This window comes from Electrophorus electricus, chromosome 17 (genome assembly GCF_013358815.1).
Source record: "Electrophorus electricus isolate fEleEle1 chromosome 17, fEleEle1.pri, whole genome shotgun sequence".
NCBI lineage: Eukaryota > Metazoa > Chordata > Actinopteri > Gymnotiformes > Gymnotidae > Electrophorus > Electrophorus electricus.
In genome coordinates this window covers 13642690-13714778 of record NC_049551.1, presented here as the reverse complement: position 1 = coordinate 13714778, position 72089 = coordinate 13642690, and the positions used below count along the sequence as shown (strand labels likewise).

The 72089-nt window shown below is 46.9% G+C and overlaps 1 protein-coding gene across 2 annotated transcripts; it reads right to left on the bottom strand.

Moving 5' to 3' along the window:
* Positions 1-15058: 15058 nt before the first annotated feature.
* pcdh1a (protocadherin 1a) lies at positions 15059-69160 on the bottom strand. Of its 2 annotated transcripts, XM_027028499.2 has the most exons (5): positions 68558-69160; positions 62127-62945; positions 59325-61511; positions 28859-29078; positions 15059-16215 (listed from the first exon to the last, which is right to left on the bottom strand). In XM_027028499.2, exons 2-5 carry the CDS (start codon positions 62916-62918, stop codon positions 15842-15844), a joined length of 3573 nt encoding a protein of 1190 aa, XP_026884300.2. In that variant the 5' UTR covers positions 62919-62945; positions 68558-69160; the 3' UTR covers positions 15059-15841. The 2 variants fall into 2 exon arrangements, with proteins under 2 accessions (XP_026884300.2, XP_035391137.1); XM_035535244.1 differs by lacking the exons at positions 15059-16215; positions 28859-29078 and adding an exon at positions 35000-35073.
* Between the last annotated feature and the right edge of the window lie 2929 nt (positions 69161-72089).

Sequence of the window (72089 nt, the reverse complement as noted above, 5' to 3'; positions counted from 1 at the left end):
TTTCCTTCATGGTGCTGACAGATTTTGCATTAATTGTTGTCATGCACGTGTTTGTGTATAATTGTGAGTGCTTGTGTGTGTCTGTGTGAGTGTGTGCTGTAGTTTGTGTATCCTTGTGAGCACGCCTGATTATCTATTTGTGACTGTGTATTTGCATGCGTGCATGCACACAAGTGTTTGTAAATATATGTCATTCACGAAAAACTGTGGGCGGAATTATTGCACTTATATGGAGTGAATCATGATTTGTCTTGCGATGGTTTTGTGTGTGTGTGTGCATGCATGTGTGTGGCTATGAGAATGTTGTGGATATGCGTGTGGGTGTATGTGGGCATGCATGTGTATGCACGTGTGGAAATTCATGTGCGTATGTGTGTGTGTAGGTGTATGTGTGAACTTGTCTGTGTGTGTGTGTGGGGGGGGGGGGGTATGCTGCAGCTGGAACAGCCTTTGACGGAGCACATCCATCAGTGTGCGGCGGCGAGTACTCCAGCAGCCCGGCGGCTCTTCGCCTGACCACGGGGACGAGAGGTGTCACTCTTAAACAGGATATATGGCCTCTCACAGAGACACAAATTACAGAGTAAATACATTACGGCGGTCCATGCCTCCTTCACTGCGACATCTCTGTAGCGGCGTCTCCCGCATCAGGCCCCCATGCTCCACGGCGCATACACAATCACATTAGAAAGGCCTGCCAACACCGCACGGAACCACGTACAAGGGGGCCTGCCAACAGCACATGCGGGCACATTAGCGGAGACGAAGCCCATTCGTGTCAGAATATACAATGAACTCGCCAATTGCAAATACACAGGCAATGCGGATCGACAGTGCACAACATAGTGATACCGAGCCCGGCATACCAAATTCAACACTGCATAAACATGCACATGATGACAGGGCATAATATTACCAACGTGATGACAAGCCTAGTGCTCAGTCTGATAGATTCTGACTCGAGGCAATTGATCTATTTGATTTAAGAAGGACTTTCCCTTCTTCCTATCCAGCATGTATGCACTGTTTTTTTTCCCTCTCTCTCCCTGCCTGTACCCCTGATTTCTGTCTAATACAATCTGCCGGTTGTTTTTTTTTTTTTAAATCCCTGAGACACCTCTCTTAATTCGCGCATTTCATGATCATTCATCGAAAGCCACATTCACTGTATCCATACCTCAAAAAAGCCCACTCAGTCTCCTCGGTGACACCCTCCATACGCTCAACAAAAGGTGCTTCTGACACATAATTATCACAGACTGCAACAGCCTCCCAAAAATAAACGAAGGTACTTCCCCGTTATCATCCTCCGATCTGTCAACGCAGACCTGCCTCCACAACAATCAGTAAACAATTCTCCTATAAATTATGAGGGTCTAACTTGATTTGACGTGAGTAATGGCGCGGTTGTTTGGTGCACAGCTATAATTTTCATAACTACTCCCACCGTTAGACAAGTGCCAGAGGAGGCGGAGTGTCACCGTGTTGGAGCGCTGTGACAGATGACACGCGGTGTGTTCTAACTCCTGGCCACACGCTCTGCTCATGTGCGCCCAGCCGCTCACATCGGCACGCATCCAGGAGAGGTGTAAACAACGCCAAGACCAGACTCCTAGTCACCAGCCGCCGTGTAATTAGGGGCGGGAAGATGAAGACAAGGGGCAGCTCGCGAAGGAAGCAGGCTTGCTTTGTCTTGACCGCTGGTGACCACGGCCGCGGTCAGCGTGAGGGAGCTAAATGAGGCGCGTCTCGGCGGTTGGCCACGTAATCACGGCGGGGGGTGCGTCAATGAAAAGCACATTCTGCGGTGAGCTTAAAACGAAACCCGGCTCACGCTGCCACGAAGCCACAGCGGGAATGTCCGAGAGGCACTTTCACTTCAACAGCCAAATGAAACTCCTCTCGCTCCACGCACCATGTTATGCTGTATAGAGAAGTGTTGAAGTTTATCACAGCAGGATCCTGGCCTACTGGCAGAGGTTAGGATGAGTGGCCAATTAGATAAACAGAGCTTGAACTGAACACAGTTTTTCAGTGGATATTTCTGGTCTAAGCAACTTGGACAAAACGGCCGGCAGGAGAGGGGTCAGTGAAGCTTGGTCCTGGGAAAATAATGATTTGCTGCTGATGAGGTGGGGGGGACGAGGGGCAGGTTGAAGCGGGGGGGACGCAGTGAAAAGCTGATGGCGAGATACCATTAAATCCACTAAATGCAGACAATCAGTGGATACAAACCAAGGCAAGAGCATGATATGAATCACCTTCAGTTCTCCCAACAAGACGAGTTGAGAGCATACATAAGCCATGGAATTATTGTACCAACATCGACCTTCAGAATAAGACATTTCTGGGCAAGTAAAAGTTCTGCTACATATTGCCTTTCTGTTTCATCAGAGAAATGTTACAGGCAAATGCGGTCCTCCTTCAGATGAGCAACCACGCTTACATTTGGGGAATATATAGGTATATGAATGATAAACGCAAAACCTCATCACAACAGCAAACTGAAGGAATATAACTGATAGCGTACAGCTTTTCTCCTGGGAAACATGCCTTCAAAATGGAACCAGGGGAGGCTCCGGTAGCAGGCAGGCTCCTCTTCGGCTCAAGGGAGAAACAGCGCTCGCTCATGATATGAATCTCATCTGCGGCGGCCAGAGACACTGCTTTGCATGAGCAGCCATATTGCCGGGCACTTGCTCTGCCATGGGCGCGTGGCGATTTGTCACCAGGATCCAGTGTCTCAGCACTCAGCTTCCAAGGCCTTATGGGTAAAAGCTTCATATCTGCAGGTTCCAGTGCCACCAAAGCATTGCAAACCACAACAGGCATTTAAATGTACCTTAGCACTATTAATAGAGAGAAGGAGTGTGAGAAAGAGAACGAGAGAAAAAATAAAGATAACCGTGCTTATGAACTAATAATCTCATTCTCTGTCACAAGTTTGGTTTTAAATATTTATTTGTTTGGAGTGGTGGGGAAACGGACATGTCCAGCTGTGGGGTAATTGCAAGCAGATGCTGCCGCTTTATTCATTTTCATTTTTGGGGCCACATCAGTCAAACCTGACCAAGCCTGACAGATCTATACACACATTCGTAGAGACGGAGGCAGAGGGAGAGAGAGACGACAGTGAGGCAAAAGGTCCTCCATTTCACGCGAGTGGAGAAGAAATACAAGTTTAGTCGAGTGTGAAGGAACAACTCATTATAAAAAGTGAAACATGTCATTTCTGCTGTAACAAAAAAGCGATAATTTAAAAATGAATTTGTCTTCCCATACTCTTCCACAATGGAGCACTTTGAGGATAAATGATTAGTGTTATACAAAAAAAGGAGAACTTATTTTCACACTTTCAAGTCTTCATGAAGACAAGCTATCCTCAAGAGAACAGGCTTACAGTCCTTCAAGAAATCTTGAAAAGAGTGGTTCGGAGGTTATCCAGCCCTACTTTCTCGCACCCTTTTTCAAAGCCAGTGTGCTTCTTTCATTTGGGGGAAAATTGAGTTAGTAAAGAGAACACAGTGTGACAGCATGTGATATTCAAAGCACATGTTTTCTTTTTTCTTCTGGTGAGTCTAAAAGCTTTTCTTTTCATATCTCCTCATATCGTCTGCAGTATCCAGGGTAGCGGAGCTGTCTGGAGGTGTGTTATTTGTATTTCCAGAGTGAAAGCTTGTAAGGTGGTTCCCTGATGGTGAACTGGTACAGATGCTTCTCACGGGACTTCTGGATCCACTGCCTGGCAGAAAGGAGGCAAATGAGAAGTGGAGGGGCGACGTTGCATGCTGGGTCGGAAATAGAAACCCAATTCTACCCAGCGGTGGAGGGGGGGTTGGGGGGTGGGGCCACAGGGAGGGGAGCAAACAAACAGGACTGTCAGAAATTGGCCGGTCAGGGAGAGGGAAGCTCCAGCCACCAAGAAAGCCTCCCATCCCGAGGAGACAATGATCTTCAATTACCCGCAACTCTCTGTCCAATTTAGCTTGGACATGAGAGGAGAAACAGAGAGGGAGAGTGAGGAGAGAGAGAGAGAGAGAGAGAGAGAGAGAGAGAGAGAGAGAGAGAGAGAGAGAGAGAGAGAGAGAGAGAGAGAGAGAGAGAGAGAGAGAGAGAGAGAGAGGGAGCTGTCTTTAGCTGAGACCTGCAGCGAAAGGGTGAAGGTTTGTGCAGTGAGAGTGAAGAGAAGGTGAGACTCTGCCTGTGTAGCTAAAGAGGATCAGAACCGCACAGGTGAATGGGGGCGGTTTGATTAGGTGATGGACGTGCCGAAAGGGGCTTTTAATTGGATGGGAATCGACTGAGGAGCGGTGAGGAGAGGAGAGGAGAGGAGAGGAGAGGAGAGGAGAGGAGAGGAGAGGAGAGGAGAGGAAAGAGAATTTTATTCTGAAAAGGAAAAAAAAAAGGCTAGGAGAATGTAGAACGCGTCTAATGAGAGGAGAGGATCAGAGTGTGAGCGTGTGTGTGTTTGTGTGTGTCTGAGAAAGAGAAAGTGAGAGACAGACAGAAGAAATTCTATTATTTTCTCAAGAAGGGCAAAGCAAATCTGTCATTTAAGGTAGTAGTTCACGCATTTTGTAATTACACTTTCAAATGTTCATGTGTTCATGTATAACATTAAATCTTCTTGTCCGCGTATAGGAAGAGAGATACAGACACTACTCTTCTATTTACAACTTTAAAGCCAGGCTGCATTGGACTAAGGCATAATATCCATTTAACTGAGCCAAGCAGTAAGTGAACTCTCGGACCTACAGGTTGAAGGAGTGGTACAAGGGTGATTGCCGATCACTGGTTCTCTCAGCCATGTTCAGCAGTCGTCGCTCAGTGGACCAGGTGTGTGGTTAATCAGAACTGCCTCTCCTTTAGTTTTCAAATTGGACAGAAGGAGCAGCTCCCCAGGGAGTCTCCCTGTCAGCATTCATCTTCTAAATGAGAATCTCTCCTCCACTCCATCATGTTGCCTGTCTGGCCATCTCTGGGAGGTGCCAGTTCCGCTCTCGTTGACAGTTACACCATTTCTCAGCAAAGCGTGCGGCCCGTTTTTCGACAGTTCTTCAGGCCACCATTGCAAAGCCATAAGCCGGGAGTTGTGCAGGGGTGCATGGGGAATGTGTGGGGGTAGGAAGGTGGTCGGAGGAGGAGGGGGAGGACTTCTGTACCCTAACAATGACGAAAAATAGTGCCGATGTCTGACACCGTTTTGCTCCTGGGGCGTGCGCCCGTATCCATCCGCCAGACCAGCGGATGCAGCATACCTGCGCTGTCCGTTCCTGAGCAAATGGCGCTGCGTAGGAAGGCTTTGGCTCGAGGCCGTTCCCACGGAGACGGGAGGCTGAGCTGGACCTCTGAACGACCACCAAAAGCTGCTGCTCCATTTCCTTGATCAGCACCTCTCCACAGCAAGGTGGTTTGCCCCCCTCGTGACTCTCAGCAAACTCGCATAGCACAACCCCACACACGATGCTTAATTGCACCCCCTGTGTCTACCACAACAAAACATCCATCTTTCTGCTTTCTGTCTCTCCCCCCTCGCTGTTTATTTATTTCACACCTGTTTCTTTGCTCATCAACTGAGACTCGTCAGGACGTTTCTCCAGAGAGGACCGTTCTCGCTCACCAGGTTCACTCACTTAATCCACACACTTAATCCAAGCTTCCAAGATATGGGGTTTGTTTAAGACATATATCTGACTATTAGTGGGAAGAATGTACAGTTTTCTTTTTGACATAACAAGCAACAGATGACTAACCAGGAGCAGAAGTATCAAACTAGTTACAGGGATAGAAACCAATGACAGAATAGTGGACCAAAAAGGAATAGGCTGACCCACAAGACGGACCACATAGGAGAGACCATGAATGGTGGTGAGGGGGCAGTGATAGGGGGGGTGATGTGGGCGGTGACAGGGCAATGGGGGTGGTAGGGATGGGGGGTGGGGGGGCACACTGCCCCAGGCCCTGAACGCGCTCTTAATTTACTGTGTTCAGTGTCTTTATATAAGGGGATATACTGTAGCTCGTTCAGTTATCCCCACAGACTTGAGTTTGCTGCTTCAACGGATTAGAGCTTTTAAAGTGTCTCTCCGAATACAAGGATTTCAGACTAGAAAGCAGTGAGCCAGGGGCGACTTTGCCAGTTTTCTGGGGTTTTCACGTTCTGCCAACTGTCTTCTGAGGAGCATGCTGGTTTGAATTGATTACACAATCTGTATGACAACCATGCATGACACTCTGAATCTAATTAGCACTGTGCATAATTGTTTGCACTGAAAATATATTGTAATTCATAATAGAATCAATAACTGAGACCAACAGAAAGTCTGTAAAACACACTTCCAGATAGGCCTGCTTAACCCCTCAAGCTCTTTCCAAATTACAAAGCTAATATATGATGGGACCTGTACCCATACTCCCACAGAGACACTGTCTTCATGCAAACAGTTTTCCAATTTTCAAACATCTGCTCCTACATAACAAGGTAATCAGAAGAGTTTTCCCCACCTGTGGCTAATAAGACATGTATTGTCTTATTTCCAGTTCACTTTCAATGCGTTTATTTTGACATCATGTTAAGTACTGCTGATTAAGTCAAATATTCTACTTGTTTGTTTGTTTGTTTGTTTGTGCATATTTGTTTAATCCTTGCCAGTAATCCATGGCCATGCTGAGTTCACACTGAATATTCATGTGAGTCTAGTTTCAACTCAGAATGTTCTAACACATGGAAGGAGGGGTCTGGAAAAACTAAGATTCCTTTTCAAAAATCCTTACCAGGCTGCACTCAAGCTGCAAGCAATTGCTACCGATAACATAAAGACTTTAAAAGTCATAAAAGTCTGAATAAAAGTGATTATTGTTTCTAAAAATTATCATCAAAAACATTTCCAAAAACATTTTTGCTCAAAACATGTCTAATTACTGAATTTGGCAAATTTTAAAAAAAGATGATCTTAATCAATCTTATGCAGTATTTGACATACAAGCCCTTAGCAAATACTCAAAACACAATAGCCCCACAGCTGTCTGAGAGCTCGGCTTCTTGCTTGTCTCCTCCTTGCCAGTACTGTTCCCACTGCCGCCAGATCCTGCATGCTCGGTTCCTGGTTATTCACTAGCAGGATTGATTGCTATTGCTCTGCTGTCTCTTAAAAGGATGGCAGCAGTAAACAGCACTGACGCAGGAACAGCAACAAGTGGCAAGAAGGGGGCGGAATTAGCAGCGAATAATAGTGCTGGATTGCCTGGTTGGCGCTGGAAGGACGCGCAAGCGTTCCCCAATTATGCTGCCGCCCAGCAGGACTCCAGTTGTTCTGAGCTCTCCGAAGCCTCAGAAGCCCCAGTCACTTGTTACAGGTGCGGCGGCCCCTGATTGAGCCTCCCAGGGAGTGGAGGGGAGGCCCTGTGGGACGCAGCGACGTTGTTACTGTGTTAGAGAAATGTATGTGACTTCTTGGTTGTAGCAAAGATGCATACCGTTTTTTGGAATCCTTTAGCGCGCAATGCTTTTCTACGGCTTGTTGAGTAGGAGGTGTATTGGGGATTTGTCAGAATTAACTAACACAAAACAGTGTTGATGGCCAGCAAGTAAAAAGAGTGAAAGTAAAAACAAGTTCCAAAGCGAGAAAACAAAACAAAAAAAAGTGCCTTGGTGCATTCTCAGGTGTGATCAGGAATGACAGCGTAAATAGCTCATATGGTATGTATCGTCAGATCCCAAAAGCAATCCAAACGCAGAGGAGTATCGGCAGCCTCGCTCAAACCCTTATGACCTTTCACCCGAGCCCTTAACCCCAGAGAGCGAAGCCAAAAATCCTCCAAGCAGATGGCCCGCAAGGATGAAGGGAAACAGCCAGAGTACTCGTACAGTCCTTGAGTTATACATGGAGCTCCCTTCAGGAGACAAACTGCTCTAATTCCCTTTGGACAGTAAGTTGTGGCTAATTAGATTAATGCTAGGGTGTCATGTTTGCTGGATTTAGGGAAGGAAATGAGCAGTTTTAAGTGAGTGCCTGGTGCTGGGAGGGCGGGGAAAAGGAGAGTGAGCTCTTCCTGCCTCCACGGTGCTCCAGCGGTCCCAGACATGTCTGTGTGATTTATATAATCCTGCCTTAATGGGCTGCACAATCCACCCCCCCCCCCCACCCCCACACCCCCCCCCACACACACATTTGTGCACACACATATGCATACTCTCTCACACATACACACACACACACACACACACATATGCATGCACACAAGTGTACACACACATACATGCGCACACATTCTCACACCCACACACTATGTGCACACGTATACATTCATGCACACACACACACACACACACACATTTGTGTACACACATACGCATGCACGCACACACTCACAAACACAAATACATGTGCACACATACACATGCACACACCCACACACACATATGTATGCTCACACACACACACACACACACACACACACACACATACATGCGCACACGTTCTCCCACCCACACACTATGTGCACACGTTAACATTCATGCACACACACACACACATGCACATTCATATACATACGCGTATGCACCCACACACATTCACACACGCATGCACGGCAGATCTAAGCTGCGAGCATCAATAATGGAGGGAGGGCAGTTAACAGTTGCTCCTGCAGATTTGTGGCATTCTGCTGAGTATCCAAAACGTTTCCTCTTTTTCGTGTTTTAAGGGTTATTGGCTGTTTTTATCAAATATTCAAGAGAAGGCATATGAGTAAAAAAGGCAAATACCTATTCAAGATCAATCACTGTAAAATGCTATGCCTGTTGTTGGTTGGGTGATGATGGTGTTGGATCAATGAGAGAGAGAAAGAGGGAGAGAGAGAGAGAGAGAGAGAGAGAGAGAGAGAGAGAGAGAGAGAGAGTTTGTGTGTATGTGTGTGTGTGTGTGTGTGTTTTGTCTGTCTGTGCTGAGTCAGAATGTATATGTACAGACAGTATATAGAGATTATGGATGTTGCATTGCCTGCACTATGAAGCAATGCAAGTGTGAGGGATGTGAGGTGGTGTGTGTGTGTGTGTGTGTGTGTGTGTGTGTGTGTGTGTGTGTGTGAGAGAGAGAGAGAGAGAAAGGGAGAGGGAGAGAAGACTGAAGCCCCTGTCAGTGTTGATGGATGGCTCTCAGGTATTTCTGGATCAGAGATGATTTGAAGATTGAGTTCAGGTGGGAGGTAATAGAGTGGTAAATGTGTTAGTGAAATGTTTCATAGATGCTATTGAGCAAGAAAGGGCCACATTCCTACCTTGAAGAAATAAAAAAAAGGGCACGCACGCACGCACGCACACGCACAGTCTCACCGGAGTCTCTGTGTGCATGCCCGTGTGTGCACGTGAAGGAGAGCGGTCCACACTACTCCAACTAATAAAGTTTATATGTGTCTGACATGCATCCTGGAATGCTCTCAAGTGTAGTTATCGACTTCACACACAAACTCCTTTAATGATGATACAGTTTAAATTGCTCCATTGATTTTAATACAGCAATTACATCTTTAGTGTACAAGAGTCAATATAGGAGATAGTAATACAAATGGCTGAAAATAAGCCTGTTTTACTCCAGTGATTTTCCATGAGGTTTAAGTGCTCGAGTTGTGTAAACCATCTTCTTTTCCTGAAACTGCCCAATCAATTCTTGGAGGTGGACTTGTTTTAAGGTAAGAGACATGCATTATCTGCTGAAACGAAAAATAAAAATTAAAAAAAGGCGTAGCAATTCATAAGCATGAGAATGCGCGAGTCCTGCGGGATGATTATAGCAGCGTGCTGAAATGGCGCGCTCTCCATCGATCTGCACTTTCTCCCCAACTATTTATTCGGCGAACAGGGCTTTCGCTTTTTAACACAGCTCAAAAGGTTCATGTCGGTGCAGCGCGACTGTCGGGGATGTGCTTTATTATGCGGGGAGTATGCCTCTGAGTATGGGGAAAACAACGTTGTTTGACAGCGTTTAATTGGAGAGTGTACTGAAAGGCAGTCGTCCCTGCCGCTGGTTTCATTTCTAATTGCCGACAGCAGAGCACTTAACGAAGCGGGCGAGCAAAAGAGCGTGGGAGAGAGAGAGAGAGAGAGAGAGAGAGAGAGAGAGAGAGAGGGATGGGGGGGGGCAAGTTGCCACGGCAACGACGAATCAACAGCGACTGTAGCCGACGGGGTAGTTTCATCTCGGAAGAAAGAGCATCGCTGCGGAGCCTTCTACAGCACAAACGCCCCTGCGACTTTAAATAAATAAAGAAACAGACAATTAAATAAATAAATTATGCCACGACACCAGCGCTGCTCACAGGAAAGATGTCTTGTAAAAGCATGACCTTCCGGGGGAGGACTAGGGGTGCTACTGGGGATTCACAATAAGAGGACTGATGAATGAGAAAATAGCAGTTTCTGTTGCTGCGGCTTCTGTTCCTGTAGCTAACTAAGTCTGTTTTGCAGCTTTAGCCTTTAAACTGCTGCACGGTTGCGTGGATACTCTCGTTATTCCATCTGCTTCCGTTTCAATCGGACTGCCTTAGGAGATGTTCACGTTGCTGTAGCTACCAGGAACCTGCAAATGAAGACCAGAGGAAAGGCAGCAGCATATCTGATTCATTTATCTTCAATGCAGGGAGACTCAGCTAATGACTAATCCCCAGACTCTAATGGAGCTTTTGCTGCAGTTCTCATGTGAACAGGTAGGGGGCGGTTTGGCCCTCTATTTCTCTTTGTAGCTGTCAAAATTTTCCACTCTTCCACTGTCACAGCCACTCTTCTACTAGTAAGAATGATCTTTATCACATATTTTTCCTTGTTTATCTAGTTGTATGTTGAATTTACTGATGTTACCTTCTGACTTGTACCATGGACACTCCATTTCACCCATTTATATCTTTTTTTATTTACTTGTGTTGTCTAGCACCATTAATTTCCATCTTCGAATGCTATCATTTTTCGTGTTAGGTGAATTACTCCATGACACCCCCTCCATAAAGAAAGTGTAGAATATAAAAGGCAGATTGATTTATTGTCTTTTATCTCTGTGGTTTTATCTTTATGGCACTGTCTTTATTGTACTGTTGGGATCCCTGAGATCCTCCCTGCCAAAATACACACACACACACACATACCACTCCTTGGGTCCTTACATTGAGGCTGAAAACTAAATGAGCTAATTCTATAGTCTCATTGCTGCTGCGTTAGACCTTTTTCTGAGCACATTAATATTGATGGACAGCTAGTGTCAGGTTGCCCTCAGATGGGCTAGCTGCCCTCTTCCCTCAGCACTGCATGCTTTTGCTTTCTCCCAGGTCCCAGGTGAGCAGAGTAACCCAAACCCCTTTACTTTCACAGCCCTGGACGTCTGGCTGAGGAGCTGAGATACCCTGCATCCACAACGGAGGTGGGGATGAATAGCGTGGCTGAATTTACTGGAAGAATTATTGTTTGTCTTCCTGCTATATCAATAGTTTCCTGTGGGTAAAATTGTTAGGTTACCTTGGCCTCTGAGCTCAATCATGCATAATAACATCAAGCACATTAGTAGTTTTCTTCACTCTTTTATTACAAATTTTCTTTTAAGGAGGACCTATTACAAGGGGTATATTCTCAACATGCGGAAACAGAATGAAACATAACACATGGGATTCAAACAAACGGGGAAGCTCGGACAGCCCACTGTTCACGATAAACATAAAAAAAGAGGTCCGCTAAAGCCCTGGGGAAGGGGGATCGGTGAGGAGCATGGTGCAGGCAGAGAACGGTCACGGTCACACCGACTCAGCCAACGATCAGTCCAACCAAGGCAAGATGTGCACATTTCAATAAACACTTTACAATTTTTATATGCCATTGGCTTTTTGTCGCAAGATTTAAAAAGCTTCACTTGCATGTACATAAAACTGTACAAAAACAGGGCATCACAAGCAATTCTGTCCTATATAAATATAACCAACAATTAAGGATAACAAGTTTTTTTTTTACTCTCCTGCAAAAGACATACTTTCAAGGCAGCTGTCTTTAGGTTTAGGCGAATAGTGATGATGGGCCTGGATAGTGAAGTTGGGTGTTTTGTTCTGAGGGAAAAGAAAGATTTCCGAACCACCACTAACATCTCAGCAAGAACAGTAAACAATTTCTACCAATTATCTTTGGAATTCATGCTAATCTTGTCACCTGCCTGACAGCACACACAGGGGTGGAGGTGGAGAGGTCTATGTACAAAAAACACCTTCTAGAGATGCTAGCCACAAAAAAAACCCACTGTTTGTGTTCTTGGAAAAAGAGCCTTGCTCTAGGAAACAAAATAAGTTTTCCTCTCACACCACAATCTCATGATACCCATCAGTCCTCAGCTAGAAACACCAAACAGCAAGAGAGCACACATCTAAAACACCAGATTAAAAAACGACAACGAGTGAATTTTTTTCCACATTCTACCCTCTGAGTTGCCTGGGAAAGAAAAAAAAAAACAAAACAAAAAAAACAAAACAGGCTGGAATCAGAGGAATCAAACCTAGTGATTCAAAAACGGCATCAAACTACTTGTCTCTGCTTAGAAATACAGTGTGAAAGAGCTGAACCCTGTGATTCAAAACTCAGAAGCAGTTGCGTCAGGTTGACACTACAGTGTAAAAAGGACGAGTCAAACCCAGCGCTTCGCAGGACGAGGAGTCCAAGCTGGCACTTTGAAGCTTTTCACACAGGCCGGGATTACAGTGCTGTGGGGTCAAATCCTGCTCCAGTACGACCCAGAATAGGTTAAACCTAGAGAGTGGTGTCGATGGGACAGAATAGTGGTCACCTCTATCATTAACCAAGTTAAGTCCAGGTCAGTGCTTACCACAGCCCAGCTGGCTGGCCAAGCAAGCAGGACAAGGAGGATAATTACACTGGATCATGACCCACACTGGAATTTTCCCTTTTTTTTATCACAGTCACTAAATGGCTTTGAAAAGAGCATAATGTGCTTTTTTTTCCTCAAGGCGGGATAATCATTCGCCTTATTTAATCACAGTCGTGTCCAGTAATTTCCATATGTTTCTGCTTTAATTACTCTCCACGAGGGGCCAACGAGAGGCGCTGTCGAGGTAAGGGCTGAGAAACACGCAGCTCTTTAGGCAAGCCGCGGTGGCTTTCCGCCGTTGGGCCCCGGGATCGCCTCCCAGCTCCGTACCTCCTGCCGGCGGAGTGAGTGCTCACACGCACACACAAATACACACCCGCCACCCTGGATTCATTACTCTAATTAGTGAAATGGCCACATCCAAGTACTTCCACCTACCCTTCCACATACCCGTGTACACACGCCCACACACGGTCCGTGGGAGTGTGGCTGGGTGCTGCTTAGTGAACGATGTTGAAATGCAAGGCTACAACACTCCTAGGCTATGAAGACTGCTGTGTGCTGTTATCGTTACTCATTAAAATTCCCTCAACTCAAGTAACCAGACACTTCCTCTGTGATCACATTACATGGTTGACACAATGGCTGGAGCCTGTTTAAAAAATAATTTAAAAATAACAATACAAATAAATACATTAAAAAGGCTCTCTTTCCTCCTAACACATGACCAGGTTCTCAAACACATGTTAATCTAGTTGACACTGTGTTCAGGAACTCTAATCCAGTGTTTAAGGAGCTACACCATGAAGGACAGGACAGTGACAGATGGATATTAAAGGAATGCAAAAACAGAATGAGGCAATTTTATCTTTTTGTGACTGTAGTCATTTCTGACTGTAAATACATGCACAGTTTTACCATGCCTGCAAGGCCTCACAGGATTATCAATCTAATTTGTTGATTATGATTGTTAATTACAACTGGATTAAGGCATCGAATAAATGTTATTTATACCTGGACAGGTTTTAGAACAAGAGGAGACTGCAGTGATGATGACATAATGTAAAAAAAAATAAAATAAAAAATAAATAAATAAATATAAGGGGCCAAAACGTAAGTTATAAAACAAGATGAAACATTAGCTGTGGCTGGAGACGCACCAGTCTCTGGATTGTCCAGTAATCTCTTGCAAAACTCTCAGCGGTCAGCGGCTGCTAACGCAATAGGGTGCCACATGGCAAAGCTCAGGGGAGCTGCAGTCCAAAAAAAACATTTAAAAAATTGTAGCTCCACCCCTGTTCCAATAGGCACTCCACCCACCACGCAGAGAGAAGCTCCGCCCCACTCCCAGCGGAGCTCTGCACACCACATGTGAAAGTCCGCTCCAGTTCCGAGTGGACACCCTGTTCCAAGCCTGCCACCCGGAATTAAGCCTTTGCTCGGAATGAGGCCAGGGAGGAGAAGAAGGTTCACAGTGCCAAACGCATGCCCATTCTGCTGCACACACACACACACACACACACACACACACGTGTGTATATGTGTGTGTGTGTGTGTGTGTGTGTGTGTTTGTGGGTTTGGATGTGCCACAGCATGTAGGTCCACACTTACACTCACATATGTGTGAGAGCAACTTTGTGACAACATGCACATATACATTAGTCTGTTAGCTGGACCCTATCACACCTAGGCATAGCGTGCAGTAGTTGTTCCTAGCCCTACACACACACACACACACACACACACACACACACACACACACACACACACACACACACACACACACACACACACACACACACACACACACACACACACACACACACATGTACAGCCTGTGGCATATGTGACAGCAGGGGTTTGGTCACATGTGCAGAGCTGCAGGTATAGATCAAGTGAGCTTCCATAAGGAGATCCAGTGAGATCTCATAAGGAGATTAGGTGAGATCCCATAAGGAGATCTGGTAAGATCCCATAAGGAGGTGAAGTATAAGACTTCCCTTCATCCTCTGAATATCACCACAGCACTTCCACCAGTGGCAACACTAACACACACATCCCCAACACCAACACATGAACCCCCAACACCAACACACATGCCCCAAGACCAACACCAGCACACATATACCCCAATACCAACACACACCCTCTGTCACCACCACGCACTTCCCCCAACACCACCACACACATCCCCCAACACCATCACACGCATCCCCCAACACCAACACATGCATCCCCCAACACCAACACACGCATCCTTTGGCACCACCATACACATCCCCCAACAACACCACATGCATCCCCAAACACCAACATACGCATGCCCCAACACCTATGCACGCATGCCCCAACACCACAGGGTGCTTCATTTACTATGTCGCTTTTTTTCCCTCTTTTTAATCTTTTTTTTTCAATTTCATTTTATTTTATCTTTGATCCCCGGTAGTAATATTCATATATACACACCATACAAATGTATTTACATGGCTGTACATGTACTAAGGCCCCTGCATTTGGAGGGGGAGCCTAAGATGGCAGAGGCTCCATGGCCGGACCTCACTGGCCGTCTGTGCAGGGGCTTCTGGCACTACAGCACAGGTCACACCGTTTAAAAAGGTCCAGTAAACATTCCACAGGCTAATCAAGCTAAAGCCAGTCACAACAAAGCTGGGTTGTTTTTTTTTTTGTTTGTTTTTTTGTTTGCTTTTTGCGTGGTTCATGATACGTGTGCGAAAGTAACGTATTTCGAGATATGACAGTAAAAAAATGTCATCTAGTTAATAAATAGATGAATTCATGAATGAATAAATGAATAAATAAATAGAAATATAAATACACTGACAATCACACTTTGTTGTTCACTAAGAGCCTGAATTTGCTATTCAACTGGTATTTCAGCCACGTCCGATGCTTCCGCGTAGTTGTTCTGAGCTGTGCATCTCTGAGACTTCTTCTGATGAGCGTCAATCAGGTACAGGTGGCACTTTTGCTCACAGGTATATTTCTCGTTTGGGGGCGTGGTTGGAGGTGGGGCTGGTGGGCGGGAACTCGGAGGTGACGCTCAGAGGCACCTCCTCCAGTGGGGTGTGGTCACTGGGGGCGTGGTCATTGCTGGAGTAGGCACTGCGGGAGGGGGGGAGGCGTGGCCGGTGCTCGTCACTGCCGAGCCGGGCACTGCCGTTGGCCAGCCGGCCCAGGCTCCCTCTCTCCTGGTAAGGCACAAAGGTGGAGAGTTTGGGAGGGTTGCGGCCCTTCCGCACGGGCGACGCCTGGCCCGGCATCCAGCACGCATCCGAGTGGCCCAGCTCACTGCACTCCTGACTGCAGTTCCCCGTCATGGCAACGTCTGGCAGTGAGCGAATGTCTGTAAGGGGAAAAAGGAAAGCAAAACAAATTAAAAAACAGAAAATGGAAAAAAAAAAAAAAAAAAAAAAAAAAAAGCACCAAAAAAACATTTATGTTAATAAGTGCAAAGAAGCCTGAGGGTCAAGTGGGAGAACAGGTACCAGCGGAGTTCTCCTCCAATACAGCCCCGTAGATGCCTACACCTACAGCCTGACGCAGACAATTAGTGGCCGACGTACAAAGAGCTCGTCGCCGTTGCTATGCACTGTACGGCGGTTGCTATGTGAGGTGCAGCAGTTGCTATGCACAGTGCCGTTGTTGTTATGTGCTGTGCGATGGGGATTTTTTTAACCCTTTTTCTTTTATTCTGCTGCTCAAATCTTCATTCTGAAGATCTGTTCGCAGTCCGTACACTATGTCCTACGCTGATTACACCTGAAATGGTGGCCATTGTGCTTGGACCAACAGCTGACAGCCGCTTGGGTGGTTGCTATGCAATGTGAATAAGTGCAGGTTTGCTAGCTGCAGTGGATGGAAAAGAAGGTGTGGTAGTAGCAACATAGATTACACACACACACACGCACACACACACACACACACACACACACACACACACACACACACACACACACACACACACGCACGCACACACGCACACACGCACACACGCACACACACACACACACACACACACACACACATACACACACACACACACACACACACACACACGCACACACACACACACACACGCGCACACACACGCGCACACACACGCGCACACACACGCGCACACACACACGCACACACACACGCACACACACACGCACACACACACGCACACACACACGCACACACACACGCACACACACACACACACACACACGCACACACACACGCACACACGCACGCACACACGCACACACACACACACACACACACACGCACACACACACGCACACACACACGCACACACACACGCACATACAGATGTTCCCGCACGCAAACAGGCATTACGATACTATATGTGGCATTAAATGGGACCCACCAGTGGCCCTGAAGGCGAATTCGATGTTACGGCTTATTGACTGGCAGGTCTGAAATTAGTGTGCCCTGATTGCTATCCATTTTCCATCCCACTGTTCCTAATTAATTAAATAGGGCCAAGAAGCAGCGACCTCATTCCGACAAGCAGCGCCACAAGTGAGCGGCTGTACTGTATCTCCCTCACACAGAGTGTGTCCTAAAACACCCGCCCGCTTGGTGAGCAGGGCCGAATCGCAACGTGAAACGCGTGCTCTCATGCAGGGCATGCGGAAGCTCTGCCTCGCGCTCCCTCCCCACCGGCTGGAGGCTCTGCCTTCCAGAGGGCGGGGACTAAAAGCAGTAGGGTAGGTGTGGGCATCGACCGTGGTGGAGGGCCACACATGGCAGCCCCGAGGTGAAGAGGCGCGCCTCTGCTGTCCTCGTGCATTTGTAAAGGGAGGGGGGAAGGGGGATGAAAGGAGAGGGAATGAGGGAAGGAGAGAGGGAGAGAGGAGAGACAGAAGGAAAGGGAGACTGCTTTATGCCATGCAGAGCTGTTTTCGTGGTCAAACTGTAGTGAAAGTAAATCAGCTCTCACCTCAAGAAGAAAAAATAAATCTACATTAAGCTCCTGCTGGCTGTGACGTGTGTGTGTGTGTGTGTGTGTCTGTGGGGTTGTGTGTGTGGGTGTGTGTGCACTTGTGCCATGGAGTGCATGTGCTGGAAATAGAGTATGTGAAAGCTCAACAGGGATTGTGAGAGCGTGCGAGAGACACTGAATGTTTTGAAGGTGAAGTGTGTGTTGTAAGAGATGGAAAGTGTGTTAGTGAAGGTGTTTGGCAGGTACTATGACTGAGCGAGAGAGTTAGCCCGGGTATTACAGGTGGTCTGTGTGTTATAGATAGTGTGTGTGTCAGAGACTGTTGGAGTGATTACCGTATGTGTGTGTGAATCCCGTGTGTGTGTGTGTGTGTGTGTGTGTGTGTGTGTGTGTGTGTGTGTGTGTGTAAGAGAGAGATGGTGTCCAGGGAGAATCAGGGAAGAGACTGAATCTGCCAGCAGCTCTAAGCAGTAGCTAATGGGATTGGGAGAGCAGGTGACTGGGCTTGAAAAGGAAGCATTTTCCACACTTTTCTTCCACACAAAACAAAAGACTGAAACTGTCCAGGTTTGCAAACAGACTGCACATGTTGTGGCATCATCTTGGGCCACAGAGCACTTCATCACTGAATCTGAATCATGGCACACAGCCTGGGACAGAGGGGTGGGGGGGGGGGGGGGGGGGAGAGAGAGAGACAGAGAGAGAGAGAGAGAGAGAGAGAGAGAGAGATGAGTCACTCATGCCTGCCTGTGTAACATGTCAAGTGCTGTCTCACACACGTGAACAAACACACACGCATGCACACAGACACACAGACACAGACACAGACACACACACACACACACACACACACACACGCTATGTGCAGGTTTTGCAGTGGGCTTGCATCAGGAAGCCTGTGGGATGGCTGGGCTTCTATGTTTGTGACAGGTTTCTTCTCTGTCTGATCCTCTGCCCAGGGGCCATAAGAGGGGAGGGGGGAAGCTGCTCTTCCTGCAATTTCACAGGGCATCCCTCTGTTTGATACCACAGCTCTCTCTCTCTCTCTCTCTCTCTCTCTCTCTCTCTCTCTCTTGCTCTCTCACCCTCTTTCTCTTTCGCTCTCACCCTCTTTCTATCTCTCTCAACCTATCTATCTCTCTCTCTCTCCACCTGCTGAGGCTGACTGCACCACTGTGCTCTAATCAGCTGGAAATTACAGCCCAGTTCACGGAGTAGGGCATCAAACGTGGAGAAATCCGTCTGGATCGGCAGTCGTTTGCAATTATAATCTAATGAGAAAAATGACACCAAAATTCTAAGCTCCAAGTATTATTTTTTTAAAGCCAAACAGACACCCTGTGGTTATTGCTAAAGACACCATGTCTGCACTGAGATAACGATACAGCAACCATCTTGTGGAAGAAGAATGACACATGCTGTTTTTTTTCCTTCTCCCCCCAGTGCATGTTGGGGTTATCGTATTCAGGAGAACAGCCTAACAAGCTGAGTACAACTCTGCGTGCATCGTGTTCTCTGCTAGAGCAAAGGAGCAAGACAAAGAATATGGGAGAATATGTGAGAAAATGTGATGGAGTAAGACATCACCGAACCTACTTTGTAATACATCCGGACAGATATGGAAGTATGCACATCTTGGACAAGATGATGGTCCTCCCAGCGCCTTGTCTTATTTTGGTCCTATGCAGATCTTTGTCACGCCCTGAAAGCTCTTGTGACATTAAAGTAAATGCACGACTCCTTCATGGTGGAAAACGTCACACCAGATCAAGAGAAACGTCAGAGTTGGCAGAGACTGCGGGCTATACGCTTAGCACAACAACGGCGGGCTCTGTCCCCCTCCGCCAGTCCTGCCCGTGAAGCTGTGTTTGCTGCAAGCGCTGAGTGCAGAGTTCAGTGGCAGACTCCTGATTAACCACTCGCCTGCGCCGGCCATCTCGGCTCCATCTCAGGGCAGCAGCTCTAGACGTGTCCACCCCCCCCAGCCCGGGCCTCATCCATCTCCTTGAGCCTGCCTGCTTGCTCTGACAGCCCAGACCTGAAGGAAGATGGCCGGGCTTCCGGGAGGCCACCAGTTCCTGGCTGACGGCGATGAAAATGACAAAAGGATGAGGAGGAAGGGAAGCCGGGCAGCAGCGGTCAGGCATGCCACCGTGCCAGGGCCTCCGGATGGAGCGGGGTACCGTGCACAGGGATCGTTTTCCTCTTGGCTGTGAGGAAGTGGCGTTTGGCTGAGGGAGGAAGGGTGTGTGTGTGTGGGGGGGGGCGGTCTTTATTGTGGAGATTGCTGGCGATTGCGAGGTCATAGTTGGCTTCCGAAAGACATGCTCTGGCACTATCAGATTGCTATTGGACTGTAGGCGGACAATTAGAGACTGGCAAGCCAGTGGATGGCTATATCAACAGGGTGTGCTGCCGCACAGGGTAGTGGCAGCAGAGTAAGTGTGGATGGCCATATTTTATAGCAAGGGAAACTGGTGGAGCGGAAGGGTGTTTTGACTGGGATGCGTGTGTGTTTGTGTTTGTGCATGCGTTTCATTGCATCTGGCCGCAGCTTGAATTGTGCTGCCATCGGCTGGATTGCAGAGAGAGAGAGAGAGAGAGACAGAGAGAGAGAGAGAGAGAGAGAGAGAGAGTGAGAGAGAGAGAGAGAGACAGAGCAAGACAGAGCAAGAGAGAGAGAGAGAAGGAAGGCCAGAACTGCCTGATTCCTCTGAGCCCTGCTGAAAATAAGAGAAATGCATGTCGGCCTCGCCTCGCCCCGGTCCCTCAAGTACCAGCCATCATGGCAGGGCGTTGCGGTAGTTAGAGAGTGCTTGACTGGCTCACCCGGGTTGGCCCCCTCTCCCCCTGCCCGCGCAGGAAAGCCCTGGGGCCTCTCCGTACCCTGTATGAGCCGCCCAGCTGGGGCGGAAGCAGATCCAGCCCTTAAGCCAGCGTGCTCCCCAAAGCACCCGCCGCTTCACCTGCTCTTAGGCGGCCAGACCGGGCAAAGCTGGCAGCCTTGGCGTTCTGTTTGCTGTGCAACGCTGGCGCCTGGGCCTAATTGCCCCGTCCTGCCCTGGAGTCTAAGAATACCCACCCCAGCTGCAGTGGCGCGGCGCCTCTCACCGGAGCCCAAGCTCCCGGCTAAAGCTGATGGACACATTATTCTCTCCTCCTCATTACGGAGTCACTCTTCTCCAGTCTGGCTCACCCGCAAACACCTCGCAGCACTGGCATGAGCAGAGCCTCAGCAAGCCTTTCCCTACATCACCAAGAGAACACTACATAATACTCACCAGGAGCCAGGGAGACTGAGAAGGAGAGGTCTCAGTGAAAGGGTAGCACGCATGCACGCACACACACGCTCACGCCCACATGCAGCCACGCACACAGACACGCAAATATATACACAGACACCTTACCCTCTTCTCTTAATGTTCAACAAAAAACAAATACACACACACACACACACACACACACACACAACTCTCTCTTAATGTTCCATGTAACCTCATGCAAATCGATGGCTTACGTTAAAAGAAGTCTATTCAAAGACAGTATAATTGTTCCCATTTTCCTACTGTTTATAAATTAGGCCATATTTCACGTCCATGAAATCAACATGAAGCTTCTATTATTAAAGGCACACGACGGATGCTACACCAAAAACAGACCTACGAGCAAGCCGAAATAAAACTTAGATGACAGCTGTCTTATGTGGGTCAGAGTCTTCTATCTGGGTGCTGGCCATGTAGCTCTTTGGAGCTACTCTAATTCCCTGTAAAAGCACCCCAATGCCCAGCCTGGCCTGTGTGTATGATGTAACCTGTGGAAAATGAGGTGCCATTTGGACGATGGCGAGTGCAAGCGTCGGCCGTCGAAGCTGGAAAGCTGTTCACGTGTACGCCGCTGCTCCCTGACACGATGAGGATGGAACCGGCGTCACCGAGCTGTCAGCTGAGTGCCGGCATGTTATAACTGAGATAATCGTCAGATTTTTATCGGCTAGGAGAAGGGGTGCCCGCCTCTAGCTGGCTGGCACGGCCGTCTCCTGCACTCATCCCCCACCACCCCCCTACGCAAACACACATGCACGCACGCGCACACACACACACACACACACACACACACACACACACGTCCCACTGCTGGGCGTTATCGGCGAGGCGGGGGCCGTATGCTTTTGTTTCCCATTAAAGAGAGTGGCAGAGTCTGTGCACAAGGATGACCATCATTGATTGAATGAGAGAGACAAAGTGAGACAAAGAGAGAAAATAAGAGAGAGAGAGAGAGAGAGAGAGAAAGAAAAAAAGAGCCAGTGAGAAGGAGACAGGGAGAGAAAGCAGACCGTTAACCAATGGAGCTCCGTTAACCATATCTATGTCTCACCTACCTTGTTCATCTCCATTGTTAAGTGCATTATTACTTGCTCAAAAACTAATAACAACCACCACATGGAAACATCGGCCTACTGCTGAAAATCCTAGCCGTTCCGCTGCCGAGAGCAGTTAGAAAGGGAAGCAGCGAAGAGCAGCAGATCAGGACCGGCGCCGTCACGAGCTCGTAGACCCTGTTGGAGACCTGGATCACGAGGGCCAGATTAGTGGCGACAGCCGGCATCTCAGGGCTCGGACGGGTGGCGGGGCATGATTGCCCTCCCCCTCCCCCCCGCCACGCCACGCACGCACCCTCACCCCCACCCCCACGTCTCCCTGAGGTAGAGACAGGGCTGGGAGCTCAGGCGAACCTGGCTCAGGCTCCCGCAATCAATTCTACTAACAGGCAGGGACTCTGACAAGGCCCGGCGCCATCTGTCTGAGCAGAGCCATGCCCCGCATCGCCACGCCACGCTGCCACCCAGGCAGCTATCCAAGCTGGCACCCACAAGACAAACAAGCCCCCTCAGACTCACACTCTGTTCCTCAGTCTGTCTCTCTCGTTTTCCTCCTTTTCAACACACACACACGCACACACGCGCACACATACGCAGGCGAACCGGTATGCGAAGACACATACACGTGCACGCATGCACCTGCATACACACACACACACACATGTGCACGCACACACACACATGTGCACGCACACACACACATGTGCACGCACACACACACATGCACATGCGGTCACAGACTGAAATAATATAAAGATGGGAGAAAAAGAGTGGGCATCTATGATTGAATGCACAGGACAACATAACAAGGGTGGGAACAGAACAGAAATGATAAGTGAAACTTAGTGAGGAGGGCATAAGAGACAGTGACAGTAGAGTTCAAAGGACCTGCTTCTCCATTAGGGCTTCATACATCAGAGGAAAGGAGAGAGAGAGAGAGAGAGAGAGAGAGAGAGAGAGAGAGAGAGAGAGAGAGAGAGAGAGTGAAATAATAATCGTGCCGCATCACTGACATTCCTCATCATTATGCAAATGCCATTTTATTCCATTTTATCTCTCGCCCTCTCTCTGTTGTCCATATGTGGAGCGGTGCCTTCGCCGGCTTCAAAGGGACGCTGCGTTCTGTGTAACCAGTCCTCATGTAAATACCTCCATCTGGGGCGACACTCTCCCCGCTATGGCACGCGCCCAGGCCTGGCGCACAGTGGCCCTGCGCACCGAGCTCTCGGGAAGCGCTGCTGCTGACCTGGAGACTCTGGCCCACGCAAGGCCCGGGGGTCGAACTGCGCTCCAGACACCCGCGATGGCCCCCAAGAACACACTGTAGTGTCCTTGCAAGGCAGCTCTGGGGAAAGCTACACCAGTGTAGGATTTTAGCTCCAGTGTACTCACATTCCCCACAGAAGCAGGGATAGGCCACAGGATTATTCACGTGCTTGGCAGGGCTTCAGAGAGATAAACGAAGTTAGCTAAGGTTAGTCATGCTATCAAGGAGAACAAGTGCCCCACACTTAAACACAGACAAGTGAGATTCGGAAGGAGTTTGGGAGAATCGATTTGTATTTTGACGGACACACATGGGACCACAGCGTCTCTGTGAACCTGTAATATTCGATAAAAGTGTGTGTTATTGTGCTTTCATAAATCAGGGCTGGAAGCTCTAATCACTGTCAAACAGCCTCTTCTAAGAAAGGAGTGATGCATCATCTGAGATCCATTTCTTCCTTTTCCTCTCCAGTTTGGAGGCAGAGCGAAAGAGAGAGAGAGAGAGAGAGAGAGAGAGAGAGAGAGAGAGAGAGAGAGAGAGAGAGAGAGAGTGAGAGAAGGAGAGTGGGAGAGAACCGAAAGACAGAGTAAGGCCGAGAGCAAGAGACAGAGAGCGAGACAGTGAGTGAGAGACTGAGAGACAATGTGAGTCGGTAACAGAAAGAGAGAAAAGGAGAAAAAAGAGAGAGAGAGAGACACGCAAGAAAGCGAATGAGTGGCAGAGATCAAGAGACAGAGAGCGAGACAGAGACCATAGCACAGGGAGTTAGACAGTGACAGAGAGCAAGAGAGAGTGAGACAGAAAGTGAGAGACAGAGAACGAGACAGAGACCGTGACACAAGGAGCTCAACAGCAACAGAAAGCAAGAGAGAGTGAGACAGGGAGCAAGAGGGTGAGACAGACGAAAATACAGTTGAGAGCAAGAGAACAAGCAAGCGTGTGAGAGACAGAGCAGGAGACAGAAGAGAGCGACAGAGTGACTCAGAGCCAGAGGATGAGAGTAAGAGACAGATAGAAAGAGAGAAAGTGAGAGACAGATACAGTGAGCAAGTCATGCAGCAACCGAGTGAAAACAAGCGTTTTCATGCATGTCACTGTCCGCCTTGCTGTCTCTCAGACCGATACAAGTTCTGTGCACCTGGCTTCCCCAGTCAAACAAGTCTAATTAAGAGAGATTACAACACTCTAAAATGAATAGCAGAAAGCCTTCCAAACTGGATGTTGTCATATGCACATGGACAACGGATGAGCGCCGTTCTTTATTTTCCCTTTTAACACTGGGCACGGGCAAATGTTCTTAGCCGAGCATCTGATTAACACATTGGTTATATCAAGACATCATTATGAAATGTGTTATTTCTTACGTTATCTGGAGAAATACCTAGTAAATCATTTCATTAAGTACATAGTAAATTATCTGGCAAATCCTTATGAATAAATAAGTAAGTACAACTTAAATCATCAATCACCCATCAATTGTTCATATTTATCTTGTTTCTAATCAGAAACATTCATAAATACACGCAGCTACACTCATTTAACATGATTAGATGATTGGGTGAATTGTTATATTGACAATGAATCAGATATAACAGCTAATTAACACTGAACAAATACTGCACTGCTCGGTGTTATTTGTTATTGTCTGCGCAGATACGCTTCAGCATAGCATAGTCTCTGGACGGGTTTATTAATCCTTGCATGCCATTACCTTGGCAGAATAATGCCATTTTAATACACAACCCTCACAAAACTCACAGTGACCGCCTCGACGTGTTTTTCTTAGATAAGAAAAACAAGCCTTAATACCTGACCTTCCCGGTCCTCAGACTTCATATTCACACATCGAAAATCTCCGCTACTTGTAATAACGGCGTTAGGTTTTACTAGTGAGACGCTGAATAGTGTTTTGGTATCAAAGCCAGGGTGAGGTGTGAGAAACGTCCGCACCGGGGCAAAGCCATGAACCAGCAACCAGTGAATTCAGCAAAGCAAAGCGGGAGGAAGAAAACCAACCCGACGCTCTACGGCCAAACACAGACCCGGAGAAATCGATAGTGACAGATCATGTTACACGAGAATCGAATAGAGTAGCACTGATATCAGGAAGCCAACCTTAGCATTCGCTCGGAGGAAAGCACCGCACAGGGCGAGGGGAGGAAGGAGAGAGAGGAAATACACAAGGGAGAGGGAGAACGAGAGAAATTGAGACGAGAGAGAAGGGTGTGTTGTGGTGGGGGGAGGCGTTGCTTATATGTATGAGACGTGTCTGAGTGTGAGTTCACCACGGAATCTAAGACCAGAGCGCAGCGACTCCTGCTCGCACGCTCGGCTACGCTATTACATCACACATCAGTCTGATCGGGGATCAAAGGAGATCAAGCTGGTACTATGGTAACACGCTTCAAAGGCTTTCTGCTCGGGAATCCACAGCAAATTTGCGGCGGAGTGAATGCTATCACCTGTTCGGGCACGCTAACCGTGCGGTGACGTCGGGGTGCTGCCGGACTGCAAACAGCGGTTCAGATATCTAGGTTAACACTAGATGTGTACACGGCACTAGTCAACGTGCAAGCACTTCCTTTGGCAAGCAAAAAAAAAAAGGCGGGAATGGTCCTGAGGAGTTATGATGCTACAAACATTCCAGACACGTCACGATGTAAATCACTGGAACGGCAGCCGTGTGAGTGATGTGGCTGTATTAATAGATGGCAGCGGGGGGGACCAGGGGAAATGGGACGGTGCTGCTCTTGGAGACAGGACCTCCCGCGGAGTTTACTTCCAACCCAAATGAATCGCATCTAATCCCGTTAATCAGTGTCAGGAGCGTCGGAACGTGCCGGTGCGTTCGATTACATAAAACGCCGTCGATTTAAAGGAGCCGCGTGGCAGTCCTGCTCTACGGCACCTGATCTCAGATGTCCAATGATCTATCAGATTAAATCGCTCACAAATTAACACATATAATACTGAGTAAAAATAGTAGTAATAACTGGTGTGCCACAGTTGTCATATTGAAATGCATTTGTAAATGTATTTTATGTTCCGGTGGTTTGTGGCGGATGAAGTCTGTTGGGTGTATTGATGATGTCTATAAATCTGCCAGACACTGGTTTTACTCCTAAATATGACCGACAGGTAATACTAACAAATACTAACAAGTCTTCTTTTATATCCGTTTCATTTAAAACACTGTACCAGGGTGAGGATTAAAGCTGAGGCATTGTGAGCAGGCAGATGAGAGATGGGAGCGAGTGTGTCGACACCACCCGGGGTTTTGGTAAAGTGATCTGCAGTGTTCAGAGACAATTAAACGTATCATGTGTACGGTGCTGGGAGCTAGATTGACATGAGCTGCATGGAAAATGGGAGAAAAAGAGACCATCACGCAGAAAGCAGAAGAAAAGCTCAGAAGAAAAACCTGTTTGAGATTGGACGTCAGAGTTTAGGGATGGTGGTGGGGGGGGGGGCTGGGATTGAGGGAACGATAATCCGGGGTGACAAAACGCCACAGACCACAGAAGCTCACCCTATGTCTACCATTGACATTTTTAAAGGCCAGAGGGGGAAAAAATGTAAAAAATAAAATAAACAAAACAAAAACAACAACAAGCAAAACACAGTCTAGCCATGGTGTTTGGCAGGAGAAACCTGGAGCTGTGCGAAAGATTGAATCATAAAACAATCATAACACCCCTCCTCAACCCCAGCCCCCCCCACTGAATTCTGGCCGTGGGCGAGTGTGATGTGATTTTCGTAAGCGAAAAGGCCATGTTGTCACGAAGCCGTTGTGTTGTTTGGGCTTCAGGGCTGAGGTCTCGCCCTGCCCGGGCCACGCTGTTTTGTGTCCCACCTTAAACGTAGTGACACGTGGCGCTCTCGACCCTTTGGCGCCACCATGCCCCGCCCACGGCTCCCCGTGCATCAATCATATGAGCAGCACCGAGCAGAAAGTCTCTGCCAGCTCTGTCTGTCACCCTGTCACTCACAGTCACCCGCCAAAAACACCCCAACAGGCTGTGGAGGTGGGGAGGGTGCTTTACAGGTGACGGGCGGAGGGAGAGAGGGAGGGGGACAGCTCTTGTCTTTCGAAATTCTATTTTTTCATCTGTCTCTCCGTGAGGGGTTTCTCCATAATCTCCCCGAGGTGAGAATCACGTTTTAATTAGGTCTACCTCTGGTTATCGGCTCCTCCGCCAGTCTCCCGGGTGCACGTGCTCAGCCAGAGGGAGGAGATGTGCGGTGGGTTGGGGTCTGTGATGCCATCAGCCTCGCTTGCTTCCAGTTCAAACCGACAAAATCGGAGACCCAGCCGCAACTCCCGCCTGTTTCCTTCGCGGCGCCGTTCGCCGTTGCTAAGCCGTTCTTTAAAGGGCCGTCTCTTTCCCGACATCCTCCACGTGCTCGGACAGAGGAGGTGGCACAAGAACCACAACGCGAGCGTCACCCCATGCAAATTCGGAAGCAGGGAGCCGTGGACACTTTGGCTTCCAAAAGCCCCCCCCCCCGCCCGCACGAAGAGCAGCTGTCGGCTTGCCATGGGGGGGGGGGGGTTTCGCAAGCCGCCGCGTTCTGTGGAGTGCATCGGAAAACGTCGCACCGCAGGACCAGAGCACGCTTTTCAAGAAGGAGCACTACACGGGCGAAGTAATTAAGCTCGCCCTGCTAATGGCAAAACAGGTACAAAGCTCCGCGTTCAACAAATGCCGGGGAGAAGAAAGAAAGCAAAAAAACCAGGCGTTCTGAAAAGGCCGCATCAGTAATATTAAATTGTACAGAGGAAAACGAGGCGTGCGTTTAAGGAGGGGAAGCAGCTGTCAGGATGTTCCTCCTTACGAGAAGGACGGTACAAATGCACTTCTGTTCGCTTTGTTAAAGCGGCAAGGCGCGCTCAGGAAGCGCGCCACGTCATGGCTCCTGCACCCACTCATTAGCGCCCGTCGGAGACCGCCAAATGAAAGGAGAGAAAAGAAAACAGGCCTGCAGGACGAAGCAAGGGGGCCAGGGCATCCGCGGAAGGGCCGGCACTGGCTGTCTGGACGAGCCCGCCTCAGATTTATCTGGAGCCCCGAACGCTCCATTAGCTGAGGGGGGGTTTTAATTACAACTCTTTGTGTGAGGGGGCCATTAAGAATGATTTGGAGCCGTGATGAAGGATCTGCTGATGGAGCGGGCACACTACTGCTGACTCTACTCCTGACACAACACACATATATTCACCTACTGTAAAAAAAAACAAAAAGAAAAAAAAACACAAATTCAGCAATCGTAGGGGAGGACCGGAAAAGAGATTAAATAAAGCAGGTAGTTTATGTGGGCACTCGACCACAGCCCGCTCTGCTCTACCGGAATCTCGCAACCGACGGACTGTCCGGGAAAGCGGTTCTCACCATTCTCGGGGTGCTCCATCTCCCCGATGCTGCCGTCGGGCATGGTCCGCTCGTAGTGGTCTTCGGGCAGGGCCAGCGGTCCGATGCGGGGGCCGGAGGAGCTCTTGCTGCTGGGGGTCTCGGACTCCTCCAGGCCGCTGTCGTAGTAACTCTGCTGGGAGGTGTCCTGCAGGTCCTGCACGGGATTGGCCGTCGAGAACGTCACTCTGCGGTGCGGCAGCTGCAGAGAGATGAACAGCAGGCTGTCTGGTCATTATAAACTAATTAAAACTTTGGGGGCCCCTAACTAGGCTAACTGACCTCCAAATTTGTAATGGCGCACTTTGAGAGACTTTTTCAATATGCAATTTTCAGAGGGGCAGTTAGTGAGGAAGCATTTCATTCCCACTGTTGAGGAAGGCAGAGTGGAAGAGGAATGCTTACTGTCTCTTCGGAGTGCGAAAAATCTGTAATTAAATTTCCCAATATTACTGTAAAGATGACCTCTATCTTCAAGCCACTCTAACTACCCACACACACAGAAACAAAACACTCATGCATTCAAGCCACCACAAAAAAAATATATAGCACACATCCTCACTCATTTGTGTACACCCCCCCCCCCCCCCCACACACACACACACACACAGCTGTAGAGCTCATAAAACCGAGATAATCACTGATATTGCAGAAAAGCCCATTTCCCTATTCTGCGTTGGTTCCCGTCTCGCCTAGGGCAGGTGGGGATTGATAGCACAAAAGCAGGACACACACACACCCACACCTACACAAACAAACACACCCACCTACATACACCTGAGTCCACCTACACACACTCACACACCTACACGAACACACATGCCCACCTACATACACCTGAGTCTACCTACACACACTCACATGCCTACACAGACACAAACACTCAGCTACACACACGAATTCACACATCTACACGAACAGGGGACCACCTATGCACAAACACCTGCACAAACACACACGCTCACCTGCACACACGCACCCACCTACACTCGCCCAACTTCACAAACATACTCAAATATGACTGCGTACCAAACAGAGTGATTTTAGAAAATTAGAGTCATGAAGACAACAATTTCAATGTGTACAAAAGACCCATTAACTGCTGTTTCAAACACATAGGAGCATCGTTATCGGCAGTGTTGTTATCAGCTCTGAAGCAGAAATGTTGCTGCGTTGCTGCTGGTTTCCATCAGCCTCCACTCGGATCTCCTTCTCCATCTCTCCACCTCACCACACGTTTGTTTATCCTCTCAGTTATTTATCCGTTTGACTGCTTGCATGCTTCTGTTCTTTCGTCTCCAGCTCTTTTGCCTTAATGTGCTTGGGTGATGTTCTAGTAACTAGTGCATGTAAAGCAGGCCTGTTCTTTCAGAGACACCCTTGCACACACACACACACACACACACACACAAACACACACACACATGGTGAATGCTGTTTGTGTGCACACTGTTCGTACTCAGGCATGTATCGGTTATCAAGCTGCTCTCTGCAAGCTCCCACTTGTGTGGTTCGAGGAACACTGGATCTCGCTGTGGAGCATTTTCACTGTGCAGTAATTATATCGGCTTCCTTTGGAAACTCTAACATGGCATCTCGGCGACCTCTGCTTCACTGACAACCTCCACCCAAGAAGTGTGTGTGTGTGTGCGCGTGCATGCGTGGAAAAGTGAGAGGGATGGATTGACATGCTACGAGAATAAAGGCATTGTATGGGTAGTGCTATTTTTCTTAAGGCCAAACCTTTTAATGTGCTCTTCCTTTCCTTTTTCTCATTCAGTTTAGCCTTTGATGTGCGAAGGAAAACACACTTGCTGCTCTTAGAGAACGTGAATGCAGATGTTAATGTAATTGTTTTAGCTTTTGCAAAATGCTATTATAACACTTTGCTAAGAATGTAAATAACATTGCCTGGTATTTACAATACTTCATGTAGAATGCAAATTGCACTGTTTGATCTGCAGCAAGAGACATGCAGAATCCCCCCACACAAAAATGAGTGCAATGCATGTACTTATGGGAACAATCTTATCTGGGAGTGCATTAGCATAGTTACAATATCTCAATCAAGATTATTATTATTCCATCCCAGACTCTGTATTCTCCCACAGAACAGCTAAGACTGTGATTAAAAGTTTCTCAGGCAGGCACATTACTATTTAAATGTAGAAAAGGCAGGCATTTAGTTTCTTAAATATGGATCCTGTGCTTAAATGGCTCCTCCGGGCATCGCTCCACAGTCAGTACTTGCTCTCTCCGAGCTCCAGGGGCTGGAGCTCTGCAGAGGGGGAACAGATTCCCCTCTCAGCGCAGCCTGTTGCTGCCTGCTTAGGAGCATGGGGCTTGGGGCCAGTGGGCTGAGGGGCTGGGGGGCATGGGGCAGGCTGAAGAGGCTAAACGCTACCTGGGAAGGCGGGGAGGCAGAGACGGAATGGTTGGAGTACGGCGGGAGACAGGAGAGGATTTTTGTCTTTTTTTTACCCTCTTCCTTCAGAGTTAGGTGGGAGAGAGAGACGGAGTTGGAGCTGGAAGCGGATAAGACGATGGAGGCCGGGTGGGGGCGCGCAAGACGCTCCGAGAGGCCACTCCCTGGCAGCGGGCGAGGGAGGGATGACCGAAGATTTTGGCACGGAGACCGAAGTCCGGACACCCAGAAGCGGCGCAGAAGCAGAGAAGCACAGACCGGAATCCGAGGGAGGCAGACAAGGCGCAAGGTGGGATTTAAACACGGTGGGGTGGGGTGGAGTGGAGGTGAGGTAGGGGCACAGGTGGGTGCTGAATACGAAGGCAAAATTAGACCAGCCAAAAAGTATTAAAAGGCCTGGCATGAGAAATTGAATAAACAGAAAAAATTCACAGAGAACAAAGGCGATCGCAGGGTATTACAGCGCCAGACACAGCAGGGGATTAGGTTTAACACCCAGGAGAGGCAGCTAAGCGCTGGGGGAGCCAGGGTTGGAGCCGCACCGTGCAGACCTCCGCGGGGCACATGAGGCGGAGGAGGACCGGATGCCCGGGGGGGGGTTCAAACGGGTGGTGGCATCAGGTGGTTCGAGGTAAAAAAAAACTGCTCCGCAAACACACGAACAGTAACCGGATTTTCAGCCGTCTGTCCTTGTCGGTACTGTGTGCGGTCACACGGCACCTCTGCAAGCGGTCACGTGACACTGTGCAAACCGAATTGTCATCGCAAGCGATGGCTTGATATTCATAAGCCACACCGCACCCCCACTTTCTGAGCCTCACTTCCTCCCCCCACCCCGTGGCTGATCACCATGGTGGATTTCACGATGGCGACACATCGTCGGACCTGAGCCTTTGCATGGAGGCGGGCGCCGTCTGAGATGCTGGAGGCGGCAGTTCCGCGAGGGACCCTCTTCTGAGCTTCACAGGCATGATTAGCATACAGAGGACACAAGACGGGCCTGTCCGTGACGTCCTTCTCCTGCCTCTCTCATTCCTAACTGCACTTCTGTGATCATTTGTCGTCCGTGGCTGTCCGTCCCTGCATAGCTGCCGGCCCTACACCCCCCCACCCCAAACCACCCACCTCGGTCTGTCCTCTCTTCTTTCAGTTCACTGGGTCTCTTTGATAAACCTCCACTCTTTGAAGACTCTGCTGCTAAGACCGCCCGCCTCCCAGCTACCGCGCGCCGAAAAGAAATAAATAAAATAAAACAAAATAAATATATAGAAACAAACCCCCTCCCGAGCAGAGGAAGGTGAGAGTCAGAGGGAGAAACAAAACCAGGTCCGTGTGCGGTAAGCAGTCGCCCCTCCCCCCACCCAATGCCCCCCCACGCCGTTCTCTGTGATTTGGCGCTTGCTGCCTCTGCACTGAGGTGCACTCCTTCATTGTCATATTTGTTCAGTCGACTCATTTTTTTCTGCGCTCTACACGCCTTTCAGAGGAGCTGGCTCATTGATCCTCACACGAGCTCGAAGCACAAGGAGATCTCTCTCTTTCTTGCTCTCTCTTTCCCTCTCTTTGTCTCTGTCCCTGTCTCCCTCGCTCTCTCACTCCATCTTTCTCTCTCCGTCTTTGTTTCTCTCCCCCATCTTCCTCTTTGTTTATCATTTCTCGCTCTCCGACACTTTGACGAATTTGGACTGTCCAAGAACTTTAGCCACCACTTAATTCACAGGTGTGACACAGACTAACTGCGAAGGCACATTAGAAGTGACATTTTTAAGCAGTAACAGATTTTAAATCAAACGAAGGATCTCTATCCAATTTTGATTCAAAGGATGCGCTTCCAATAACTCCCACGGCCATGTTTGGCTCATTCGCAGCTCGTCCGCGGCTCGCCCGTGTTCCTCTGACAGCGCCAGGGCACCTTGCTCCCTCGGCCTGGGCTACAGAGACACGGGCCGCAGAAGAAGCGTCTGGGCCCCAGGCTGGCTGGCGACCCCTAGCTAAACCTGGCCCTCACACACTCACAGCACCACCGTCCATCACGTGGACGAGGCGCTGGATGAGGCCTGTTATTACACCTCGTGTTTCTCCTCATGCCTCCTCCAGCTCTGTGTTCCATCACCTTTCCCTCCGGCCTGTCTTCACCCGACATCTGTCACTCTCTCTCTCTCCTCCTCTTTCTCTCTCGATCTTTTACCATCTTGCCTCTCTCCATCTTGCCTACCTCACTCAGCTCCACCCCCCACCCACCCCACCCCACCCCACCCCGTCTCTTTGGAACTGCAGCTTGCCTTTGGGATTTGGAGGAAATTGAATTGAATTATGAAGGAATTTCTCGGTAGCCCGATTGGCATCATTTCCCCCTTCACAATAGAGCACCGTTCTCATATCTCTGGGTGTGGGAGAATGAAAATAGGCCGTGCACCATTCTTTCTCTCATCCTTTTAAATTGAATTTTTCATATCACGGGGCCACGGAGACATCTGCCGTTTCTTTTAAGATGAGGGAGAAAAACCCATTTCATAACATTGCGGAGACATATACCTGTGGCTCGGTGTGAAAAAAACAGACTTCCTTCAGGTGTGTACATATTCCTCCATGATAAATGATAAAAGAATAACACAGATCCCTCGTCTCCTTTTTTGCTTTATTATTGTGTCTTTATCATGATCAGATTGTGGGACTGTTTCCATCGCTTAATCTCACCTGCCCCGGTTCCCTCCTCTGGTGCAAGACCCCCCCCCCCCCCCCCGCCGTCCAAACCTCCCACCCCAGAAACCCTCTCCCTGTTCGCGCTCCAAGGTTCCGTGTCGTAAACTGAATGTCAGTTTTTATGGTACGGTAAGTGGCCTTGTTTAGAAAATGCTGAGTGACAGTGGAAGAGGAAGCCTGTGTTAATCCTGCGTGGGGGGGGGGGGGGGGGGGGGGCATTGCGAGAGATAGCGAGGTAGCGTGGGAGGGGTGGAAGAGAGGGGATGAGGGAGGGAGCGAGAGGGACGAAGAGGGAAACGCAGAGTACTGAGACAGAGGGGAAGGCACAGTAAGAAATAGAGAAACAAAGATAGAGACAGAGAGAGTGATTGGAGAGGGAGAGAGAGAGAGAGAGAGAGAGAGAGAGAGAGAGAAAGGAGGAGAGAAACATAGAGAAATTGACTGATGGAGCCGAGGAGAGATATGGAGGAAGAGGCACTACAGAAATTAATCCTCAATATCCAGTCTCGAGTGGGAACCTTATTCCCTCTCAAACTTCCATTTTCAGAGTTAATATCTCAATTCCTAAAGGGCCTGGCTGGAAGGCATGCATGGAGCTCAGCCTCCAATTGCTTTAAGGACGTGGTACATAATGGGATTGTAGGGAGAGATGACAAAGCTTTCAGGCAAGCTTAAGACTGTCGGGGCTTCCTCCAGAATTGTTTTCTGCGTCTCTATTAATAGCCAGTGATGGATCTATCTGGGAGGCAGCCCCGATTTGATAGCGGAGCGACGAAAAGTGTTATTATTCAGGCCAGTCTCTCCATTAGACGCAGAATCAATTTTATCTGTTCCTTCCCACCCCACCATCTAGCAATAAAGAAACGCAAACCATGCCTAGAATTTCCTCAACCCACATATCGGGGGTGATGATATTAAAAAATAATGTCTAATTAGAAGCCGAAGAGTCCCTTTCATCTACTGCTCAGAGTGGTCTGCCATGGCTGGTCATTGAGGACACGTTCTCTCTATTGATCTATCAGCGGTTGGCAGGCTCTAACAGGGCCCAGCAGAGCTCACAAATGATGGCCTGAGAACAGAGAAATGGGAGAGGGGAAAAAAAAAAACATTGCCAGATCAAGAGACCATTTTATCGGAGGCGAGTCAAACTCGTCATCACTGCCTTTCTTCTCCGTGCCCCGAAACGGCCACTCTGGGCTCGGGGATATCAAAGGCTATCGGAGGAGTTGGGAGGTGCCAAACAAACAGCTAGCTGCACGGTGTGCGCTCTCGCGCCTATGATGCAGCGCGATGATACCCTTCCGTCCTGTGCAGTCACGGCGACGAGGAGGAAGACGCAGGGGTCTGAGTGGCCCACGCTGCAGCTACCACCGTCTAATGAATGAGGGGTTGATTAGAGATAGATTATCAAGGCTCAAAACCCCAAAAAAAAAGCAAATCACAATTGCTCAATCAATCCATAAATGACCTACCAAAATGGAAACTCTGGGCTTAAGATATTGATATTTCCCTCTGCACGATATTACTATGAATGTGCATATGTTTACCACATCAGTACAACTGTGGATAATATGTGACAAACTACACAATGATGTCCTCTCTGCCTTTGCCTCGGGTGAAACTTGAACTCACGATCCAGGGTGCAGCCTCGTCATCGATGCTAAATATCTCTGATGTAACACCAGTCACACCAAGATGCCAATTTTCAGTAATTATCAGTATATAACAACCAGTTACCGATTATTATCACCCAGTCCAAGAAAAGCAATTAAGGTGGATAGGAGGCGCTGCCGTAAGCCTGAAACAAACCTTCTCATGGAACCCAGTAATCAGAAAGCATTGATCCGACACTTCCAATTAAGTGGGAATGCGTGTAGGGTCGAGGAGTTTGTGATTACGCATTCATGCGTGCATCTGGGTGCGCGCATGCGCATGCACGCGCTGGAACGAGGGATTGTCTGTGCTTACTGTGGTGTGATAATGGTTTAAAAGTCAAGACATGCCTCCTCCATCTCCCGTGCCGCTCTCGTCAGGCGCTGGCTCCTTCTCCCCGCCCCTTTTATATTTTACTTCTCCTCTCTTGTGCCTACCCATCCCTCCTTTTGATTTATTTTGAAATGAAACACAAAAGTCTTGGTTCTCCAACATGCCGTGCTGAGAGCGGATACAATTATCCTCCTGTAGTCAGTGTCGGCTGTAAAAGCTCCGTTCTGAGCTAAGTGCTTTTGACACCAGCAAGCATTCTTCAGACTAACGTGGCTGCAAAATCTCATCACAGGGGCATCGAAGCACACAGCATTTACTGGCACCTCAGTGCTTAGGTCTGCAATTAAAGACACTGATTGGTTTAAACATCCACCACGCCCCCCCCCCAGGTTGAAATATGATCCTGAAAACCTGCGTGCACACACACACACACACACACACACACACACACACTCACTTGTATACTGCGCTTACTGTACACACACACACATACACACATCAAATACACATAGAGGTCTCTGCAGTTCTGCCTCCCAGGCCTTTGCCAGGAGATGGCCCAAAGTGTCATCTGAAAATCATAAAAATGAGTCACCCAGCCTTGCAACAGCAGGCAGTTCCTGCATGGCCAAGTCGAAACTCCTGCAATTGGCCAAAAGTAGGCCCCTGGTATTGGTCGAGCAGAAGCCTGAGCATCAGTTTCGTCCCTGCTATTGGCCGAACAGAAGCTCCAGCATCCGTTTCGCCCCTGCCATTGGCCGCTATTGGATTCGAGCTGACAGGTCGTGGCCAGTGACCGTGGAAGGGCCCGTTTGTAGGTCAGTGGGCTAATCAGGATCTAGAAAGGATGGTGCACGTTAGCAATCCACCCCTGGCATGGAGTTGTGGGAGACCACGGCGGCAGGGCCAAGGCCGAAGAGGGAGCCATTAGTGGCGTCCGAAACAGCCTGGACCCGGCCCGAACAGGTCCGGCCTGAGAGGGAGGAGGGCCGAGGAGGCTTGCCACAGCCTCGCCACCCCAGAGAACTCATTAGTGTCCAAACCCGCACCACACACACAGCACCTCTCCCTCATTCGTTCTGTTCACGCACGAGAGCCGCTTCCCACACACGCGCGCGTGTTAAGGGAAGACACTACAGGTGAATAGGGTAAAAAATTTAACTATTAAATATCAACATGAAACTTCCCCAGTTGTATACTGTATTATAAGTTTATACGTTTTCTAAAATGTTATGTTTAAATATGCAAATTATTCATTATCTAATTAAATATGCACCAATTTGCATAAATATCAAGAATAGAAATCTGAACAGTGGATAAAGTCAGGTTCAAAATCCTTGTTGACATATTAGAATCAAAGGTTTTTACAGAGGGAATTTTGAATCTCTCCTTTCATCACTCCATAAAATACTGTATAAAAAATATGCATACAATATATGTAAAATAAAATATATACAGAAAATACTGTCATCAGCCACAATAAATAAATAAATAAATAAATAAAATGCTGCCATGTTGCCATGTTTTAAGAATAAAATGGTATATAATTCAGACTATGAATGATATATGAACAATCCCCTCAGTAAAAAAATAAATAAATCTGAATATAGGTATAGATAAAACTGTAAAATATAGTATATGTAAATGCTACTGAAGTGGAGATTTCTGGCTCAGCATGTGAGAAAAAAACTAATTTTGAGAAAACTGCCTTTAAAGATATATATTATAAAATTTCACAAATTTGTATTGCAAATCACTATTTACAGACAAAATATCTAATCATATTCAGTATTGTTGTTAATGATATCTCTCATAATAGAGTACAACACCTATATAGAACAATGTAATAACATGCAATAATTAAAATCACATGTATGGTCTTCAACTAAAAGGAAACACATACGCATGCGCATTATTGTCCTCGTTGCACTGATATGTGTGTATGTGTAGAACTATTTTATAGATTAGCCTGCTGTCTGTTTTGTCCAGAAGCAATCTCATTAGAAAAAAAATAATTCAACTTGAATGCCCTGAAAAATTAGGCTACACTCATTAGTCTTTGTTTATTCTGCTAGGCTACATTATTTTGCCACTAAACGAAAAGTCTACAAAATGCTGAATTAAATGACATTTTCCCCCCATTTTTAAATGTATTTATTTTTAAATGCTACATGTCCTAACAGCCACTACTGTGAGCCCCAAACTACCTAGCGTAACTAAACCAAGAAATGTCACAGTACTTGACACATCTAAACAAATCACGTCTGAACAAATCACGCTTACGTTTAAATTGATCCCTATTTCTTTCATGGTTTGCTACTGATACAAAGAAAAGAGCCATATTTGGCTCAAACACCAATGTGCGGGAGTTTTCTATCAGTACCCGTGATGACACGGTGCAGTAACGTTAGCGGTAGTGCATGTTGCGTTAGCATGCTAACGTCTCGTTAATTTGGGAGAAATCTACAGATGCCAACAAAGAAAGTGTAGAAAAAACACCTAAATGTGTATTTTTGACGTTTTCTTCCCAGCGGTCGGAAAGAAGACCGTAAGGAAGTAAAATGGACCAAAATCTCAAAACTGAACAGTGTATAATGAAACGTTTTTGCCTGCAGGAAAACGTCCATCAGGTTTTCTAAAAAAAAAAAAAACGTGGAGGCATGGGATTAACCTTGTGTGTACAGCAGCAGTAAAGCGGAAGAATGTTCATGATCTACGGTGCAGTCGTGAGACGTGTGGGTTTGGAGTCCTTAACGTCGACATCCACCTTCCCAGGGACTGCAGATGAAAATTAGCCATTTAGCTAAAGCTGCCACATTTACATCATGACATAATGATAATGATTAACGTGTGCTGTCCGTGCTAAATAAACAAAGTTGTTTTTGTTTTTTTTCCTGAGGTCTGATAATAAGTCGAGCCAACAAATCACACCAGCAAAACAGCAGTGACATTTTTAAAGGCGGTGAAAAACTATGAATGCAATGATTTTGCTACTGAATGTTTAGTAAAATAAACTATGGAGAAACAGGAGTGTTAAAATGAATTAGAAATGCACTGACAGAAAAAAAAAAAAAAAAAAAACGAGCTAAGGGAAACTTAATGTGATTTTTATAGACTTGGACCGAACAATTAGGGATGAATTTCTACTATTTTATGAACATTAAGTGCAAACACACACTCACTCACTCACTCACACTCCCCCATCCCCCCACACAGTAATGGCACAGTGCTTTTAAGGTCAGTCCCATCTAAAGCACATACGATATTGGTGTCACAGGAGCTGGAGTTGCCACCTGGATGACCTGAATTATGAAGAGTCATTTGACAGTAATTAATGTAATAATTTGACAGTAATTAAAATATTTCAAAAATATTTTGAAAGTGCATAACTGTGATGAATTATACATCTAACCAGATTTGCTGAAACCAGACTATGTTCATGTGAAACAAAATCATTATACTCCTTTAGTAATAATGATCATTTATGAAACACACACACACACACACACACACACACACACACACACACACACACACATACCTTTCTCATTATGCACGGTTCACATGTGGCTGAGTCCTGTTCATATCTCAGTGATCAATGTTAAGTGTTTCCTCATTGGGACCAAAATAAGACATTGATGGAAGATGCATCCAGACTCCGCCTAGCAGAGGGTCTCTCCCAACATCACACAACACCATCAAGCAGAATTCTCTTCCTAGTACTGACCTCCAAACAACCCAAATTGCCAATCATACACTTAGTCACACATTTTGTTTTTTACACTCACACACACATGTTCATAAAGACACAGACAGAGACACACACACGCACACATACACACACAAACACAAACACCTCCTTCCTCCTCCCTCATGGTTAATACATCAAACAGCATTAGTTCCTGGATTGCAAGAGCTCAGACAGACATGCTTCTGACAGAGTGCGTCACTCTCTCTCTCTGTCTCTTTTTCTCTCTCTCTCTCTTTCCTTCATTCTTTGTGAAGTCTGCCTTGGTGCTTACAGAACACACTGCCAAAGAAAATTCATTTATATATTACCTCTGCTTTCGTGCACTCGTGCAGTGTCATGTCTGAGAGGAATCTGCACCATAGCCTGTCAGAGGTAAACTGCGGCGGGAGAAGTCAATAAGACAACAGGCAGTAAATGGTGACAGACTTCAGTCTCCAGTGTGCGACGGTGCTGTGCGCCACCCGGTTACTACGTGTGGCTTTCAGTTCAGCCTCGTCCTGCACCCGCCTCACATCAGTGCTCCAATCAGACAGATAACCATCTGCTGCTGAAGAACACCAAAGTTTCCTCATCGTGGTTTTGCTTTTGGACAGAACTAAGGCATACATATGTATGATTCTGGGGAGAGAGGTTTATATTGTTTTTATTTGTTTGTTTGTTTATTTCTATTGGACGGCTGAGCGAGGTCGTTTTGGAGTACGCTTTATTAGCACTTCGAGTCTCAAAGGACTGTGATGCTGAAACAAAGTGACCAGGTGGCCCATTAGAATCGCCCCTCAAAAACGGACATTAATTAGTTCATCAGCTGAATAAAAACCCCGCCGTAATTAACACTGATATACACGGGTCCTGACAGTGTCGCCTCCTTTTTCATGTTAAACCCTGAGCAGTGTCATCCCCCCCCTCATCGCCATCATTATTCGATTGCTATGCATGGTGGGATTAAAAGCAGTCCTTTATTCATGCGGTTCAGCGGCGGCGCTACGGCAACGGCGACGCCTGCTTTGATGCAACAGCCACCCAGGAACTCCGGTCTGGGCCGGGCTCCCTGCCTTCACAGACGATCAGCATCTATTAGCTCTTTTCCACTTCAAATGCAGGAATAAAAGGGCTATTCACCTTAGTCTCTGTCTGCCCCCACGTCCCCCATATGCATTAGAAAAGAATCCTCGCGTAACCATGAAGTCCCTAAATGTGCTTTGACAATCACAGACCCAATTATTATTCGAACTTGATATTAGCTCTGACACGGTACTATCTGGAGGCAGAAGAGGCGTTATCTTCAATTACCAGATCATTTTCGCAGTGAGCAGGTAATCCGTGAAATAGACTGTTTGGCCGTAAGAATGGACATGGGCGTTATCTTTTTGGTTTTTTTTTTCTTTTGGCCCCTCTTCTGCAGTGGGGGACATTTCATTAGCTTAAAGCAGGCACTCCCCCAGCCTTGGAGAGATGACACTTAACAGATGGATTTCCTGTGTTTGTAAGAACACTGTTGGCCTTGCTCTCTGCCTCAGTGCGGAGGAGCCGAGATGGACTATTAAGGGGAGCCAGGAAGTCTTTTTCTGTTGTCGTTGTCGTCGTCATTGAGAGTAAATGGAGGGGGACGGTCTCTCCGGGCCACACCGAGCCGCACAGACCGGCCCAGCACTCCAGTGCCGTCTGGAACAGACATGAACGCAGGCCATTATCTTCATCCCCATCTGTCCAGGGCCAAGGTAGCGTTTTTCCACGTAGGGTGCGCACACACCTTTCCCCGTGCGAAGGCATCCACTAACGCACCTCTAAACTGCAGATTAATGACGCCTGCCTTGCATGTGCACCGCGCTCACTCTTTGTGACAGCGTCGCTTTGGAGCTACACCCAACAACGCGGACCAATTTAGCTGAACTATGGTTGCCTGCATTCTCCATAAATCTCCACAGTCACTTGGTCTGCCACTGTATCTTTATGGGGATGGGAAGAGAGCCTAGAGAATCTCATCGGCCCTATTTAGGACGTACTGAGCTGACTCAAGGTATTCTTCCTAGATGCGCAAAGGCACGTGTGTGTGTGTGTGTGTGTGTTTGTGTGTGCATATGCATCTCTGAGTATTTGCATGACTGAGTATTTGTGTGTGTGTCTGTGTGTGTGCTTGTGAGCATGACTGAGCATTCATCTTTGTGTGTGTTTTCATGCATGACTGAATGTTTTGTGTGTGTGTGTGTGTGTGCTTGTGAGCATGACTGAGCATTCATCTCTGTGTGTTTTCATGCATGACTGAATGTTTTATGTGTGTGCGTGTGTGTTTGTGCTTGTGCGTGTGTTTGCGTGCATGCGCATGACTGAACGTTTGCGCGTGTGCATGTAAATGTTTACATTTGTGTACATTTCACCCATCACAGCCCACACCACCATTCAGCCAAGATTTCTGAACAAGTGGCTTGATTTAATTCCCACCTTGTTTTGCTGGCCTGTCTGATCGCTGTCAAAGATGTCAAATGTTTGCAGGCCCATCACGCTCACCTGTGACAGCCGGGTGACATTTCCAGAGACGCTTTTATCAGTTTCTCCCTGACACCAAACTCCCCCCTCCACCTCCACCCCACCGCTTCCTCACGAAAAAAACACCAGACATACATAAGACAAGGCACTTCCCCTTATGCACTGCCAGAACTCTTATCAAAGAGCCCCATATTAACTTGTCAAGTTATAAATAATATATTGAACTTAAATCAAATCAGAGAGACGTTACTGGTGGCAGCAAACATGACTCCATTCTGATCCAGTTCACCAAATATAGAGCGCTCTTGTTTTCTTTCCCTCAGTACCTCTCTTCCTCTTTCCCCTCTCTCTGTCTCTCTTTCTCATCTCTTTCTCTCCCTCTCCATCTCCCTGTTTCTTTCTTTTTCTATCTCTACGAGGCTTCCGTCTGATGTGTGGTATAAATGACAAGCTGAAGGAATAGAAGATTTCAGGTTGGAGAGACGGTGTTTCTCCAGAGCCGAACCCAAACGGCTCGAGCCTGACATGAGGGGGGGATAAGGAACGGGAGGCCCTGGCATTTGCAGCCGAGGCAGATAAGCTAATGAAGAAGTTCTGGAAGAAAGCTGAGGCCGCCACCATCGCTCGGTCCTGCTCGCACTCTCGCGGCGGCCTGCCGAACAATGCGTCCGTTTCTCCTCTGGCATTTTAGTGGCATTTTGATACGAGCCTATAGAGGGTCCCAGGAGAGGGCAGCCAAGAAATCCAGCGGAGATTAAAAAAAAAAAAAGGCCCTTCATGGTGCTCCACTCGGCTTTCCCAAACCTCGGAGATTAACAGCAGTTCCAGAACCTTAGGAAATCAAAAGGTGAGGGAACTAAATGCTATAAAAACTAACTACAAATCTCAGATTGACGCCGAGGTACAGGGCGGGAGCTCATCCGCAACCCTGTAGTCGCGCGGCGTGAGCGCGGTGGCGGGTTCCTCTCCCGGCCCTGCTCTGTAATGCTGCCGCAGCCGGTTGTCCCCAGGCTCCCTGCATGGCGGCAGCCTCTGCAGCAGCTTTCACAGGAGCGCTTCATCCCCCACCTTCGCCCTGGACTGTCGGTTACGTAACGTGGATGGAGAGACTTGCTAGGCGGCGGCCGCGAGGAAGCACCTCTCTGAGCTTGCGTTATTTATGAGTGCTGCTGGTGCTTTCCAGCAGTGGCCGGCAGAGGCGGGGGTTACCGGGTGGGGGGGGGCGTGGCCTGCACTCACAGAGGCTCTAGAAATGACTCAACTCTGCTGCGTATTCACTTCAGTTCACTTCACTCATTCAAGTAGGATACACTATACTCTATGCCTGTCTCGCTATGCCTCTCTTTTATTCACATGCACTCTCTCTCCCTCCTTCTATCCTCACCCACCCCTCCCCCTCCCCCTCTCTCTCTCTGTGCCCAGAGTCCCTCGTGAAGGGAGTCCTTTCACCATAATACCACTACAGATTGTTTCTTGTAACAGCCTTCAGTGTGTGAAGTTCAGGCAATTTTCTCTACCACGAGTGTTGCCGATGCTGACGGGCTCCACCGTTCCAGAGGAACTCCTGAACGGTGTTCAGGAGGACAGGGGCAAGTTCTTGACTGTTCATGAGAACAGAGGCAGATACCGGATTGTTCAGGAGGACAGGGCAGATATTGGACTGTTCAGGAGGACAGGGGTAGTTTCTGGACTGTTTAGGAGGACAGGGGCAGGTTCTGGACTGTTAAGGAGGACAGGGGCAGATACCGGATTGTTCAGGAGGATAGGGGGTAGATTCTGGACTGTTCAGGAGGACAGGGGGAAGGTTCTGGACTGTTCAGGAGGACAGGGGCAGATACTGGACTGTTCAGGAGGTCAGGGGAAGATTCTGGACTGTTCAGGAGAAATGGCGGTGGGTTTTTTGTCTGTGGAGGAGAAATGGAGGCGTGTTGTCATCTTGTTAATGAGGAACGGGGGCGGGTTCTCAGCCTATTTGGGAGCAGGAACAGGAACAGTTTCTAAAGGAGATCAGTTTTTGGCTTGTTTCAGAGCTGCTTGTCACCACAGCAATCAACATCAGGAGCTGCAGCCAAACAAGTGCTAGCTCAGGAGGTCCTGTGGGTGAAGCCCTGGCCAAAACCCCTCCTCTCCATCACCACGTCTTCATCTCAGCAGAAACTGAGCTCAAGAGTGACATCCTTCCTTTCCTCTCTGACTTTCTGTTACACTCTCACATCTCTTTCTCTTCCCCTGTCCCTCTCTCTCTCGCTTGCTCTCTCTAACTCTGTCTGTCTTCTGTTCCCCCATCTCCTGCTCTCTCCCTCCTTGTCTTGGCCTGAGGAGAAAGTGTGTCTGTCACTCACTGTCTGTTTGGTGGAAGCTCATGTCTGACATGCTTCCATTAGTGAGGGAGCTGTTCAATTACCTCCGCTCGCAATGTTTAAACCCTGCCAATTACTGATACATCTTCCTTATAAATTATGCATACGCAGGGCTGGGTCCGGGTGTGGAACAATTCCCTCTTTCTGACACTACATAAGTGCGTGAATGAGTGGACAAGAAGATGAGGGGAAAAGGAGACAAGAGGACATGGGTGGGGTTGGGAAGTGCCTCTTGGCCCAGACCAGCCACCATGACCCTGCTGCTGCGCCCTGACCCCCACGCGCTCTTTGATTCCAGCGCATCTCCTGTCTTCTCCAGCCTGGTACCTCCACAATGGCTGCAGTCTGCAGGCTCTGGCACTGAGCTGGCTGTCTTCACATCGGCACACTCTCTGTCTCTGTGTGCTCCGAGCACATCTCCTCTCATCCCCCTGTCTCCTAGCAACCTCGGCTGTCTCAATGGCCCAGGAGGCACCCCTGTTTCTTCACTCGGTGTGACTTATCCCCTTTTATTTTAACCCCCACCCCCCTGGCAGCTGACCCACAGTGTGCTCTCTCATGAGTATTCTCTCTCTCTTTCTCTCTCTTTCTCTCTCTCTCATACACTCACTCTCTCTATTAGCTCAACCTCAGACAAGTCCTCTGCCCCCCCCCCCCCCTCCTGAGTACTTAATTCTCATATCCTAAATATAAATGTTACACTACATAACTTCCCTGTGCACTTTCATATAAAAATTCAGGACACATGCTGAGAATTGCAATTATCTGTCCATATTGACAGATAGAAACAGCATCCAAACTATGTACTAATTAAAAGGTTGTAATAAACACGAGTTGGGCTGAACGTTAATATAATACCGAACTGCTGAGCGCTAATATAATACTGAACTGCTGAATGCTAACATGATAATGAACTCACGGCTGCACCCATCGAGTCATCAGACTGGCCTATTTGCCCATGTCCATCTCTGCGATCTGGCGCCTTTAAAAGGGACATTATTTATATTCCACTGCCATGTGCCTCTCTTCCTTATTTCTAAACATTAAGCATTGCCAACAGCCAAACATTAGTATCAGGGAAATCAAGGAGAATAATAGAATTATTTTCAAGTCATCAGGGCCCCCAGTGGGCAATTGTTTCTGAATCAGTGAGCATGCTCGGCATTGGGGTCATGCAGACAGGGGTCTTGCCATGCTCAGGGGGTCCCCTCACGCTCTCCACACCACAGGGGGTCCGGCTGCATGCGGAGACGCAGAGCCACACAAAGCTTTGGGCAGGCAATAACGGACCAGCGAGCATTGAGCCATGATCAGACTCCCCGTGCGAGCGGAGCTAAACAATGTGCGGGGCTCGCGAGTGCAGCGTTTATCAAACGCGCGCGGCCATGACTAAAGGCGCAGGCCTTATTAGACGCACACAGATCTGTGATCAAGTATGCCGGCTTTGAAAAGTGCCTGCTGAAACAACATCAAACGCTGAAGTTCCTTCCGATGTGTGGAGAGGGAAAATTAAAGACAGTGGCTGGCAACCCACACGGAGTCCTGATGAGACAAATCGGGGGGGAAAAAATCACACACAAAAAAACCCCCCCAAAAAACAGCAGTATAACAGAATACCGTCACATATGCAGTTTTAAACCCGCCAATGCCTTTCATAGTATTAACTGCCTTGGTTTCTATAAACACAAATGATCCGAATGGAAATGCTTTCAGGCCTTTTCGTCTTTTACCGATGAAACGCAGACACATCCAGGAAGCTGAAGGCCGAGAGCGCAACCTCGTGTACCCAGAGTCCATTTCAGAGCATTTCTTGGTTCATCAGCTAACCATCCACTGAAACTGTATTGAGAGATTAGTGCTGGTAGGGGCTCAGGGGAGGTTTGTTCTAAGGCAAGGAAAAATGAATGATGGTTGAAGGTTATGGCAAGAGCCCTGGGAGGGTGTGCACTGAACTAAATCAAAATTCATATCAGTCATTCAGCATCAAAACTCTTCAATAACAGCCTGGACAAATAATTTTTCATTTTAAAGGGCGGCAGTTAAAAAAAAAAGAAACCCAAATGTAGCAGAGAGAGCAGAGTTTTTCCTTTTATTTCATTCATGTTTCGCATTTCCAGAGAAGCGTGTTTTGAAGTGAGGGCAGATTAAGAGGGCAAGTTTCAATTAATTCCAAATGCTGTGTTTGTGTCTGACGCTCTGACTTACAGCTGATTTTAGCCTGAGAGCCTGTATCGCTCAGGGATGCTCAAGCTGGGTCGCGTCGGCGGTGCCTATGTGGGGCACCGCAGCTTGCGCACGCCCCACTCGTCCAGCTGTGCTGCCATGGCAACGGCAGAATGCAGCGCCAGGCTGGAGCAGGCTCGATCCGGTCCCCAGCTGCGTTGCCGCGGCAGTGCCGGAATGCGGGGCGGGAACGGCTCGCGCTCCGCCTGTGGCCCAGCCAGGCCGTTGTGGCGACGCTCAGACAGCGAGGCCAAATGCAGCCAAGGAACCCCGCTGGACCCAGGTCGTGCCACTAAGACGGTAGCACGACGGGCACGGATGCGTGAGGCGCCTCTGGTGGCGTTGCCGTGGTAATACCGGAATGCAGGACGGCACAGTTCATTTCATCCCCCCCCCGCCAAAAAAAAAAGGACACCACTTTCTTCAGAGTTTTCTTCACAGTTATTTTTTCACCACTGCTACCACCGCGAGTCAGACCAGCCTGTGTGAGATTGCAGGCCAACATGGCCAAAAACGCCAGCACCAGCTCTGCAGCCAATAATTAGCTTTATCAGACAATGACATGGGTCACGCAGCAGGGCACCGTTCTCTATTGTTAACAATAGCAGACAATATGTTTCAGCTCAGGAGAAATCTCTGATGGGGATTGCCTGCCTCATATAATACTTGTCAAATCCCAGTTGACATTTCATATGGCTGCTAATCAGAGACAATCCGTCCCTGGGCAAAATCCTACAGTTCCTGCAAATCTTTAAAAAATATATATATATTAGATTTTTTTTTTTTTACAGAACATTTACCAGGACAATAGGGAGAAAAAGAAAACACATTTCTGAATGTGTTCACCACACGTAATAAAACTAAACTAATGATAAAAGAGGCCAATGATTGCATCCTCAGATAGCAAACCCTGAGCAACAGGTGGAAAAAAGCAAACGAAAACAGATCGGTTTCTATTTTGGTGCCATGGAAATGTATGTCTGCTCTCTCTCGCCTGATATTTCCAGGCAGGAATCAGAAATAGAACGTGACATTGTTTCTCCTACCTAACAATTATCTTTCACCACCCAGTTTTATTGCTAGTTTACCACCAGAAGTTCTAGAACTGCATGTACTTGTCAAGGATGTGCATATTATTCTTCAGAGGTGCCTACAAAGTCAAAAGGGCCAGGACCACATAACACCCACATATGTGCTTTGGCTCTACATCTATGGCCTCTTTGTATAACCAAACTATATTTTTTTTTCCAGAAAGTATTCACTTACTGGCTGGAAGGAATTCACAGGAGGGTCAAAAAGAACCCCTGGGCCCCAGGCTGTGCACCCTGTTGGTATGCCGTACCAACATAAAAATTCTGAAATTCTTAAAAGTTGAGAAAGGTTCCTTGCTTTTATAGTGAATTGCAATAAACCACTATTTTCTAGATAAAGTGAATTCTAACCTGCCGAGCTAATGGAATGTTAAAGAGACAGACTATTCAAAAATCTGGTGTGTTCGCATGAATGTACATCTAAAAACAAGCAGAAAGTAGGAAAACAATCCTTTTCAGAGCCTTGTTCTGTACCTGTAAAAGCTGCAGAAAGATCTACCTTATTCCGAATTACATCATAAAGATTTTAAGCACAAAGGTTCAGTGAACATTAATAAATGTACCTTTTATTGAAAGCCTTTCAGCGGGTTTAAGCACTCCACTTCCAAGAGCTCTCTGATTACACCCTGGATTCCATGAACCTTTTGCTGATTACTTTCTGTCTTCCCTGAGGAAAACAGTCAATATTATTCTCAATTCTCTCAGATGTAAAGAGTAATTCCAACATTAATTGCTCTTTCTTGCGGTACCCTCGTACCATGCGTTAATTTGGCCGTTGGATCGTTAATGCGGTAACGCAGCTAGGGTGGTCAGCGCAGGCTGTGAGGAACTCTATGTGTGTCTGCGAGGTGGGGGTGGGGGGTGAGAAGGTGGTGAGGGTTTGACAGAGTGGACTAAAGCATTAGCATAGCTGCACTGGGAGCAAAGAGGGAGAGATAGACAAGCCTGCGGAGAAGCTGTGCCGTTCACCTCCCTTATCAGCCTGCAGAACCTGGCTTCAAAACCAGAAAGAAAGACAGAGTGAGAGGAAGCACGAGAGAGAGAGAGAGAGAGAGAGAGAGAGAGAGAGAGAGAGAGAGAGAGAGAGAGCGCATCGGACAAGACAGACAGAAAAGAGCGCAAGTGAAGAGAGTGAGAGAGAGAGTAGAAAGAGAGGGAAAGACAAAGAGAAAGAGAAAGATGGAAGGAGAGAAACAAAGGCAGAGAGAGAGAGAGAGAGAGAGAGAGAGAGAGAGAGAGAGAGAGAGAGAGAATAGCAGAGGTAGCCAAGCAATTAATTGTCTTCCCTGCTTGGCATCTCATTTCAACACTCAAGCAAAGAAAGTCTATTAAAGGAACAGGTTGATCATTAAACCCCACCAGTAATCACAGATTTAAAAAAAACTACCCTTCACACGTCCCTCCTCTTCCTGTCTTCGACCCTCAAAAAACAGCCATTTCCTCCAGTGCACCGTCACTGTACTGTGACCAGTATATTGAAAAATAATAGCGGCTCCGATGGTCCCCTGGGCGCTCGCCGTACATGCAGATAGATGCATCATTTCAGGTTTGTATCTGTGATGTCGGCCCAAAGCAAGCGCGGACTTAATTTCCGGATTAAGCGCCTGGCAAGGATGTCACGCCGAGATCGAGACCTCGCCCAGGGCTCTTCCTTTGCTCAAGCTGGGCTATGAGAAACGGGCGAGAGAACTACGAGTGCGCTTACAGAGGCAGGAGCGGGGGTAGGGAGTGGAGCGGAAGCAACAGGTACCGGTCGTGTGTCACCTGTCTGACTGGCTTGCTCCTCACTCACAATTACGGGGACAGATCTGGGCCCGTGACCCTCTCCAGCCAGAAGTGTGTGCGGGCCCGTGGGGAGCGGCGTCTCCTCCCGAGAGACCCGACACCGGGCCCGATAACGTGCGCTGGCTGGATACGCTGATGTGTGGATGTGATGCTCGTTCAGTGCTCTCAGACTACGAGTGAAGAGATAAGTGGTTTTGTTTGTCTGAGAGAAGAAAGACAATGTTATGACAGGTACGGCGTTGTGTGACTGCATATGGAGTTTCTGCCCGCGATGGTAGGAGGGAGTGGCAGGCTCAGAAAGTGAAGAGAAAAAGACAGGAAGTGCTCTCTCTCTCTCCCCCTCCCTCTCTCTCTCTCTCTCTCTCTCTCTCTCTCTCTCTCTCTCTCTCTCACACTATCCCTTACACTCACTCACTCTCACTCTCTCTCTCTCTCTCTCTCCCTCCCTCCCTCTCACTATCCCTTACACTCTCTCTCTCTCTCTCTCTCTCTCTCTCTCTCTCTCTTTCTCTCTCTCTCTCTCTCCTTTATCTGGTGGGCAGGATGTGGTGGTGGTGGTGTTGCGGTGATGAGTGGACACTGATGTAGCACTCCTGAATGCATCGCAGGCAGAATTGGACAAACTCGTTTACTGGCCCTGTGTCCACCCCGAGCAACAGCACGTAATGAATGGCAGCGAATATCTCCCACAGTAAACACTCCCTCTCAATCTCAGCCCGCACTCTCATACATTCTCTCCCTTCAGTCTCTCAATCTCTCCCTCTGACTCTCTCCAACTCAGACTCCCGACTCCTGTGTCTCTCACTCAGTCAGGTTCTTAGCATTGACCTTGGAAAGCGGCAGCAGGTGAGTCATGGGTCACAGGTTGAATGCCCAGCTGGGGACAACATTGTGTTTTTTCTTCAGCTAGATAATTAACCTGAATTCATCTGGGCATCCGACCGCATAATGAATGTAAACCCATCCTGAAAAGCACGTGTGGTCTGCATCATGACAACACTCGTACTCATAAAAACTGATAACGATGCGTTATTACCATCAATTATTTATCCATCTTATATTAGAGCTTATATTTGACCATATATTAGTACAATATATAAGATTGAATGTGCTGTGTAAGTTGCAAGTTGGTATGGTTGGCTGGGCAGCAGAGGCCTCTGACCTTACGATCCCCTTTGTGGTGAGAAACGGAGAAATTCTTGAACAAATCTCATCACTCCAGGTCCAACTTTAAAAGGAAAAGAATTACTACATCTACATCCCCTGTGACTGCCCATACCCCTCTTGTCTCTCTCCCCACCCCCCCAACATACCCCTCCCCCACCCCCATCCCATCATACCCCTCCCCCTCCCCTTCCAGCGTATCCTTCCCCAACATACCCCTCCCCCGATCATCCCATCATACCCCTCCCCCTCCCCTTCCAGCGTATCCTTCCCCAACATACCCCCCCCGATCATCCCGTCATACCCCTCCCCCTCCCCTTCCAGCGTATCCTTCCCCAACATACCCCCCCCGATCATCCCGTCATACCCCTCCCCCTCCCCTTCCAGCGTATCCTTCCCCAACATACCCCTCCCCCGATCATCCCGTCATACCCCTCCCCCTCCCCTTCACGTTATCTGCTCATCTCTTCTCCCTATTATTTATCCAATTTTCTTGCTTGTTTTAAAAGCCCTTTAATTGGGTTTCATCATCCAGACAAGTGCTTTTAGACAGATAATTATCACTAAAGCTTTGTCCAGTACGGTCTTCTCCTCCCCCCACCCCCTGTGACCCCTGCGTTGAGTCACGGATTAAAATGCAGAGATAAAAGGCAGAAATAATCACCCATAGATGTGCTTTGGTTAGCCCATCCTCCGAATCCTGGACGGAGGGAAGCTCTCTGTACCCATCTCCATGCTTTTCAGCCGGCTGTCAGACAAGGGATTCCAATATGGCGGAAAATATTGAATCTGGATCAAGTTCAGCCGTGTCATCCAATGCAAGAGATCATTTTTACAGAGGGAAAAGCATCCGGAATCGATGTTGGAGAAAATATCGCACACATAAATAGCCATACAGTCACCACACAAACAGACCAATATAAGGCTGCATTTACGTCATGTTATTGTCCCGCCTCTGCGTTAAGTTCCGACTTTACAAAGTTTGTCTTGGAGAAGGAAAAAAACTACTGGAACCTGATTACATGGGGCATTTTCTTTTTATCTAAATACATTCAAAGGCTCCATTTCTCGTCTAGCCCTCAAATGTATTCGGCTTAAAGCTTGTGCCTTTGAAACTAATGCAAGTCGACACATCAGAACAATGCACATTGTCAGAGGCCTCCCCCACTCTCAGCCCATTTTTAAAGACTTACGCAATTAAACCGTGTTCTTTTATGGTGCCAACATGAAACAGCCGAGAACATCTTCCTGAAGCAGCCCAAGAGCAAGGAAAGGTTCAATATTCATGAAATATTCTAATATCCTGCGTCCCCAGTGGGGTGAACGGAAAGATAGAGAGAGAAATAATGATCATTTCTCACGTCAGCCGGCGCGGGGTGGCCAGGGAGAGAAGAATTATGCAACAGCGTACTTCACAAGCACTTCACTGTGTTTTCTCTTTTAGGGCTTCAGTAAGTGGTATATTATCCCAAGTGGTACATGAGGAAATTAATGTTCTCACTCCTGTCACAGCCTGAAATCTTCTGGGGTTCCCGATATTTAACGTCTGCGCCTGTGCCCACGGACGCCTCACAAGAGGCCGGGCGAACCATCTGCATGTACGGGGTGATTAGGCTGGTGCTGGCGAATCACAGGCGCGGGATGCTTACTGCGCTGGCGAGTGATCTCGTCTGCAGTTGTATGGCAACTCTTCTTCTGGTGAAGTCGACACCGTAGTCCATGTGTTGACATCTCAATGCTGGTGAGACAGTCTCTGAGCTGTCAACTAGCTGAATGGCAGGTCTCCGAGATGACTTTTAAAAGATCGATTTGTCTTTGGTTTCTTGTTTATTTGTTCCAGGGGGCATGATATGTGATTGAAATACAAACAGGTCAGAACAGAGGAGCGAGAGAGCGCGTTTGTGAATATATTCATTTTTATCAGCTCACATCAAAACACTGTGTAGTTTTCAATAGCGTGTGACATTTACAAATGCAACACCGAATTTAAAAACTTGTTATGTTTGACCTACAAAGTATTAACCACTAATGAAATGCACAGTTCATGTAATGTTTTCAGCCTATTTGCAATTTGCACAGATTCGGCCCTAAGGCTAATGTAGGCTCAGTGGTGCAGTAACACATGTCATATGTACGCGGTGGAGTGTTTTCGCTCCGTAGTTTGTAATCTGCATTATTTATGAATGAAGTATTTGAATAATGAAGCATGGCTGTACGTGTAACAGCACACCACTTGAGGCATGTGGCCTTAAAGGTGTGATTGTATCCTTCCTTAATGCAGCTTAATGGATTGTACTCACTCTCTTTGCTGTTGTAATGGGGTGAGATGGTTGAGAGGTTCCGTTACTTTCTTCACTCTCCGCCTGACCTGCGGTTAAAGTCTGCTCACGGTCACAGAGCCGAGACCAGATGCTGGCTTTAGTAAAACCACCTGGGGGGGGGGGGGGGGGGTTGACGACTAGGGGAACTCGCCGGGCTGCTACCAGCGTGGCCTCGACTGGCAGCACCGTAAAAGACCCCAATACGTGTTTCCCTCACCAAACGACAAGACTGGGTTTTTAACGAGACCCCGCAAAACCACGAGAGCCGATCTCTTCCGAAACTGCGGAGTCAGAATCTGACTGAGATAGATTGCTTGCTTACTTTATTTATGATGTTTTCATTTTTAATAACGTTGGTATTTGCAGATGAGATGCAGCAACACGGCGGTCACAGAGCTACTGTCCCTGCTCACCATGGCAACACACTGAATGAATAATTGTGCTTCCCGGTTTACATGCAAGGGCCATGATGGGGCAATTACATCACACAAAGCTGATTTTCCTTCACACTGAGACGATTCATTACTGTGACCTAAAAAAAAAAAAATTCTTAGTGGCCGTGCCTGCTCTCGGTGCAAACAAACGACCGAACATATACATTTAAGAATAAGCACAACCCTCACCAGGCAGTGCTTGCGGAGTGCAACAGCTGCTGCATGCAGAAGGGTGAGAAATTCAGGTAAATAGAGTGAAAGAGGGAGCAGACAGAGGGAGGGAGAGAGAGCAGAGAAAGAAGAGAGAGAGAGAGAGAGAGAGAGAGAGAGAGAGTACACAGAAGTAGGAAGAGAAGAGGGAGAACAGAGAGGGAGTCTAGAGGCTGAAGCGGCAGAAGAGAAAATACTGGGCCACATTATTGAAGGATGCTTCAGCACTAAGCTGCTTATTGATAAAAGCACTAATCTGGCTGGCAGAAGGTAAGGAGGCACGGATGTGCAGGCGATAAAGTATCTGAGCTAAAGGCAATGCCATCAGGGAGCTGAGTCTCCATGCAGCTTTGCCTAAAAGGGCTTCTCATTTTTTTTTTTTTTTTTTTTTTTTACATAAAAGTGTGAACCTGACCACAGGCCCACAGAACGAGTTCCCGCCTGGGGGAAAATGAGACACCGAACGTCCCCGGCTTTCATCGGCACGGACGGAACGAGCGAGAATGTCATCGTCTACGTTTTCACTTATCTATGATTATTTCCACATCTCTTTCCACAAGCAAGATGGTAATTTGATGCAATAAGATATTTGACACCACTGGCTTTGAGGGGAGATTTACAGAAAAAAAAAAAGAAGAAAAAACTTGGTTCACGATAGACAAAAAATAGATGTTTTTAAAACTGAGTTCACATAAATTCAGAAATATATTTAGGAGGAAATGAATCTGACTGTGAGCTCTTGGGTATTACCATAATCACTATCATTATTGTCATCCTCATCGGCACCCACATCATCATTAGTCTCCCATCTGTGTGCCACTGCTGTGTTCAGCTCCATCCATTACTATGACAACATCAAGCATCTTTTCAATCTACAGGAAAAAAAAAAAGTATATATATATATATATATATATATATATATTTTTTTTTTTTTTTTTTATTTTTTTTTTTTATTTACAGCTCTGCCCTTAAAGTATCTCCAGGGCTCAGGCTGTAATCCCTCTTAAGGGGTAATCACTGGGATGTTAGATCAAAATCTCCACCTTTCTCACAGGGCCAAGTGCAGGAGCAAAATGGTTTGCACTGGCCATTTCCACCAATCAGAGCGGAAGTTTCGGAGAAGATTGGCTTTGAGAGGAAGACAATGAGAGATATAATCCAAGTCAACTGTGCCAGCACTGTCTGGGCAATCCCAGTCTGGTTGTCTGGATCATGAGAATCGATTAGCCTGAATTGCAAAAAGCTTTAATTTATTCTGAGTGGGGAATCCAGTGGAGATCTTGTGAAGGATTCTGGCAAGACAAAGGGTTCTGAACGTAATGAACAGGGCTCCAAGCAAAAAGTGGGTCAACAGATACAAAATGGTAGTCAAAGAAATTGTCAGGTACTGTCGTGAGTTGTTATGCAGTCTTATCTCTACAAATTCTCTGGACAAGATCACTCATTTGGAATATGTCTGTCCAGTGCGTTAAACCCCCGAGCACTTGTCCAGGCCAATCGATTCCAAAGTGTCAGCCAAGAGCAGTCGATCAGCAAGTGCCTGCAGTGACTAGTCACTCCTAGTCACGGCGCAGAGAGGCTCTCTTCAAATAACAATGCATAATAAACCTGCCCCCCCTAAACACACACACACACACACACACACACACACACACACACACACACACACACACAAAAATCACTGTCACCATCTCAGTCCTCAGCATGTTGGCAAGATCACACCAGCAGGTAGCAGCGTGTAGCCGTAGGTGCATTGAAATTCCTCATTAGTGGGCTAATTTCCCTCAGAGTGCGAGATCTCTCTGTTGTACTTTATTCCAAAAGTATTTGTTTATAATTGCTCACTCGTGTTTTCCTCCAGGCAACCAGGGAAAGGGACGAGGCGGGGGGAGGCAGGTTCTCAGTGTCTCAAACTCCTGCCGGTGCTGCGTGCATCGTTACGGCATGAGCCCAGGAGGCCTATGCACCTGACGGTGGCTGGCTCCGGTGGGAGCAAGCCCAAGGCCGCCTGTATTGTGCTCTAATGAGGAGCAGTCTGAGCCTATTATGGGGTGGATCCACCCCGGGGTGTGTGGGGGTGGAGAGAACAGAACCCGAGAGGGTGGGCACCGGGTTTGAAAGGTTTACTGCTGCAGTCTGTTACGGATATCAGCCAGCCAGGCGGGGGACGGAGGGGAGAGCAGATGCTCGACAGCGGAGGGCTCTGGGCCTCGAGGATACCTGCGAGGTTCCAAGGCTGAGAAGGTAAAGAAAGGGAGCACCGCCGTTGAAAGAGCAAGAGAGCGCACTAAAGGTGCCGCATATTTTATCCCTTTAGCTATGTTCGTGTGTGTCAGGGCTGATTCATGGCAGGTCTCAATGCATGATACAGGAGAGCATAATTTCCTCAACGAAGAGAGAGAACGGCTCGGAGAGAGAGGAAGAGGGACAGTGAGAGAGAAAGAGAGAGAGTGAGTGAAAGGAGGAGGTAAAAGAATACTTTACAGAAATGCCCAGCCTTTTGATGGATGATATTCTTATCTCATAGCCGCACTTGCCACAGAGAGTGAATATGAGGCAAAAGTGGTAGATATGGAGATATAGAGATCGAGAGGCTGATTGCACAGAGGATATGGATAGCATAGCTTTGCTCCACGCCATTTCTCAGTGACAGCCAGCCTACGCGAGGAATTCGAGGGTGCCACTGCTTGCTCTCCTCCTTCGGAGCGTCACTGGCCGACCGCTGCAGGCCTGGCAGAGGGCCTCGGGGAGTGATATCCTGACACACTGAGCTCCTGGAGTTCACACTGGGTAAAGAAGGTTAAGCAATGTGTTCCGTTAATTAAAGCCTGCCCTAAAATCCCCCCTCCACTTCCCTGCTTCCTAATCCAGTGGCACCAGCGGAGTCTGAAGTAGTGGAGGATTGGGGGGGGGGGGGTTTGGCTGGACGCAACCCTCTGCTATCTCTGTCTAATAAAAGATTTTAATTGTGTGGATTTAATTTAAGCACAGATTTACAGCTTCGCAAGCTCTCATTACACCCACTTAAAAATAACTGGGAAGGGCTCTGTCTTGATGCAGCTCGGTTACTCCCACTCTGTCCTGAAGGGGCAGGAAACCAGCATTATAATATACAGTTGTAACTAAATCATAGGCCTGTGTAGTGCATCACTGATAGTTGGGGTCGCGTATCACAGGGCTTAAATATCAGGTGGGTGAAAATAACACTGCCTGACCAAAACATGTTTCACATATTTCATTTTTAGTCTGTTCTTATTATATGGACTTATTTTTATCTATAGATACATTTAACCCTTTTCTTTTATGTTCAGCTCATTAATTTAATTGGGCACTATGCATTTTTGGCAAAGCAGAATTTTTTTTCCTTTTCAGTAAACATGCTATAGTTATGTGAAATATAGCCATAGTAAAGAGAAAATGTATCATGTAGCCAGTAGTTGAGATGTGAGTGGATCACAACATGGCTGTTTGCACCATGCCTATATTCTACATGCCTGTTTAAATACTGTGTGGAAAAAACATGTCAGATCTGTGCCGTGACTAACCTAATTACCAGCCCTGTTCTGTCAGCTGAGCAAGAGACCCCTTAACCACCCTCACACAATCAAAGACATTTGGAGCCACAGGAAAAACCCTTGATATACACACACACACACACACACACACACAAACACATACACACACACACACACACACAGTCCCCTGAACACAATCCCTCTTCACAAAGTCAGACCATGCCTCTGTGAATTGAGCATTCAGTGGTTTTTTTTCACCTTTGGGTGAGTCTTCACTGACAAACAAACTCTCTTTAATGACTTTGTGAGGAGCAGGACAAAAAGTAGAGAAGCCTGGCCACCAAGCTCAGCCCTCGCTGCCGGTAAACAGCAAACAAGCCCGCTGTGTTTACGGTCATCCGAGCGGAGGCTGCGGGACCCTTTCCTCAGCCACGCGCTTGAGCACATCCTCGCGCGTCGCGGTGACTCATCCGTCGGCTGCGTTACCCGCAGCTTCGCCAGGACCCCGCTCTCCACATCTGTCACTCCTGCTTGGCTCACAGTTTCATTATTTATTTTGGTCAATCTGTTCTGCCTGATGTGAGGAGGGATCCTTCACACACATCCACATCTGCCACGAGACATCGCGTGACTTAACATCTGTCCCTGTTTTCATATGGTTGTCAGTCAACAAGCCATGAACTCATATACACAGACAGGCCACAGGGCCACGATTGCCCGTCTAAATGGACGGACGACGTAGGCCAATGGATGCGCATGCGTACAGCATGTTTACGCTGCATATATGCACATATGTTTAACCCATACACACATATGCACATAGATGAATACACCTGCCCATGCACATCTGCATGCATGCAATGTTACACTTGCAAATCTCCAGACGCACACTATCCATAGCTGGAGTCCATTGTCACTTCCATGCCATGTGCTGTCCATCATATCACTGAGGCTGCTGTGGGTAGCTGTACTCTCCCGTCATGGAGTCCACAGGGCTGGTGCTCACCCCAATTGTCAGATAGCGTCTGCCGGCATTACCAAACAGCTCGGTGGTACTGACAGACCCGGAGCCCCCGCATATCTCAAACTGTGTCTCATGCATATCCACTGCCTACTAACCATCACTAACACACTCACTCAGGAGACAAGGCTCCGCCTGATACCCTTCCCCATCATCTGGTCTCCCGCAAGCAAACACAAATCATTCTGCTCCAACTACTTAAACATTACTTGCTCGCCTTATCCAGAATTAATGCGCTGGATTAGCATCTAAATGCAGTCAGCCAAAACAGTGGCGGGAAAATAGCCGTGGACCTGCTCAGAGGCAGGAGGTCAGATATGAGCATTGCCTCTATGTACCAGTCAGATTACTGAGTCCACAGGGACAGTGGCAACACTGACAGATATGCACATTTAACACCCCACTTAACCTCCAGTAGACAGGAAACCTAAACCAATTATGCAAAAAGGAAATGTTATCTGCTCTAATTTTACCTTCCGAGACTGTCCAAATAACATCAAAAGGTGTAGCAGAACCAAATTTTATCTCATGTGTCTTTTTAATCTGTCAAACTGAACTCAATCCCAACGTGGTTAACATGCAACCAACACTGGCATATTTGCTCTGAAGTTTGATATTTTGAGTAAACAGTTACTCTACTGCCCTCGATAGGCTGTTGTAAATGACTGAGCAGTGATTAAAGCTGTTGTTAGAGACAGAACAGCTTTCCAGGCACAAAGGAAATAGGCTATAGACAACATGTCACTATGCAAGAGCCATTACTCCAATTTCCCCCAGTGTTCTAAAACCTGACTTGCACATTATAAATTTAACATATAAAAGGTAAGAGGAAATAGACACCATGCTCATTATTTCACCAGCAAAACATAGCGTGGAACAGCAGTAATCTAATTTGCCAAGGTAAACTCAGATTTAGGATTTATTTCAGAAGACAGTTCTATTTTGTTTTTAATAAATTGTATCTCTGCCAACGCTCACCGATTTTGTGCTGTATTTTGGCTGATTGGTCTTGTAACTGTAATCCGAGTACTGGTCAGAGCCGGTAGAGTTGTCGTCTCCTCCTGTTCCCACAAAGGTATTGGTGGCAGGTAGGTCTTGGACAGCCTGGTGCTTCTGGGAGGCAGATGGAGATTGGGCCTGGAGCTGAATGGAGGGCAGAGGTGAATTGGAGCGGTAATGTCTGCCCAAGTCTGGGCTACCAGGTGGGTAGGTCAAGGGCAGGTGGATCCTGGGGCTGTCGTTAACCCCGTCAATGTTGAATTTCAGGCTCTTTTGGAGGCTGACCTCCTCTTCCTCCCCAAGAGGTTTGGGTGCCTTTGGAGGCTTGCCCTTCCTCCCCTTTTTGCCTTTGATGCTCTTTGGCCCTTGCTTTGGGGCATACAAATCTTTGGTCTCCTTCTTGCCAGCTTGGTAGCCACTTTTAGTCTCTCTCTGTAGGCGATGCCTGATGAAGACTACCACTATGATGACCGTCACAACGCCTGCCACGCCAGCCAAGCTACCATACAGGATGTTGCTTCTCTGGGTGGCCAAACCGTAGTCAGGGTCACCGGCGATGTCCGTGTCCAATGGGGTGTATAAACTGTGGCCTACCAGAGCCTCCACTAGGCTCACATTGGCAATGGTCTCATTGACATAGACGTGCACCAAGGCAATGGCATGCCGTGAAGGCTTACCCCTGTCACTCACTTTCACTACCAAGCGATGCAAGCCCCCATGTTTTCGAGTCAGTTCCTTGGTTAGTTTTATCTCCCCATCAGAGGGAGAGATGTAGAAGAGCTCATGAGGGTTCCCGCCAGCGATGCTGTACACCAGCTCGGCATTAGCACCAGAGTCCATGTCTTCTGCCTCCACCACCTCGACAATGCTGTCAGGTGCAGCCAGGGGAGACAGCCTCCTAAAAGACGAATTGGCAGGTTTCGTGACAACGGGTGCGTTGTCATTTTCATCGAGGACGTTGATGGTCACGCCAACGTAGGAGGACCTGGGAGGGTCTCCTCCATCCACTGCTTGCAGTCGAAAAGTGTAGCTGCTTTCTTTCTCCCGGTCAAAAGAGATACTGGACAGGATGGTTCCTGTGCCATTCTGGACTACAAACTTCCCAACATCTGGCTCCACAGAGAGCTGCACTTTGGCATTTTCACCTTTGTCCATGTCTAACACAGTCACCATGCCGACCGGGCTGAGAGGGGGCATGTTCTCCAAGACAGAAAAGCTGTAACTGCTGAGCATAAATTTTGGATCATTGTCGTTCCTGTCCAGCACCTTGATCACAACCATCGCGGTTCCCCTATGGCTGGGGACACCCTTGTCCGCCGCAGTGACGCGGAACTCATAGCGCTCCTTATGTTCACGGTCCAGTGGGCTTCTAGCTCGCACTTCCCCTGAGCTGGGGTCAATCTCAAAGAGGCCCCTCATTGAGGAGTCAGCCACAATGCTGTACACGAGTTCTGCATTAGTGCCACTATCAGCATCCACAGCAATGACATCCAGAACCTTCTCTCCTGGTTGGTTCTCTTCAGCAAACTCAACCTCAAACAGGGGAGGTGAGAATATGGGAGAATTGTCATTCATATCAGTCACCTGCACTTTCAAAGAGTTTGTACTGGACAGAGCTGGGTTGCCAGAGTCCACGGCCACGATCTCCACCCTGTAGTCCCTGACTCGCTCATAGTCTAAGGGTGTGGTGGTTTGCAGGAAGTACTTTTTCTTGTTGTCGATGGAGGAATCGCCAGCTGGCCGAAGCTGGAATGGAACGTCGCCTGCTACCACACAGGTCACCACTGCGTTTTCTCCCTCATCTTTATCTGAAACCTGCACCAAGGCCACTGCAGTGCCTACAGGCATATCCTCTGAGATGTTTGCCACCCCATCACTATGAGTCCTAAGACCAATACCACGGATTTCCACAGCAGGTGCGTTGTCGTTCTGGTCCGTTATCTCGATAGAAACATATGTTGTGGAACTTTTGGGGGAGGGGCCTTTGTCTCTTGCCAGGACATGAAACGTCAGGCTGTTGATCTCCTCACGATCCAGTGGGCCTTTGACATATATGATGCCTGTAGAACGGTCAATCTGTAGAAGCTTGGGCACTGGATCTCCAGCCTGATGGATGGTGTACTCAATCTCACCATTTGCTCCCAGATCTGAGTCATTGGCCTTGACCTAAAATATAAAGAAAAAAAATAAAAGAAGTCAGAACTCTGCAAAGGAGAAGACATATCTGTAAAGGTTTAGGTACTCATTAACAACTATATAAATCACATAGACACGAAATCAACTTTAATGCTTAAAAAACCTTTAAGATAGATATCAGGAACATAACTCTGTGAAAGTAATGGAAATATTCCAACCCTGGGCCATTTCTGGAAATCTGCATTCTTAAAACATGATTTGAGACACTACAGTCCTTTAAGCAAAATAATTTAGGTGATATTTCAGTTTGTACCTTTTTAAAAAAAAAATATGTAAGACTCTGAAAGACTGACCACAAGAGATTATTGTAACAGCAATTAAAATCATAAGAAAATAAAAGGTCTATCCAGGGCAAAGTTACTCAGGAGAAAAAAACTGTATGTTCCAGCAATTAAGCTAGGTGAACTTAGTGAACCAGACATTAGTTTGGTGATATAAAACATCAAAGTAAAAAGTAGACAGCTACGGGAGGTTAAGACAGCAGTGCTCATTAAATACTTCATACTACCGATGACGAAAGAAGCTCCCTCTTGTTCCTTCCTGGACTTAAAGGTTAATAGAACCGCCCAACTTCGTTTTTCTTACCTGCAGTACGGAGTGTCCAACAGGGCTGTTCTCAGAGACTTCGGCTTCATAGGAGGATTTCTCGAATTTGGGCGCATTGTCGTTAGCATCAGTGATAATAACTCGCAGCAAGGCACTGCTGTGGCGAGAAGGGCTCCCCCCATCCATAGCTTTAATGTTTAGGTCATAGGAATCCTTCAACTCCCTGTCCAGGTTGCCCATCACAATGAGCTGAGGCAATTTCTCTCCCCTGTCATCCGTCACTTGCAGGTCAAAGAGGGCAAGCGCCTCTGGCCCGGCAGTCAGGACATAGTCAGCTACTCCATTCCTCTCCGTGTCTTTGTCAGTGGCCAGCGGGATGGAAAAAGTGGCCCCCATGTGTGTGTTCTCTTGCACTGAGAGAGTGAGGACAGGTGAGGCGAACTGCGGGGTGTTGTCATTGATGTCCTGCACCTCAATCCGTCCTTCAATCAGCCGGGGGCTCTGATTCTGGATGAGGTCAGTGATGGACACCTCAAACTCCAGAAAGCAGGGCTTTCCTTTGATTCGGCAATCTTTCAGTGTTTCTCTGTCTATGGGGATCTCAGTGGTGAATATCTCCCCTGTTTTGCCATCCACCCTCAGGTAAGGGGCGCCCACCTCCAACTTGTATAGATGTCCAGTGTCTGGTAAGCCCTGGTCACCTGCCAGACTACCTATCAATGTACTGGGCGGCTGTTCTTCTCGCACATGGTAGAGGATGCCACCTATAACACATATCGCTGACTTTAGCAAGAGCACCCACAGAAGGAAGAATCCCATAGAGAAGTCCATAATGCCCTAGAGAGGCAGCACCTCTGTCTGGAAAACAGAAAGTGAGAAAACAACAAGTCAAGCCATAAACGAGTGCAGTGCGGTAAAATCATCAGAAGTATCACAAACCCGAATACTTAAAAATCATTCAGGATTTTTTTGCATCAGAGGGCTATCTGAGGATAAAATAGAACTCTCACATTGGGAGAACTCCATGTTTTAAGCAAACACTAAATCCAGGGCAGAAAGTACTAAAAGCGCTTAGAAAAATGCTTCCTCCCCTGGTAGTACTAAAGCCCTCCATTCTCATTACCTTGCATTATTCATTATACTCATTTTTTGACTAGAGGACAAAAATGACTGGTGAGACAAAGAAGTTAAAGAAAAGAACATTGTACAAATGTTTATAAAGGAAATTAATTGCGTTAAAAGAGTATATTCTTCTCTGACACAGCATATGGTAGTAGGTTTGCAACAAATGCCTGTGCAATTCAGTGTTTCTCTTAATACTTCTATGTGATCCTTGTCAGTGCCACATTAGTGATCTTAATTAATTAGTGATCTTTCAACTACCTGTCCAAACTAAACTGCTTTTGGTAATTTTATTATGAGTAAGATAGCTCTTAATGGGTGTTTTCATTACGAGGATATGGGGGCTTGTATCTTATAAACAAGCATAGCTATAGTTCCCCTTTATTTACATCATTTGTTAAACCCAACTCATAACCAGTTTGCATTGTATTTTCCACAACATATGCTTAAACAGAACACAAATTTACCCGCAATTATATCCCAAACAGCGTGGAGGACTATGAAGGAGAAGTACGTTACTTAGGCGGGGGCTTTTGGATTCATCCATAATATTAAGATGGATTTTGTCTTTGGGAAGAACGTTAATGAGACAAAGGATGTGGTTAAAAAGAGGAATATTTAATCAGCAGGAGCTCCATTCAGTATCGTGGAGCAGAACAGATGCTTTAGGATTTAGAATTCACCCAAACACCGTTCCCCTATACCTAGGTCTCAAAGCACCTAAAGGCCTAGCCTTTATCTCAGAACACAGATTTACTTTAAAGCTTATGAGAGATCTCATCTCAGCTCTTACGTTTCAGGCTAATTTACACACTGTAATGCTCATGTTTGATTTCTAACCTGCTTTGCCTCCTCATTAATGAATACCCTCTGTTTTAGCTCCTTCTTTGATCCATATTCCCCAAGCTAAAGTTCTTTTTTTTTTACTCCACATAATTTCAGACTTTAATTATGTCCTAAGTATGAAGATTCCTTGCTGTGATTTTAAAGAAGAGCAGATGCTCTATTGAGCCATACTGTCTCCGAGCGCTGTCTCAGAACTCTATGTGAGTGCTCTGTGTCAGTACTCTTTGTCAGTACAGTACTGTCTGAGTGTTATATGTCAGTACTCTGTGTCAGTACAATACTGTATGAGTGCTCTGTGTCAGCAATATGTGTCAGTAGAGTACTGTCTGAGTACTCTGTATAAGTAGAGTACAGTCTGAGTGTCCTATGTCAGTATTCTGTGACAGTACTGTCTGAGTGCTCTATGTCAGTGTTCTGTGTCAGTAGAGTACTGTCTGAGTGCTCTGTATCAGTGTTCTGTGGCAGTACTGTCTGAGTGCTCTACGTAAGTACTCTGTCAGTACTTGATCTCCATTCTCTTTCTCACTGTTCTGCACTCCTTGACAAAACCTTGTGTACCTGGACTGTGTACACAAAATACCCACATTAATGTCCATGCAGGATCACCAGACTGGACCAGGATCAATACAGTTTTGCACCACCATACAAAAGGCCTTGGTCAAATGGAAAGCAAATAAGTGTAACACAGAATAGCTAAACACAGGAAAGCATAGAAATCCAGTCAGAAAATCCAATTTATCTGTATCTGTTGACATCAAGATTGCAGCATATTGATGTACTAATTGCTCAGTTATTGATGTGTCCCTTTTTGCATTTGCAGGGCAACACCCTGTCGATTGGTTTGGAATGATAGCAAGTAGGCTAAAAACATGATTAGAAAGTAGAACATAAAGCCCAGTTTCTGAAGGCCTACACAGTACCTTGGACAGCCTGAAGCTATTGGCTGAGAGACCTTTCATAAAGGTTAATGATTGCCTAGAAATGTCTTACCATGAACTGTAACAATATTTTTGAAGCAATTTGAGTATGAATAATGTGAATATATTGTATTGTTTTTGACAGCCCATTGGTACAAATATATCCAAGTCTAGATGTATCATTTGCAATTAGAAGAAAAAAAACAACTATCTTAAACTAAACATTTTGCATATAAACCTAAACATTTTAAATCTACCATAGATCTCATCAGATTCACACATTTCATATGGCACATAGAGCCAAGAGAAGACAACATGGGACTAGGAACAGATTAACTTTGAACAGACATTGAAAAAAAAAAAAAAAACAACAACAAAAAAATGCTGTAGTTCCAATTCATTTTTACTCCATGTTATTTGTGTTAAAATCACCAGATATCACTGAATCCTACATTTTACAATCATGTCTTATTTGTATCAGACCTTTCATATGCCTCATTTACCAATCAAGACCACTTTTACTAACAGTTCCAACATGAATGAGCTATTTAGAGATTCAAGCCATCAATCTTGACATGGGTGGCAACTGATGACTGCATTCAGAGTCTGACCTCTGAGTGTGAAGAAGGAACTATGATCTCAACTCAGCTGGAGAACCACTCTGTTTTCCAGGTCACGATGCTTGAGCTTACACTTCTTTGACACTGTAGCACGGTTGAACATACCAACTCAAACTTTAACCATCAATTTGAGCAAACATTTGTATTTCAGACATCTGGGTTTGTATTTTTATGCAAAAAACAACTTTTACACAAAATCAATCTTTATTCAAGAGAATCACCAGACATTGCGTGAACCTATGTGATCTGTGGCACTCCAATAAGAGTCCTTAAACATTCACCAAACAATTTTAAATACTGTTGCTTCTCTACTATTCATGTTAGCTACCCAACACAGGCCTACACTAGTGACCTCGTAACGCAGAAATATGTGAAGGCCTGTGTATTAAAAAAACAAAAAAACCAAAAAACACAGAGGTATGAAGACATACTAAATAGAGCTATCTAAAGAACACCTGTATGACATCAGTATTGAACTGCATCTGTCAAATAACACATGTGCACCACATGGATGAGACTGTTGTGCTTGCTATACTGATAATATGTAATTCAAAAAGCAATAATAATTAACCCGCAAGTTACTACCTGGACTCAAATCTGATTCAAAGAAGATTTCTTCACAACGGTTTCAGACAAATTTAAAGTTTGCACTGCATTGAACTGGTGAACCGCTAGAGAGTTCTGCCAGAATATCTGTGTTTAATGGATGAAAATGGACCAAGTCCATCTGTGCACACAGGACTTCAGTTGTACACTTCACTAATTAAGATATTCACATTGAGAATTTGGACTGAAACAGTCTTAGACCGTATGAGTTGTCCAAATAGTTTCTCCTGGGCACCAAATGTCATGTTCCTAAGTTATACATATCCACATTTGAATAAATATGGAGTGTAAAAAAAGGAACCTTTCTGTCTGCTAGATGCTTAATACCTGCGTTCATTCTGCTAATGGCAAATGAATCTGACATAACTGTCATACAGATACACTTCAAATGTACATATGAGTCTAATGCACTTAAAATATAATACCTTATTACTATATAATTTAATTAATTATGTACAATCAAATATGTGATGATCACTGTACCTGGCTGTACAAAGTACAAAGTAAAGCTTCTCAGTGTAATATAACTGGGCGTTTTCTTCTGTTAACCTGTTTTTTTTTGTCTGGCAATGGTGCCCTATGATAACAGTAATCTGTTAACAGCAACTGTTTAGGATCAAGTAAATCCTGTACAAATGCCATTTAAAATTTGACAGATGTTGCATCTGATGGAGAATGAGATCAAAACTGACCTCACCTGCTAATCTCTGCAGGCAGTATGAAGCATGTTGGTGTACAAGATATATACAATTCACATTGCATGATCAAGTGCATTAACTCCATTTCCAACCTTGCCTGCGTACTGAAAAACTGAAACGATGTTAATGCAGAATAAATGTACAATAATTTTAGAACAACTTTTCAAATCATAATGCTCAGTTCTCAATAGCTATTGTCTTCACAAAGACAATTTATTGCCTGTATTTGCCCTTTTCTGTAGTGCTCTATGTCATCTGTTATCACATTCATTCAGGTTCAACAGGTTTAGCATTTCAGTGTGGCACCGTTAGGTCATTTACCCACGTTACAGCTTCATTCTACACAAATCACTTCACAATTAACCCAGCAAAACTGACATATAGTCTTTGAACAATGGATATGAATATCTACTTATGTATGTACATGCACACACATACACACACACACACACACACACACACACACACACACACACACACACACACACACACACATTGCACTTTGCTGATGAGGGACCTCTGTCTGAAACACTCCGTTTCTCTGGAAACTCTTAACTACACTTTTGACCACACACACACACACACACACACACACACACATACACACACGCACACACGCACACATTATATATATATATATATATATATATATATATATATATATATATATATATATATATATATATATATATATACCATATATATATACACACACACACACACACACACACACACACACACACACACACACGTGGGGGGGGTGATACTTGCATTCGGTGTTTAGTCTGTGTGATTAATCATTATATATTTATATCTTGCAGAGTCCGGTTTATGATCAATACCTCAAAAATTACATGCTCATATTTTATGGATGATCGATAACCATATTATATTATATACCACATTAATAATATAAACTTTGATCAGGCTACGATTAGGCCTCACCAACCATTTCAAAAGACTCCTTAAAATCTATTTCCCAAATATGTTACATTACATATGACTCTGGCACTGTTTAAAATCCATTATCCTGAAGCAAACCGTCTTCATTGAGTTTCATTGAGAAAGCCGGGAGGTGTGGGGGGGGGGGGGGGAGTCGGGGTATACCTAGTTCCGCAAAGATGTTTTGCCAAACATTGATCCTGTTATTGAACTAGTCTGCCCAGATAGGTGTTCCAGTGATGTCATTTATATCTGCCATTAGCCTACTGCTTTTCGAAAGGAACGAAAAAACGTGCATATAATGCATTTAAACGATGATTTAATTACGATTAAAGTGGAATAAAAGTGTCGTATTATAAGCCTCACGGTACCATTTTATACCGTCTTCCCTTTCATGGAGTCGGTACAACTAAAGACGAGCCTAAGCGAAGGCAAACAAGTGTCAACGAGTTACTCGCCAACTGCATCAAAATTACCCGATGGATTTCCATGGCGTATGTTTATGGCCCGCCGCCCCAGTGCAATAATTTCAGTTTGAACCCTTATCAATTTCGATAACACGCTAACACATAGACGTGTTTTATTATCTCAGCCGTGCACCATTCGATCGAATTCCTCAAGTGGCATTGGAATTCTGCGATCGGCATATTCGGAATGCGCAGTTCCAGAACGAGTTTGGAATCATTTTTCCGATCACGTCTATAAAGTTCATAGCCTACCTTTGTCCAGCACTTTTCACTTCGACCAGTTCGCTGTAGCTCTTAAGAGGCTGACTGTCTGAAATTAGCCTACTGTTGATGCTTCTTTCGATGTTTCCAGGGGCAGGTACAGACCGGTACAGCCCTTACACCCCAGGTTCAAAGACCCCAGAAATTAAAAAAACATAAAATCCGTCCACTGAAAGACAATCCATAAATCGTCGTATTATTTATCCCCATCATTCTCTCGAAATCGTACCAGTTTGGCGATGCAGACGCTCATTAGATAACCGATCATAAACGAATCGCAGTTGATGCTGCCGTTTTTAAATTACGTAGCATATAGTCTTGTTATTTTTTAAGGAAATGAGAAAAACGGTAGTTAACCCTGCAAAGCCAACTCGATTCCTGTCAGTGAATCCCCGAGTACTTATCTGAAGTAATTTGGGAAGATACGTTCTCTCAAAAATCAGTGGTTCTCGCCACTCAGTCTACCGAACATATCAAAAGGTTATGGCAAACAACGAATCCTCTTCGCCTTTCTTCACGCAAATGAACGCGGCTCGATCTTTGCAGCACAGGGTTAATCCTAGGCTATATGTATTTCTTTGCATGCGAACGAGTGAGAAGATTTCTCGGTGCTCGCTCGCTTCCCTCTCTGCGCGCAGAAGCAGAGGAGCGCGAGGAGGTGGGGCTCACAAGTCCTCCCTCAGCTTCAGCAACTTCTTTTCATCCCTCGCGCTTCAAGCTGTATGCCGGGGAATTCACAATTAGGTTAAGAAAATCTCCTAATTTCACTCTATATTGCTAGTGCAGAACACTGACCCATATCTTCCTGGCTGCGTCATAAACTGTAGTAGTTCATTCTTTCCCCTTTTTATAACGGAAATGTTCAAAGGGGAGTAATTTTGCGTAAATTCCTGCCAATAGTCCAGGGAGCGAAGCACTACTGTCTCTGTGTTCTGTCGTTACTCTCAACAGCATGGATCATAATCATGAGAAATTGGCTCGTAAAATATGATGAGTATTGATCGTTTTGGAACTGCATCCAACGAGCGCGTTGCGGGTTCATGTGTTCAACAGTTAAAAGCAGATGAGGGCACTCTTTGCTCTTTTGGCGCCACCCACGGGCGTTTCGGAGAACACCGCAGGAGTTAAACCGTTTCTCTAGTCTTTCTCCCGCTACCCACTACGCAAATCCCACTTCAAAACACCCTCACCCACACGCATAGGTACGCACACCCACTCCCAGCCATGCGCACACTTCTTTTATTATCGCCTTATGCATAGCCAACTTGTTAAACGATTATCATGCGAACTTTAATCAGGTGTGTCTGTACAAAAACTGGCAGAAGGAAGAGAGAATCCCTTTTGATTACCTCATATTGACTGCTGTGTGTGCCCTCAAAGAGTGGGGCTGTTGTTTGACAAAGTGTCTGTACAAAATGCTTTTTTAAAAACTTTATATTCTGTGCATATGTAGAAAGGAGCACGCAGAAACTGTTACAATAATTCACTAGTCTTTGTCCCATGGGGTTGTACAATGCCTGAATTCAGTACTACTCTCTTACACTATAGACCAGATCTGACTAACAATTAGCTGTAGTAAAGGCAAATTCCTGGAAAAGGTGTTAGTGATGGGGTGATGACCCAGTTTCCTGTCAGCTCTGGGACCCGCCCATGTGCATGTACTATTCATTACAAAGAAATGATGTTTTTGTGAATGAATTGACCCCTCTGCTCCAGCATGGGTGGCTAAGGAGCCTGGCCAATACAGCTGGCTAGGAACTGAAGCTGGAGCAACTGTATCCATGACTAGCACAAGAGGTGACAACGCAATAAGAGTTAGTACCAGTTGTCATGACAATGGCGATGTCGGGTACCTTGACAGTCACTAGCTCTGACAGCAAGGACCAAGTATCTTTTTCAACTTTGAGTCTGAACCCAGGAGGAGCGAGACACGGTGGATCCCAAACAATGGTATGTGGTCTGTCGGGCACACAGTATCTCTCTTGTGAAAGCATGGGTGGGATAATCTCAATTGTGTCACAACATGCTGTATTCTTCTCTAACTCGGGTTTAAAGGTCTTTCTGGATGTTTCTCCTGAAATGTGTCTAGTCTGCTGAGGGCCTTATGGTGATTAGATACAGTTGTATCCTTACGGTCGTCTGACAAGGCCCTCGGTGATTGTCTTATGGTCAGCGGAGCAGGACGCTGGCACTTGCCGACGCACTTAACCGTGTGTTCATGCCACAAAAGCGCAGCCCCGTTTGCGCAGCCGAGAGACGTGCAGACTTTTGCATACAGTGCACGTCTTGTGCAGCCAGTGCACACTGACAGGACACCTGATGCTGTTCCGCTCCTGCTAGGAGGAGCTCGGAAGCCCCGCGAAGACAGCAGGCTGTCTGTCCTCTGGAAAACTGGCAACAGACTTTTGGGTTGTGTGGCTGGAACGCAGTCGCTTAATTACTTCCACCATGCTGTGGGGGCTCTATGACAGCACAGAGAGCAGCAGATAGAAAAGAAAAAAAAATGAAAAGAATATATAATAAGAAAGAGTAGGTACAAAGAAGAATTGTAGCAATAACTGACACAATAGAAGCCTTTCAAGATTCACAGCAGAGATTCTCATTAAACACAGGCCCTCTTTCCCTCTTAGTAGCAATCAATTTTGTATAATCCATTAGAGGGGCATGATTCAGAAGATATACAAATGGATTTGCAGGTTTTATAAACCTCCAACAGGTCAATACAGACGGCCTTAAAAACAGACAACAACCAGAGACACAGCAAAGAGCCCCAGCCCACCCATATCCACCCGGAGTCTCTACATCAACATCGAATGTGGTCAGCGGCACACCGTGCTAATGCCCAGGAGCACGCAGCGTGCTGTACTACAGCATGTGGCCCTGGGCCCACACCATGCACGGGAAGCAGGACTTCTTCTGCTCCGCCTGCCACCCCGAAGGAAGGCGCTGTCAAAGAGCTCCGGCGTGTGATCCTTGCGCCTCCACCGATCCCTCATTAGCAGCAAAACAAACAGCTGTCGGGTTACCTCTCCTGGGCTCTCATTAAGCCCTGCCTGTCATCCACCAGCCAGCAGCCAGCCAATCACAGCGCTGCTCCCGCCCACGCTGTACCCACCCACGGTCGGCAGCAGAGGGGGGTCAGAGGTGAGGAGTGGATGAGACAGCATTCCCTCACTACAGCTACACTTCTCTCGGGCATTCCAGCAAAAAAAAAAATAAATAAATGTCTTTACCAACCTGCCTACTAAAGCGTTTATCACAAGCATCAATAATTCTATTAGGAAAAGAAATATGTAAATATTGCCAAGAACCAATACAAATGGATCCTATTTTCATCTGTATATCTTTTCATCTATAGATCTTTGAGACCTTCCACATGTTGGCGTCCAAAAACCATTTTGTGGCCTGATGGTGTAGCTTATGTGGTAGTAAATTGCTTGCTAGAATGAAAGGTGAGACACATTTTAAAATCACAAGGTCTTTGTTCTCTGATTGTGAGAGTTCTGACTCAGTCTGCTCATAG

Bases quoted from the DNA above. Each gene is read 5' to 3' on its own strand.
- pcdh1a (XM_027028499.2), bottom strand. From the start codon at position 62,918: ATGGACTTCTCTATGGGATTCTTCCTTCTGTGGGTGCTCTTGCTAAAG. The intron at 29,079-59,324 runs GTGAGCGTTGGC...ATCTCTCTGCAG, and splicing joins CAAAATACAGCACAAAATCG to CTGCCGCACCGCAGAGTGAC. The intron at 16,216-28,858 runs GTGAGAACCGCT...TTCCCCTTACAG, and splicing joins GATGGAGCACCCCGAGAATG to ACATTCGCTCACTGCCAGAC.